The sequence below is a fragment of the Physeter macrocephalus genome, chromosome 14 (assembly GCF_002837175.3).
Source record: "Physeter macrocephalus isolate SW-GA chromosome 14, ASM283717v5, whole genome shotgun sequence".
Lineage (NCBI taxonomy): Eukaryota > Metazoa > Chordata > Mammalia > Artiodactyla > Physeteridae > Physeter > Physeter macrocephalus.
In genome coordinates, this window is record NC_041227.1 from 83,685,733 (window position 1) to 83,749,744 (window position 64,012).

Here is a 64,012-nt window from a genome sequence, read left to right on the forward strand (position 1 = left end):
GACATCAAATTGTAGGTTTCGTCATTCTCCCTTTGCTTCTAATGGAAACAAAGATATTTAAGTGCCACTAAGACACTTAGCAATTAGAGCAATCAGGTGTTGGTGGTCATCATTTTTAGACAATAGTTAGAATACACATAAATTCCACATGTCTCTTATTTGTTACATGTTTCAGGGAAAATCTTGCTGACTTTTTCCACGAATTATAATTTTTTTTGAGGAATATGTGAGTGTGGAGTCCTTTTGCTTAAACATACGTTCCCGGCATTACAAGAATGTGACGGGAAGAAGACGTAGTTCAGACATAGGAAAAGGCTACTTTTCTTGTTATTTTGGTAAACTGTGGGCAAAGCGAAATTCCACAAATAAACATTCGGTTTCTGGTCTAAAATGTCACAGCTACTTCCGAGGGTGGATTTTCAAACGCTGGGATCCATGAACAGCCAAGACTCAGAGTGTGATCTTGCGTCAGAATCACAGGTCCGCAAATATCAACACGTGATCTGGCTTTATATATTCAGGCTCAAACTATCTTTAATATTATGTGGCTTTAAGAAGGGCTGCTGGAATGTCAAAGGCTTCCACCCACCCAAGCATCATTCAGATTTAGAAATGTGTGTAACTGCCCCTAAATAACCAAGTCACCTATAATTTTAGCAATTTCCACTTACATCCCTGGAGAGTGTTGTCATAAACACCTCGCAGGGCACCCTTGAGTCCTGAGTTCATGCTGTAAATAGCTGAGGTGGGGTCCGGTTCTCGGTTATAATTTTTGCACTGAAAACGGGGATGGAGACCTTCCTTTTGTGTGCAGGGCTGACCCAGTTCAGGAGGAGGGGGAATTGGTTCTCATTGATGTGCTCCCAATTTTCCCTGTCAGTCTCCACTCTTCTAGCCCTGGCCCTTCAACAGTTCCCGGCAGTGCTGGACCCACCATTGGTGAGATTGCCAAGACCAGCCTTCTAGACAGGGTGCCATGATGATATTTTCTGAACCCTGTTATAGTCAGGCATTCATGGAGAACAGAGACAATGCTTAAAGTCTTCTCCAAGGATGGAAAATCTATTTTATCTTGAGGACCAGCTCTAGCCCTGCAGGGGTCCAGGATGAAGAAGCAGCACAAATATTGCGATCTCGGCTCTAAACAGTTCTATATTCTCCCTCAGCCCAGATCTTGCCCTTCCAACATCAGAAGCGTTCTGTTTTGTGATTAATGGCTCATTCCCTGGGGACCCTGCTGTTTGCTTATTTTGCTGGGAGCTAATGGGAGACCCTTTCTGGTGCCAACTTTTTCCTTTTAGCAAGGAGCTTCTAAAGAGCTCACCAGGACCAAAAAGCAACTCTGGTGGCATCATGGTAGAGATCTAACTGTACAGAATAAATTAGACATTATCATGGGATGTCCCTGGCAGTCCAACGGTTAAGACTCTGCACTCCCAATGCAGGGGGCGTGGGTTCGATCCCTGGTCAGGGAACTAAGATCCCACATGCCCTGCGGCGTGGCAAAAAAAAAAAATAATAATAATAAATTAGACACTATCAAAGTTTGTGCTTTTTTAAAGAAAATTATTTTAAAACAGAAGTGTTATCTTTCCCAAGAGACGCCCGTGAGGGTATTAATGTTTCGAACATTCAATCTCAACACAATGTATCAACTTTACCAAAGTGTTGCCAAGTCCTAGATCTCAACGCCTTCGATCCTATCTTTAAAAAGCATTTAAGGGTAATATCTGCGTGTATACTCTGTTTCGTCAGACAGAAGAAAAAAAATCTCCGATTTGACAGAATGTACGCAATTCTAGAAATCAACCTCTTCTGGCGTCCTGTTGGCGATAACCGTTGGTACTGATGGACTGTAGGACTGCTCTCCATGTGCCTGGGTCTTTGGAACCATACTTCTCCTAAAGGGCATTCAGTCCCAAATGGGAAGCGATTGGGTTTTGTGTCACCTACCGGCATTCTGGTGCGAGTTAATGAAAATGGGTTCTTTCCCGTTTGTGTGCATTCTGGGTTGCCTCTGAGCTGGAGTTGTAGCTACAGAAATAGCTAAGCTTCCTCTAGAGAGAAAAAAGGAATTTAGAACTAGGTGCCTCCTTTTCTTAGCTTGGTTTGGGTTCTGTTCATCTTATCTTGTGGATTTTAAGACCCTTAGCTCAGGTCACATTTCTTTGCTCGCATGGAGCTCAGGATACACAGGAATGTAGTAATAAAATGAGTACGAGGCATTGTGGAGTGACAGTGTTAGGGAATGTTGAACGGAGTCTGATTATGAAATTTAGAGATGAGGAGTCAATGAAAACCCCAACTCTACAGACGTAGAGCTATCTAGGGAGAATTTCAAAGTCCTTTGAGTTCTGGTTGGTTGGATAATTACCTTCATAGAGAAGTTCTGAGATGGGTTTGTTGTTCAAGCTTCAAGAAGAGGATGATGATGTTTATCTCTCAGGGAGGGTAGAGCTCCAACGTTCGGGGATAATGCGGAGAGACCTTATCCCCAGTGGTGAAATAATGACCATCACTATTGGTCAGTTTCACGACAGATCAAATCCAGTGGCAAGCAAGAGGATATACTGTGACCCAATAGGAATGGCAGGATGGTTCAGTAGTAAGTAATCCAAACCTCAGCTTCACTCTGTCTGCCTGCTCGCTGGTTGGTTGAATCCCTGGAGGAGAGCAGAGCAAGGTGTACGGAGTGAAACCGTGCTAGGAACCGGGGTCTGGACTGGGACCTGTGATATCTTGTCCTCCAGCGTCACCCTCCACCTGTCCCCACCAGCCAATTCTTTGAAGATACAGTATGTGGAAAAATGCAACTCATTCTTTATTCGTTGACTCGATCAGTAGATTTTTACTGAGTCCCTTCCGTGTGTTTGTGCTGTATTGGACTCTGGAGATAACACAATGGACAAGGCCGACACGGTCTCTGCCCTCATGGAGCTTGCAGTCCAGTGAATGCTACTGACAAATAACCATACAAAGAACTAAGCTAATTATGAGAATTTATGAGAGGGATTGCATCTTGGAAGGCTCTCGTGCAGTTGTGACACCTAAGCAACTGTCTGCATGGTAAGAAAATCAATGTGCAATGTGCTGGGGGTGGGAGAGCCTGCAAAGGTGTTCTAGGTGGAGAGAATCACATTTTCAAAGACCCTGAACGTGTGAGGAGCTACGTACAGGAGTTACATGCGGGCAGGACACTGGCTTCGCGGACGTGAGACCTGTGCAGTCGCTCAGAGCCTTGGGCTCAGGGGAGCTCATGCTTGGTTCAATGCTCTGCTGTTACCCTCTTGAAATCCTTAATAATTTTTGAACAAGGAGCCCTGCATTTTCATTTTGCACTGAGTCCCTCAGAGTATGTAGGTGCTCCTGGCTGTGGAAGTTTGATCTTGACCCTACTTGCGACAGGTAGCCATCGGAGGGCTTGATGCAAGGAGAGACATCCTCTCAATTCCTAAAAGATGCTCTGGTTGTGATGTGAAGCGTGGAAGGAGGGATATGGCTACCGCCCTTTAGGAACTTATAGTACAGCAGGTACAGCAAAACCTGGCCAAGGGGTGGTCTTAAAAGTTACACATTATAGGAATATATTGAAGAAGATCCTGAGAGTTGAGCAGAGGGTTATCAGGTGAAATTTCCGGGTTGGGAAAGGTATCATCTCTTACATGGGTCCTCCCAGTCTTCTTTTCTCTGAGCTAAATACCATCGTTTTTCTTCTTTAACTCAAGCTCAATTTCTTTAATCGATTAAGAAGCTTAACGATCTGAAAACCACTGTTTCCCATTTGAAGCTTTGCAATATTTTTGGGAATTGCCTCGTAGCTTTAGCTTAATGCTGGAGACTCACATAAAGTAGGGCTGCTTTCCCCTGTTCCTTCCTATGATGCAGCGAGCTCAGATAACAACACCCAGATGGTTACGATGAGGTTTTTCAGTTGCCTGTCTGAATCTCTGCTAATCTAATTCCTTCGATGCCCTGGAGTACATCCCACAGACACTTGCTGTCTCTTCCACTTAAGGCGGCTGTGCTTCTGCTGTCAGTGAAGCTTCTGTTCTAGGCATTTCCCATAAAGACTATTTTATGACATTATTGCCAGCCACGTCATCACCTTCTTGTGCTGTTTTAGCTATCGGCGCTGTCCAATAGAACTTTCTGCGATGATGGAAGTGTTCTCCATCCTCTCTGTCCAAAATGGTAGCAACCTGCCACATGTGGCTGTTAAACACTGAAAACTAGCAGGGTTCCACACGAAAACTTAGGGCACTGAAGCTCAGGAAAGCTATTTGGTCGTTCAGTGTCACAGAATCAGAATAGGGCAAATCCAGACAGAAGCTCAGATCTTCTGACTCTCAGGGATCTTTTTTCTATGCTATGACTCGGCGGTCTCAAACAACCATTTATTTGCAAAGCTTTCTAGAGCGTCTATTAAATGTCATGAGTATTGCACGGGACGCCAAGAAATAAACTAGTTCCATCGGGTCAAAAAGGGGTGAGCAATGAGAAAAGAGAATCACTTGGTTGACCTCTAAGGACAAAGAAGAGAAAGGGAGGGCCCCATTGTTTACCTCCGGAAGTCCAGAGGTGTTGCCGTCTGTTGTACAAATGGGCCGTGTTCTGCGTCTGTGCTCAAGGCAAAGGGTCCTGAACCCTGCAGGTTCTTTAGCGCCTGACACACACAGGCTGCGTGTGGTAAACCCCACTGGCTATGCCACTCCCTGGTCTTGGGGTTTGCGGAGACTGAGGCTACGTAACCTGCCCAAGCCCGCACAGCAACTAAGAGTCCGAGTCCAGGTTGAAATCCAGATCCTTTCGGCCCGAGTGTTAATTAGGGTAGCAGTGGGTATGGGTGCTGCAGTCTAAGTGTGTGCCCTGACACTGGTGGTCCTGAGTGCCAGGCTGAGAGACTTAGATTTGACCTATTGGTAGCAAGAAGCTAGAGAAGCTGTTAACGAACTTCTCCGTGGAAGCTACCGAGGGAGTAGCAAGGATAGACCCGTGGTGGCCAGAGCAGAAATATGGAAGGCCTTTAAGGAAAACCATGTGTTGAGTTTTTTTCCCTTAGGGGCTCATTTCTCCCACACCCAGAACATGTCCAGAGGGGCTGGGGACAGTGGTGGCATTGGAGCGTCAAGGAGAGGGACTGCTCTGGGAGTCAAGGAGGCGGGGGTTAGGGGGTGCAGGCAGAGGAGTTGCCTCCAGAAGAGTCAGAAAAGGTCCAGAATAGGGCAGTGGAGAGAGAACAGAGATGGGTCCAGGCAGTGTGGAGACCAGTGTAGCATCGTGTAAAGGGTCACAGAAGGTCGAAGATCAGAAAGAGATTTGAAGGGCATGAAGGAGATCGCTGAGAACTTTTAATAGTTCTCTTTGGGGAGAACAGTGTAACCAGATAACACAGGAATTTAAGGGAAACAGGGCTATGTGCGATGGGGAACAGGAGTTGACCAGCAGTGAGAGGAAGGGCAGAAATGCAACACCCAGAAAAACACAAGGCAGTCAATACAAGTTTCTTTGAGATAGCAAAAACTTGTTCATGTTTGCAAGTATAGGGAAAGAAGCCAGTGAAGAGAGTGAGAAATTAAACGTATTGGAAGAATGAGACTGCATGTATTATCTTCTAAAGAGATGAATTACTTGATAGCAATTTTAAAGTTACTGTAAGGTAAAACCTCTCTCAAGATCCTTAAAAATCTTTCAGCCTTTCTTACTTATCGTTCCAGAAGCAGTATTTTAAAATTATCTGTAATCTCTACAGATTACAGATTTTTAAAAATCATGAAAGTGCATACTCTCTGTGTCTAGTCAAACATCCAGAAGAACAGTAGAAGTATATGAAAGTTAAAACCTGGGAAGGAGCAGTGAACATTTCCTCACGCACTTTTTGATTGCATTGAGCTTTTGAATTTTTCAAATTCTGGGGCATCATTTGGCTAGTTTTAAAACACTGTCTACCCCATTATGTCATCTATCTCTTCTTCTGATAATGGAAAAAAAAACCATAAAGTGTCGGGAAAGAGTCAAATTCTTTGCTATTAAGTCATTTGTACCAAGCGTCCATCTCTTGAAGAGTCTTCACAAATTGCCAAATATATAGTTAAGGTATTCCACACGCACAAAGCACTGGACATCACTGGAATGGCTTTAAGTGATATTATCAGTGCCACCAAGTAATGCTTTAAAAAACCCCCAAACTCATTCATTCTTAAATTCAAATGCTCACTTGAGTGCCTTTTACCCAACACAGTCTGTGTAGAGAATGAAGTCTTATGCTTCCTGCAGATACTTTCACACCATGTATTGAACAAAAATATGCCAAATGGACACCACTCGGTTGTAATTTACAATTTGAGCATCTTACCTGCTTTATTGCATCACAGTTAACACGCCCGGTGGTGATCCTGAGACGACCGATGTGTATTTTCATGGCAACTCCTCCCCCAGTGCCTACTTAGCTAGTGTTCCCTACGCACATTTTCCAATCCTCGCCATGACTCACACAATAATTACTCACTAAAATAAATACCTCTTCTTCTGTACTGTAAGTTTCCAACAGAAAAAAGTGGCCAGCCTCTTCCTCTTTGAATATATGTCACTCATATTCCAAGTGAGTTCAAAAGTTGGTACATCAGTGGTTTCACCCGACCCCAAACCAAAAACAAACACAAGCCTTACCACCACCCCTCATGACGTTATTCTTCCACATTATATGCTGTTAGTACTCTGTGTCATAAATTCCATCACTACGTATCAGTCAGGTTGGGCTAAGTTATGCTGCAGTAACAAATGGCCCCCAGATCTAGCCCAGCAAAGTTCATGTCCAGCACAGGACAGTTGAAGGCTCTGCTGCACATCATCCTCACTCTGGGATCCAGACTTGTGGAAAAGCCACTGTTGGAACATGGACAAGTTGTCATGGCAGCGGGGGAGAGAGAGCTCTGCAAGTTGTTTATCCACCCTCGTTTCTCAGACTGACGCAGGTCACATGGCCCCGCCTGATTTCAAAGGCAGCCGAGAGATGCAGTGCTGTCAGGCACACGGAAGGCAGAGAACTGGAAATAGGTAGTGAATGGTCCTAATGATTTCCACATGCTCATTCGACTTCTTCTCTGAGCATAAATGTGTCAAAAGCTATGAAATAGGTTTTGCAAACTTTGAGAAAATATTTTGACTCAAACCTGTTTATGCTTTGGAGAAGTCTTTGAATGTTGGCTTTGAAGTTTTAGACTCCTTAGAGAAAAATATTCCATTGAAGACTGGAAAGCAATATTTTGAGGTTGTTTTAGAAAAAAAATACTCAGTGGGTTTATTTAGAAAAGGTCACTGTTGGAAAATGATGCAAAATCTTCATACTCCTATTAGAGTTTCTGAACAGGACGAATCAATGTGGAGTAGAAAGAAAGAAATTCCTAAGTACCGTGATATCCAATTTAAAAATTCATTTGTCAGGCTTTTCATTCAACTCTCCAGTTGGAGTTGTTTGCAGGAAATCTACTTGCCTATCGCTGTTCTAGCACATGCAGATTCATAGTCTATATTTGAACTAGACTGAATTCCTCTTTTCTATTTATATTTATGATGTTATTTTGAGCTCTAGTATTTATATTACTATTTTCATTACACTCTTATTCTTAACAAACCACTTTTGAGCCATTGATTCTTTTCTGTGAACTGGGGATTTAAAACAACAGAGAGTGACAACACCAAAAAATGACAAATTTTAAAAAAAGGATAATTTTAAAAGAAAATAAAACTAAGTGCTTAAATGAATTAGATCGATGTCCTTGTACAGGATGGATATATATTCAGTAAAAGTTGGCTTGTGAAAACAGTATAAGCAAAACTTGATATCCCTAGGGACAGGTAATGTAGAAAACCTTCCGTCTTTGGTTTTCAGGAAATGGGAATAATCTGAAAAGTTCAAAGTGTGTGATTCCCCGGAGAATGTGATCCCCCCATTCTATCAGACAATGTTCCTCTAAATACCCTCAACCAATTATGGGGTTTATTTTTTTCCCTTTATTGCAAGAGATGCCCCAATTATTTAATTGATCCCGCTTTAACCTTCTGACTAATTGCCACGGTGTGAATAGAGGTTTAGAAGGACATTCTCTCCTCCTGCTGTTTGATTATAAACACAGGTCTCACTAAGCAACAGAGAGGCATTTTCATTTGCATGCTTCCTTTTTAATGGGATATTGGGTCTACCAATTCAGAGCCCAATATCCCAGTGCAAAGTGTGGGAAATTGGAAGAGGGTTTTCAAGTTTGGGACAAGACGGGGGTCTCTTTTTTCCTGGCTCTTACCCCAGAATTGAAATCTGGGGACCACATTCTCAGATGGCAATGGAGAGAGAGAGATCGGGCCCCAAGAGGATTCCTGACTCAGCTACTGAGTGTCGCACAAGAGCGAGGATAAGTAGCTGGCTTTACGTCGCTAGTAATACCAAAAAGAGTGTCGGGCCCTTGAGCAGAGAGGCTTGAACCTAGTGGCCCCAGTGCTGTGATGATTTTCACGGTGCAGTGAGTCAGTGATCCCGTCTTTCCTGGGGAAGGGCCCTGGAAGGGGGTAGAGAAAGGCCAGCCATGCTTCCTTCAAAAGTGTTCCATAAGGAGGGGAGAGAAAGTCCATTCTTCTGTGAACCAAAATATGAAAAGGTAGAGGAAGATGTTCTTTCTCTCAGGCACTAGTGTTCATTGGCTGCGATGGTTTGAATGTGTGTCCCCTAAAATTCACGGGTTGAAACCTACCCCCCCACACACACCAGGTGATGGTATTAGGAGGCGGGGCCTTTGGGAGGCGGAGCCCTCATGAATGGGATTCTTGTCTTTATGAAAGTGGCCCTAGAGGGCTCCCCTGCCCTTCCACCACGTGAGGACACAGCAAAAGGATGGCCGTGTGTGAACCAGGAAGCGGGCTCTCACCAGACACCAGATCTGCTGGCACCTTGATCTTGGACTTCCAGCCTCTAAAACTGTGAGAAATAAATTTCTGTTGTACCTAAGCTCCCCAGTCTGCAGTATTTTGTTTTACCAGCCTGAACGGACTAAGACATTGACTCAGAAGATAATGGGAGCAATAAAGAACTTGAACGTTGTGTCAAGCTCACACAGAAGGGGTGGTAACTCTATCCAGTTAAACTTGTGTGGGATCCTCAAAGGTGAGGTGATGCAGGGGGCACTTCACAGTGAAGTGAAGAGGAGACAGGTCTGCCCTCGTGCTTGCAGGGTCATGGGGGGAAGACAAGGTAGGATAAGCGCCATTCAAGAAACATGAAGGAAGTGGTGTAAGGAGGTAAGGATGGAGGTGGGGGCTCTTTTTAGGATCTGGGAAAGCTTAATACAGGGGGTGAGATTTAAAGTGGGAGACAGATGAAAAGCTGCTCAACATCACTAATCATGAGAGAAATGCAAATCCAAACAGCAATGAGGTATCACCTCACACCGGTCAGAATGGCCATCATCAAAAAATCTGCAAACAATAAACGCTGGAGAGGGTGTGGAGAAAAGGGAACCCTCCTACACTGTTGGTGGGAATGTAAATTGGTGCAGCCACTATGGAGAACAGTACGGAAGTTCCTTAAAAGACTAAAAATAGAGCTACCATATGATCCAGCAATCCCACTCCTGGGCATGTATCCAGAAAAAAAAACAGAATTCGAAAGGATGCATGCACCCTGATGTTCATTGCAACGCTATTTACAATAGCCAGGTCACGGAAGCAACCTAACTGTCCACTGACGGAGGAATGGATAAAGAAGGTGTGGTACATGTACACGATGGAATATTACTCAGACATAAAAAGGAATGAAATAGTGCCATTTGCAGAGATGTGGATGGACCTAGAGATTGTCATGCAGAGTGAGGTAGGTCAGAAAGAGAAAAACAAATATCGTATAGTATCGCTTATATGTGGAATCTAGAAAAATGGTACAGGTGAAACTTATTTGCAAAGCAGAAATAGAGTCACAGATGTAGAGGACAAACTTATGGTTACCAAGGGGGCAAGGGAGAGTGGGGTAAATTGGAAGATCAGGATTGACATATACACACTACTCTATATAAAATAGATAACTAATAAGGACCTACTGTACAGCACAGAGAACTCTGCTCAGTACTCTGTAATAACCTATATGGGGAAAGAATCTAAAAGAGAGTGGAGATAGGTATATGTGTAACTGAATCACTTTACTGTACGCCTGAAACTACCCCAACATTGTAAATCAGCTCTAATCCAATAAAATTTAAAAAGAAAGAAAAAAAGAAAGGAAAGGAAAGAAAGGAAGGAAGAAAGAAAGGAAGAAACCCAGAAACTCCAAGTCTGCTGTTTTTTGGGGGGAAGGGAGTTCAGGAGTGATGCTCCAATTCTCTCCTCTCAAATCTGTCTTCCCTTCGAAGAATCCCTCATTAATCGCCAAGGCTCCACCACACTGTTCTCTGTAGGGATGTGTTATGTGTTACGTGTGTCCCCCTAAAATTCCTATGTTCAAGTTCTAAACCTCAGCACCTCAGAATGTGACGTATTTTTAGACGGGATCCTTAAAGAGGTAAGTTAAAATGAGGTCGTGTGGGTGGGCCTTAATCCAATAGGACTGGGGTCCTTACAAGAGGAGGGTACTTAGACACCGACCCCCACAGAGGGAAAGCCAGGTGAAGACACAGGGAGAAGTCGGCCGTCTTCTCTGGGCAATTTGTTGGGGCCAGCCTGGCTAACTGATACAGTGGGAGTGGAAAGTGACTTCCTTTGATGTCTTAGAGCCCCGCTGAGAGGAGGCATTTACCGCAGGCTTCTGTAAAGTTTGGGAGACAGCAAAAAGGAACCAAACTCCCAAACTAGGGCAACACTAGGTCATCAAGCTTGTAAGAAACGGCTTGCTTTTAAAGATGCCAGCGAGTCGCATCCCATCCACAAAAGGATCCGTCCAGGGATTGATGAGGCCTTTGGGTCCTCCCGCCATCTCCTGCCTCCAGAGGAGGATCCTCAAGAGCACAGCTCTGTCATTTTGTCCTGGAGCCATGTGGTCACACGTGCTGAGAGCAGGGTTAGGACTCAGACCACAAGTGGCCTGAGGCTGGAGCTCGTGGCCAAGAAAAGAGCTGCCCCCGGGCTTGTCTACAAGCTGGCGTGGACGTCCCGCATATCTGTCTGGCCGTGGTGTGCGCGCGCATGCGCTGGGAGGGCTGTGTAATGAACAAAGTGTTTATAAGCATCTGACGAAAACTGTGTTCCCACACCCCTGGGAGGGCCGCAGAGCAGGCAGCTGCCTCCCTGCCGTGCACAGCAGGGGCGATGCTCTCCTCTCACTCGAGAGAAACGATATAGGAACATTCTCTGGCAAAGACAAACCCCTCCAGCGTGCTCCAGGAAAATAGTTCTGAACGTAAGATCTGCCAGGTCTGGATAAACATAGCTCAGTCCCTCAGATGTTTGGACCATGACTGAATGTTCATACCGCACAGCCTTTCATCAGAGGCCTCCGAATAGTTCACATAAAATCCTGAGCCTGTTCCAGGCAGCGGCTCGTCAAGAGTTATCCGATCCACTGTTAGAGCCACCCAAAGCCGTGAAGTATTTATCCTTGGAGATAATGTGAACCTGGAGAAAGTTGAAGTTTGAGATCGAGCTGGTGGCAGAAGAGTCCAACTCCAATGGACTTAGAAGTTTCTTTATACTTGGAACCCCATTTTCCTCATGTTTAAAATGGGAATAATAATAAGAGTGTGTCTTCACATACATGCTCTAAGTTTGTTTTTGATAACGTGTTTTTTAGAAAAAAATTTATTTATTTTTGGCTGCATGGGGTCTTCGTTGCTGTGCAAGGGCTTTCTCTACTTGTGGCGAGCGGGGGCTACTCTTGGCTGTGGTGTGCAGGCGTCTCATTGCGGTGGCTTCTCTTATTGCGGGGCACGGGCTCTACGGCGTGCGGGCTCAGGAGTTGTGGCGCACGGGCTTAGCTGCTCCGCAGCATGTGGGATCTTCCGGGACCAGGGCTCGAACCCATGTCCCCTGCATCGGCAGGCGGATTCTTAACCACTGCGCCACCGGGGAAGCTCACATGCTCTAAGTTTTTAATCAGATTTAAAAGCAAAGAGGGTTCTTACTTTATTGTAGGAAAGCTCTCAAAGTTCCTATACACATTAGCATTCAGGAAGCGTCATAGAGAATGATGGTGAGATGATAAAGACCTTCAAAGAAGCGTTTATCGCTGCCCTAGGCATTCTTGTGGCATCCTGTGATTCTACTGTACCAAATTCTATTTTCCTTAAACCTGTCTTGAAGTCCAAGTGACAGAATGGATAGTCGATGAATCATTAGGTTGGAAGTTTAAACTGCTTGAAGTAACATAAATAAATGGGTTGTAAAACAACTCAAAGCAATATTTAACAAAGTGTGGTGCATATATAAACATGGGGTTCCCATGATCATGTGCAGGCTTTCTAGTCATACGTGGAAGTTTGGAGATTTGTATGTTTCTCCAACAGCCCTTTCATGCATGCATTCAACAAATATTAATAAAGTGCCTATGTTATGCCAGGGACTGTAGTTAGCCATAGGAATCAGAAAATGGTAAGACAAGTCCCAGCCTTCTAAGCCTTATGGCCTAGAAGGAAGACTCCACTAAGGAAATAAACAAATAAACGCAATAAAGTATAATTAGATTCTCAACAAATGGACTTGGTATTCATGGTGTCGTCTCTGCGTACTTACAGAGGTCTGTGCCATACATTGATTTTTTTTTTAAAGACTATTTTTAAAGAGAAGTTTTAGGTTTATAGCAAAATTGAGAGAAAGGTACAGGGGTTTCCCACATAGCCTCGGCCCCACACATACACAGCCTCCCCCATTATCAACGTACCTCACCAGAGTGGTCCAGTTTTTACAACTGATGAATCTACACTGACACAGCATCATCACCCAAAGCCCACGGTGTACCTTAGGGTTCACTTGGTGTTGTACGTGCTATGGGTTTGGACAAATGTATAATGACGTCTACCCATCGTTATATCATACAGAGTATTTTCACTGCCCGAAAAATCTTCTGTGCTTTGCTTATTCATTCCTAACTGCCTCCCAAATTCCTGGCAACCACTGATCTTTTTACTGACTCCATAGTTTTGCATTTTCCAGAATGTCATAGCGTTGAAGTCAAACAGTACGTAGACTTTTCAGATTGGCTTCTTTCACTAAGTCATATGCATTTAAATCTCCTCCACGTCATTTCATGGCTGGATAGCTCATCGCGTGTGTTCCATAACATTCCATTGTTGGGATGCACCATAGTTTATTCACACAGGCAGTGATTTTAATTTTGCTGGGTGCAGTCTGGCCTGGTTGGCCGAGGGCACAGTGTGAAGTGTACGGGCAAGAACAAGTCGCCACATTAATGAGGACACCAGCTGACTTCCCACCGACAGATGCTGGCTTCTGGGGGGGGTGATGGGGGGACTGGCACAGTTACCTTCACAGTGTCATAAAAAACTATCTCAGTATAGTGAGAAAGAAACTGGAGAAAAAGCCAGTTGCTAGTGACAATGATGGAAAAGGGGAGAAATGAGAGACCTCCAAGGACGCGACTGTTCTTGTCCAGAAAACAGAGCATTTGGAGAGAATAAGGGTGCTTTACTGGTGGGTCCCGATGCAGGAACTCATGAAGTGCTCAGAATGTATTCCTCACGGATCGAAAGGCTCTCTTCTCTACAAAGTGTGCAGTGGTAGAGGGAAAGTGTCAGGTTAAGCTTCATGAAGGGAGTGATCTTGGGGCAGGTTCTTGGAAGATAAGCCATGTCCTGACCATGTGACTAAGATCAAAAGATGAGAAAGACCCTCGCCTGTCTGGAAAATAGTGGTCAAAAACCAAACAAAGGGCCTTCTGTTGCTGGCCAAGGAGGCGATAGGGATGTAACCGCCGACCAGAAGCAAACGAAAGCGATCATGGCAAGAAAAGTTCCTAAGCCGGTTGTTTGCCCTTGAAATATCGTTTCCAATAGCATCCGTTTTAAGTGGTACTTTCCTTCCTGGCTAACCCACAAAAGCTTGTTTCCTCCACATGAGGGAATTTCAACTACATTCTCTGTTAAGTAGGTTTTGTGGCCTGGTTGGAAGACACAGTCCCCACTTTAGACATTGTTTTCCTGGAGGAGATTTTGGGAGACAAGAGCAAGGAGACCATGTTTACTCGAAAAGCCCTTTTACCTGCTGACAGGTGCCTGCTGAAATGGAAATGGAGAGGTGTGGGTGACAGGTCTGGCCTCTGGGAACAGTTAGGCGTCTTTTGGTCAGTGGATGAAGGTCTTGTCTAAGCACTTGAGGGCTCGCTCCTCCGTGGGGAGGGCTGTCCGAGGCTCTGGGCCGCCCTGAGAGGGTAACTGGGAAATTCTTATGGACCCAGAGGCTTTCCAGCTTGATACAGTTCCTTTTCACCCAGGTAATGTAATGAGTGAAAGAAGTGGTGTGAGATGATAAATGGCAAATAAATGTCAATGTCAAGCAGGTAATAGGGTCTGTGGATATTTGGCAAAAGAGAGAACCATATTCCTGTGTGGCAGAGAAAATACTCACCAGGTATTCTGTCGGCTCTTACATCGCCCTGTCTCCCTTGTAGCTGAGTTGGGTCCACCCGATAAGTTTTGGTCAATGGATTCTGAAGCGAAATGTCAAGCTGGGTGGTCAACAGCCAGGGTGCTTTCTCCACCTCCCCTTCCTCCCCCCAGTAATCTTGGGTGCTACTAATTTATATGATGGGTCACAGGAAGGAGGAAGCCTGGATCCCTGAGTTGCTGCTAGGAGCAGAGCCCTCACCCACCCTCACTGGACTTTGGGTGAATAAACGCTAATCTTTCGTGGGTTAAGCTGCTAAGATTGGGGGGTTTTATTTGTTATGGCATCAGAGCCCATTCTGTCTTGACTAATGTACTATTTAAGTCTGAGCCAGATGGTTGCTGCCGTACATAATGCAGGACAGGCGTCGCCTAATATCCCAGCTTTTCAAAACAAGCCAGAAATGGACATTTTCGTGTGACTCCAGGTTTGAAATGCTGGCGACATATTCAACTTGAAAACACCGTGGTTCTACGCTGTGTAGAGCAAACATGTCGGTGGGCTGCGTTCAGCCTATCAGGGGCCAATTTCCAATCTCTGAGGTCCCTCCAGACTATGTACGTATTGTACAAACTGAATGTCCTGTTACCATTCTAATTTCAGACTTAAAGGCAACAATTACAGGCATCCGTGGTGGGGAAATAAATGTCTCAGAAACTTCAAGCGAAGACGTACGAGGTCATAGCCAAGGAAGGTAACCCAAAGTGAAAGTTCTTCTCCTTCTCTCTCCCCTCCTCTTCTTCCCTGCCCTTCCCACCGCCTTCCAGAAAGGATGTGAGGCGTGCCTTAGGTCAGGTCCTCCGGAAGCAGACGCTGAGGTGGGGCTTCGAGAGCAAGTGATTTACTAAGCAGATGCTCCCGGGGCAGGTTGGTTAGGGATGGAGAAAGCAGGGAGCGAAAGGGGAGGAACCAAGCAAAGGTGCCACCACCTCAGGCAAAATCCTGCGGAAGGTAAGTTGTCCGGCCCCTATGGGGAAGCTTGGAGGGCTAGTTACAGCTCCGAGTTGCCCCGACCCAAAGCAAGGGGTCTGTGCTTTCATTCTCCTCAGCCGGACAGTCTGGCTAATGACCAAGGTGAAGATGCAAGGCAGGTATGTGAGCGCCAGGCACCGCCAGCTCTCCGGGCCTGCAGGTAGAGTGGTCCAGGAGCCCAAGGGCAGCCCTTCAAAAAGGAGCTGCAGGTACTGGCCATTGGAAACACAGTGATGGGGGCAGCTGGGGGCGCGCAAGTGCAGAGAAGTGATAAAATGGGATGTGAGGGTATTTGGGCAGAGCATCGATATGGCCCACTTTAGGCGTGAAAAAGATTTAAGGACAAGAATTCTCTAAACTTGCATCATTAGTGAATGGAAAAGAGTGATTTTGTTGGGGGCTCATGTAGTAGTGATTGTAGTTCTTTGTAAGCCCACGGTAACTGTGTGACTTTGGGTATCTCGTTTAATTTCTCTGAGCCTCAGTTGGCTTGGGATGATACGGTTGCTCTGAAGAACACAGAAATAGTGTGTTAGGTACTGAAGCCTGGTGCATTTTGGTGCTCAGCCAGAGTCCTTAGCACCTTCCTTCCACACGCTCCTGGGACCCCGGGTCCAAGCACCTGCTGCCCGATGCTCTCCTCTTGTCTGGACGCCCTTCAGTAGCCTGCACCTCCCCCCTTCCCCGGGCAACGCCTCCTCCCAGCACTGGTCCTTCTCTGTCCACGGGCTCCTCTCCAGGGAGTAGATTCCACCTCCATCACTTGCAAGCATCGGATAAAACTGATGCACGTTTCAGCATTCCTAACCTAAAAGAAGGACTCTCCAGCAAGGAAATCAAGAAGGGTTAAAAATCTCGATGTGCAGGTAGTTATTTGGGTCGTCAGAAATAGAGACAGAGGAAGAAAAAGGAGGTGCTTGTACGAACATACGAGAACTTGAACTGAAATCAAAGCTGACCAGGGTCCCGGGCAGCCTCAGGGACTCGACGGCCCCTCCGTCTCACTCACTTCCCATCCTCCAGGGCCAGATGTGACAGAGGTCAGCAGCCAGCCTGGGTGCCCCCCTTACAGTCCACCACTACCTCTGTGCACTGTCCCCGGTGTGCCGGTGGCAGGATTGTGACATTTGTGGTTTTGTGGGACAGGAGCCCTAGCGACAGCACTTTGTCACAGATTCATTTCTGTGATCTACTAGGGACTCATCAACAAGGCCAACCCTGCTCCAAGGCTGCCAGGTGGAAATTTACAGCCATCCACGGAGCACCCGCTGTGAGTCAGAGGTGGTGCTTTGGCCCAACTCGGAGACAGTGCAGAAGACGGACAACTAAAAAGAGACCTCCAAGGCAATGGAGAGGAGTGCTATTTGGGCAGGATGCGGGGGTGGTGAGGGGGGACCGTAGCAACACAGGGGTTGGATTCCTAACCGGTCCTTTCAGGGCGTTTGGGAACTTTCCAAGAAATAATAAGCTGAGAGCTGGAAGACAGCACAAGTCAAGAGAGGAGAAGGAGGCCGAGAGAATTCCAGGCGGTGAGAGGGGGTAGGGCAGGGCTTGGAAGGCAGGACAGAACACACATGTTCGTTAGAGGCCCTGCAAAGTGCAGCCCACCTGTCACCTGGCACGGGATACGTCGGGGGTATTTCAAAGCACCATCACAGCACGTTTTGTTACAGGAGAAAAGGATGTAAGTCAGCTAATAAATAGGCTATAACCAGGTTTTCGTTTTGTTCTGTTTTGATTTTTTTTTTTTTATTGCAGGACTTCTCAGAACCTTTAGAATTCTTCTAGATGCTCGTGTCCATCAGGAAATCCTCCGATGGACGTTTTTCCCAAGAAATATTTAGCGTGTTCCACGGAGCCCTCAGTGGGCAGTGCTACCGCGGTAGAGGCACCTGGCTGAAGCTCCGTGGACAAAACGGGGCTGAGAAAGTGGTCTCTGGAGGTAGAAAGACCCAGGTTTCTTGACTGATTCTATGAACAAATTGTTCTCTTTTTCTAGCTTTGTTTCCCTCATTGGTTAAAAAAAAAAAAACAATACCAATAATAGTTCCAAAAATAATAGTTGTCAACAGTGGTTGCCCCTGGGGGCTGGGGATTGACTGGCAAGAGGCTTGATGGAATTTTCTGGGTTGACAATAACGTTCTGTATTACTCAGGTGGGATGCAATCATCAAATTCCATCCGTGGTGCCCTTGAGATGTGCACATTGTACTGTACGTAAATCTTACCTCGGAAAAGTTAAGCATGTATTGCACTTTAATGATTTTCATGCCATGTTATTTAAGAGTGAAGTACCCTGACATCTGCAACTTACTTTTAAATGAGTAAAAGTTAAATGGGTTGGTAGATGGTTAGTTCTGTGATAAGGCAAATGCTGCTGAAAGGTGGCAAATAGAGACTCTAAGTGGTAGGAATTTGGGTGTACACTGGGCCACTCTTGCAAATGTTTTGGTAATTTTTTTTCATAATAAAATGTTGGTGAAAAGTAACACTAACTATTTCTCAGGTCAAAATTTCAGTACTTAGCACGATGTCCAGAACATAGTAAGCTGGTGATGATTGTTATTCTTAATGGTAATTACATAGTGACAAAATGGAGGTGGAGAGAGCCTTTGGCTTTGGCGGTCATTCAGAGAAATTAAACCAGGGCCTAAAATAGAGTAGTTGCCGTGAGAATGAAGGTGGTGGAGACGTTTCCAAGGTGCAGCTGCGAACACTTGGCGGCCAGTGGGTAACTGGTGTTGAGAGAAGGGGAAGAGGCTGGGGTGGTGCTGCAGCTTCTGGTCTTGGCAACGGATGAATGCTGGTACCTTTCAGAGATAACCATCCTCTCCAGATGAAGGAAAACTGGCTCTAGAATGTCCCGGGACTCCATGCAGTTTCGTTGCCAAGGAGCCACAGCAGCCCTGACTCTCTGACAAGTCTTATCTTCCCCCCTTCCAAAGAACAATTCAACATAGGTCAAACTTTGTTTCCACCCATGAAGGGAAAAATCTTAAGGCTTCAAGACCCTCCCTCAGGAAGATGCTTCCAGGGACACTCTTTAACGTACTTTGCAGATTTCTCCGGAAATGACACCCTTCATGGTCCTGGTGTCTGCAGGTTGTTAAGAAAGTGGTGGCTCCGTGGAGGGGAGTGGCCGCTCAGAGAGCAGGCTGCATCCTTCCGCGGGTTGGAGTGCAGTTACTGCAGCCCTGAGAGCTGATCCTCGCTGGGCAGTGCTTGTACCAGCGCCCAGGGCAGGCCCGGCACTCAGATCAGCGTTGCCGTCAAAACTGTGGCTCGGGCTTCCCTGGTGGCGCGGTGGTTGAGAGTCCGCCTGCCGATGCAGGGGACGCGGGTTCGCGCCCCGGTCCGGGAGGATCCCACGTGCCGCGGAGCGGCTGGGCCCGTGAGCCATGGCCGCCGAGCCTGCCCTCCGCAACGGGAGAGGCCACAACAGTGAGACGCCCGCGTTCCGCAAAAAACAAAAAACCCCCAAACAACAACAAAAAAAGAATAGAGAAACTTGAGCTTGCAGAAAAAGTTTTCTTGCCTTTTCTAATAAACCTCACGTTTCCAGAAAAAAAAAAAAAATAAGAAAAGTGGCCCCAGCAGTCACCTGAGTGGACGCACACCCACCGGCGCGCTGAGAGTGGGGCTCTGGTTCCACCAGGCTTACCGACCCGCTCATGGACCAGGTTCTTCCTTTACGTAGCTCCACAGCTAAGTGGTCCAGGCATCCAGCCCCATAACAGGTCTCTCCCCTCAGCTGGATCGAGTGAAGCGTCTTTGTCAGAAGGTCTTCCAGTTGGGAGCCCATCACTGGCGACCCGTGCCAGCCACGATCACCCTGGAGTTTCTGGAGGAGGCTCCTCAGCTGGGTCATTTGAGGAAGCTGGGATGGTCTGCGTGATGATACAACCAGGATGCCTCTGTTTCTCTGGAGGATTTCCTGCAGCCTGCACCCTACGGTCATCGCTGGGTTCCCGCGCACCAGCTCCAATGTTCCTGCGCGCGTCACCTCTCTCTGTATGTCGGGGTGCGTCAGAGAGGCCTGGGGCTGATCTAGGGAAACAGACGTGACCACGAGAAGCTGTAACACACCGCAAGCTTCATTAGGTTCTTGGACAGGGTTGCATGAGAGACAAGGTCTGTCACAGCACGAGACCCTGCATAGGGACCACCATCCAGAAACGGAAGAGGGAAAGGAAGCCCTCAAGGGGGGGGGGGTCCCGTTGAGGCTGCCCGGTGGGGCGTCTCTGGGCCAGAGGACTGAAGCACCAAAGCGGTTTGGGGGTCTTACAACCACGAGGCTCTCATCAATAGCCTGCAGAGGTGAGGTGAGCTTTCATGGGGTATGCAAAGCAGGCAGGGTCTAAATAACTAAAACTTTACTCATTCTGGCTATTTTTAAACTGATTGGCTGCGTAAAAATTGGCGTTAGATGCCAGGCAAGCTTTCAGGTAATGGGTCTCAGCCTATGCTCAAGATATAAACCACTGCGGGGCCAGTACCCAGAGGCCACCTTCGGATCACTCCTATAACCCCATAACCGGGTTCTGGGGTGTTCTTCTGAAGACCATGATGAGGCCACCCCGAGTTAAGATGCTGTGGTCCCCCTAAAAGGAGAATAAACGTGTGACGGGGGAGAGCCTGAGCAGCGATTGGCAACCACGTCGCTCCGATGACCTCAGACCACATCCAGCCGATTCTCTACTCGGGATCACAGGCCCTGTGGAAGCTGTCTCTTCCCTGCTGGAGGGAAGTTAGCTGGCCTGCAGGCCTTAGCCGATGCCTGCTACCTACATATCGCCTCTTCGTTTCCTGAAATGCCTGGAGCCAGTTTGAGGAAATGCCATCTCTTCCACTTGTCTCCACCGATTGAGGCTAGAATGTCAGGGCCGGGGAGGGTCATGTAGCCCAGCGTTTCCAGTAGTGAGCTCCAGCGAATCTAAGTCTTGGGAAGAAATCTGGGAACAAACGTTCCATGGTACCATACATTTAGAAAATGCTTCATCACCTAGTTCCCTCCTAGGGATTCCCAAGACACGGTTATAAGTTCAAGGATCCAAGATTATAGAGGAGTGAGTAGGTCATGTAGAGCATCCTTTGGGGAGACTCTTGAAGATATATCTCTTGGGAGGAAAATTCAACACGGTCCTGAGGTCTTCCAAGGATTTAGGAACTCGCAAGGTACTGAAATTCAGATATTAAGGGTATTTTGATTTCATTATGGTTGCACAGCATAAAGGACAGATGAGGCGAGAGAGAGAGAGAGAGAGAGAGAGGAAGAGAGAGAGATTCTGCGAAATAAGATAGTAAGACAAGGGGGTCAGTTTAATCCCCTTGGTCGAATGAACCAGTTTTCATCTGAACCATGTCTGACCTTGTTTTTGCTGAGGGCTGTAGTCACACACTAAACTAAAGAACTGCTGGCTTATTCAGGTCCCTGAAGAGCAACCAAAGTCCAGGCCACTCCCCGCCCTTTTTTTCTGAGTCTCCTGATGTATTTAAACACGAACAACATAAGGTTGCCAAACTCATGGTCCATGTAAATGCTGACATTGGACCATCAACATTGTAAGATACACATCGTATTTCATTTGTAATTCAGCGGTGTCCCACCACCTCCATGCCTGGGTGTGTGAGTCCCATCTGGAGACAGCACAAAAGATGACGCGAGGCCTGGCCGCGGGCCCTGCTGACCCCTCCCTGGGGTGGGCCGAGTGCAGATTCCTCCACTGACCCCAGAAGAGTCAGAGGCTCATCATGCCGGAGGCACGAGGCTAAGATCTGTGATCATTAATCGTGAAAACCCTGTGATACGTTCAGCTGCATGCAACCTTATTTTTCCCATTTTATGTTAGAAGTTGGAAACACAGACGTTGGCTGTCATTCTCCAAGACTTGTGCAGTCTTCCATTTTTGTGGAACCTGGGATGAGTCTAAGATGGCACATTTGATGGAATTTAGTGACGTATGGTTCAAGTTTACATTTGGCCTCCACCATCTGCCAGCTCTGTGCCCTTGGGCACTCGCTTAGCCTCGTGGGGCTGCGGGGGTCACAGCGGTCCACCCATCCTGGGATCGTTGTAGGTATTAAACGCGAGGTTTCAGCACAGCACCTGGGGAGTGCGGCTCAATTATAGGGATGGTATTTTGTAACCCCCCCTCCAACCACGCGTTGTTGGCTTTTCCTCATTTCATTAAATCATCTTCTTCAATGTTATGTTTAATATCTACGCAGCATTTCGTCTGAAGACTGTACCGACTTTTGTCCAGTCACTCCCCTAGTGTTCGAGTTCTAGGATGTTCATGTTTTCCTTCGTTATAAAAGTGCTGAAACATAGAGCTGCATTTTTTGTTTAGCACGTCCCCATTTCTAGAATTTTAATTTCTAGATCAGAATCCTAAGGTAACTGCCGCATGAAGCCCAGGCCTTACCACCGACGTCCCCTGGAGAGAAATTTCCTACTCTTTAACAATGAAGAGTAAAAATACTTGAAGCTTTGCCCAGTCCTGCCTTGAACCTCTGCAAAGGTTTTGACCTCCATCTGTGAACATCCTTGGCTTCCGCTGAGGCTTCACACTGGGTAAGTGGTTTGAGGAGTCGTGAGGAGGAAAACTTCTGCTCTCAAGTTCACTTGAAGTGCAACCTCGTTCCTCCAGCTCAGAGGCACTCATGGAACAGAATCAAGCATCGTGGAGGCAACGAGGCTTCGCGGGTGCGCCCCCCAGGTCCCCTGCGGGAGGGTCTGCGTGCACCCTTTCTTTAAAAAAAAATTTTTATTGGAGTACGGTTAACTTACAATACCGTGTTAGTTTCAGGTGTACTTTTTTGGTTTTGTTTTGCTTTTTTAATGTTTTGCTGGTGAGGAACGCCCCACGGCCTGGTGTGGTCCCATCTGCCTGAATCAAGCATTCCCTCGTCTTTTAGTGGATTTTCCCGTCCACCTCCCTCCAAAACTACCAACATTGGCATTGTCGCACCTGGTCTCCACGGGGCTTGGGAAGTCCGTCCACGCCTCTCCTAGCCCATCATCGTTATGTGGCAAGACTGTCCCCTTCCCCACCTCCGGGAGCCTCTCCCCACCCAGAGCAGAAAAATGTCCCTTAGGAGTAAGAGTTTTTAGGAAAGCTTCAGAGTTTTCGATCCCAAGTACAAATCCATCCAGACCCTCTCTTGCTTGAGTTGCTTCCGCATCCTGGCCCTGCCAGCTCGTGAGACGTCAGAGAAAAGACTGCCTTCCCCCCTCCGCTTGCATCTATGGAATCTGGCCTCCCTAAGCAACAGTGCCTTTGGGAACAAAGAATTCTTTGTACCACGCCCATGGTTCCACGTGATCAGTCTGTGCTTTCTCTCTCCCACAGGTGATAAAGGTACAATTTATCCCGTGATACGTTGTATATTTGTGTAATTTAGGGAACAGCCTTGGGCCAACCAGAGTATGTGTCTGGTACGTAGGCCGCTTTTCACCTGCTTCTCTGTTGCTCATTGAGAACATCTTCCAGGGACTTGGAGGTGACATAATCTCAGGCACGTCCAGTTCTAGCGGGAATCTGCTCACGGAAGTCACGCCGGCTTCGTTGCTTCCCTTTTTCCCTCTCTCCTCCTCCCCATCCCTCCCTCCCTCCCTTCCTTCTTTCCCCTCCTTTGCTTGCTCTCTTAATAGTAAGCTGCTCAGAAGAGTCTGGATGGGTCTGGATGGGGCAGTAGCCGGCCTTTGGAGGACCCTTGCAGTCCAGCTGAGTCCCGGCCTCGCCAGGGACGCCCACACAGGCTGCTGGCTGTCATGAAACAGGAAGGGCCGCCCTGGTCGAGTAAACACTCCCCAGATATTGACCGAGTGCCTGGTGAGGGGCCAATGCTCCAACAACAACTTCATCCACTGGACAAATGCCCGGCTGAGACTCACCTCTGTTTTTCCTTTGGGGAATCTGCATAATGGAAAAAAAAAAATCACAGGTTTGGAAATCAGAGGAGCTGGTTGCAAGCCCCAGCCCCAGCAGGTACTCGCTGGCCCCTGGAGGAAACACTGTCAATTCTCCAAGCCTCAGTTTCCAGCTAGAAAAATGGTCATGATCCCCTTCAAATAAGAGACCATAAGAAACCGCATTTTCGCCACTGTAAGTGCAGAAAATAAGGGCTGCCTCTCACTTGCAGAATCTGCTCAGGTTCTCCTCCCCGTAGAGGACAGTGATGGTCTTACAAAATCAAACCGTCAGCCACGTGCTGGTTGCACCCGGTGCTGGCTGCACGGGACGGTGAAACTGACACCTCCGAGGCAGGGTAAGTCAGGGCGCTGGAGAGGGGGATGCAGAGGACTGGGGCAGCTGGTGGAGGCTTTAGGACATTCTCTTCCGTTTTTAATGAGAAAAGAAACCCGGATGTGTAAATGGATGAAACGTGTCAGTATCTTTGGTGAGAAAAGGGAATTAGATTATATAACATCTACGGAAGCGCCATGAAGAAGGTACAGATGTGCTAGGAGCGTCGGACACCGAGAAGAGGCTCCAAACAGCACTGGGTACCGAGCACGGGCTCTGCAGCCAGAGGCCTGGTTTGAATCTGGCCTCTGCCATTTCTCCACGGGGTGTCTTGAGAAAGTCACTCAGTGTCTTACTGTGTCTTGGTTTCCCCGTTGTAAAAAAAGAGGCTGATGGGGTGCTTGTTTCCAAAGACTTTGTAAAGACAAAATGATCTGATTCACGCAAAATGTTCAGAAAGATGCCTCACACACAGGAAGCACCAAGTAAATACGAGCTCTCCTTGTCGTTATTACGTTGGTCAGTGACTTGTGGGTGACTTATCTCTAGTGAGCTGAGGAAGCGCTGTGCAGCCAGGTGTTAGGATGAGCTAGTCTGATGTGACTTCACTTTCTTTCCTCAGGGAGTTTGCCCAATTCTCATTTTCCCTAGCTAGAAGATGGGAGGAGATAATTAATAATAATAAGAAGAAGAATAAATGTGATCTGGTGACTATTCTATTTATTATCATGGCAAGGAGCCCAGTGGATACTCTCCATGGTCCTCAGGATACATTGCTCAACACAGATGCCTGGAGTGGGGTCCCGTCTGGCTGAAGAGGGGCCTCTAGAAGCGGGGAGAGAGGTCTCGGCAGGCATTTTCCTCGGCCGACCGTGGGGAGGCAGAGACCCTGGCCCAGGTCGGTGGGACAGCGTGTTGCGACCCGTGAAGGGGCCAGCAGAGCATAGCAGTGACCAGCTCCCCCGCCTCGAAGCCTCCAGAAGCATGTCAAACAGGTCACAGCCAAAGCCAGCGGGTCCTCAGGGCTTGGCTGCAGGGGGCCATGTGGAAGGAGGCACGGGCCTGGGAGAGCAGGTCCCGGAGGCAGAGCTCATGCAAGGATGGAGGGCTGATGAGATTGGCCCAATGCAGCCAGAAGCAAGATCCATTCCCCACGCCCCACCCTACCCGGGCCTTCTTCCCCTGAATCCTTAGGGCTTGGGGCAGGAACCATCTTCTCAGACGTCTCCAGGCTTAGTCCCGGCCTGAGGGGCAGCGGCCTCTGTCATGCAGGCTTCAGAGTCGGGCCGCGGGGGCACCCAGGAAGGGGGCCGTCTGTGGAGGTCGGGAAATCATGCTTATCGCGCCCCATCACCACCGTGTCAGCGGAGGATTGTGGGAATCTCCTCTGTCTGTCTGTCTCGCACGCACGCACACGCACACGCACACACGCCCCTGCTTTGCCTGGCAGGACTCTGACCACAGCTTGTGTAACACTGCAGCCCGCACTAGGACTTACCTCGATTTGGGTTCCACAAGATAAGGCAGCTGGAAGGAAGCCAGGGACCGCCTGACACCATATGACAATCTGGCTGGGTGCTGGAACATCCGCGGGTCATTAGAAATGACCCACACCTGAGCCCCCTCCCGGGCCGCCGCGCCCACGGCTCTGGGCCCGGGCAAGGATATTCCCAAGCTCGCGGGTGATTCTAAGTGCGGGCAGCCGAGGCTGAGATCTGAGGTCTGAAAAGAGGCTAAATTGTTTCACTGGGCCTGGAAAGATGCTGGCTGGGGGTAGGACAGGGGGGAAGGCCAGCAGGCCACCTCCTGACCGCGGAGGCCAACAGAACGCAAAGCATCTGTGGCAGAGAGGGACGTCCCCGCATGCATGGGCGCTCCAGATGGGGGACCCTCGACGTAAGAGGGGGAGAAACTGCCAGAACTCCAGGAAACTCATTCAGTGAAACCAAGTCCCCTTGCCTTGAAGCTTCCACCCAGGAGAACTTGCTAGAGATGGAGGACGCTCTCCGAGCCTGAAGGGGGACAAGCTGCAAAGAGCCCGAGGAACACCTGCTTTCATTTGTCTACCTCTCCGCAGCTCTTCAGTTGTTCTTCCAGCCTGTCCTGCCTGACAGGTTAGAATGTTCTCAGCAGAGCTTTGCTTATTTGAATTATCTCATGAAGGTCGACCTTTAACCACGACTCGATTAAAGGCCCATGGAAGACAGAGCTGAAAGAACCCATTTCCTGGAGCTGTGTCCCAGTACCTGCCCACGTGGTAGGGCACAGAGGGGTCTAGACAGACAGGGCAGGTAGCAGGGCCCCTCTGCCGCTGGGGGGCTGGGACTGTGGACGCGATCTGGTTCCCTGCAGAGGTGCTGTGAAGAGATGACCTGTGCAGGGTTTGAGCCCCTTAAAATGATGTTGTTGACAGAGGATGAAACCTACCTGCACACACGTGTTATACACACAGCGTATTTCGTCTTTGCAGACTCCCCTGGGAGGGGAGGGCGATGGGACTGAGGACTGGGGGGACCCCTTTGTTCTCACACAGGCTGCCGCTTGCGGTGAGGACGGGCACACCCAAAGCTCCTCTCCTGGCCGAGTCCAGGCTCCCCACGCCCCCCAGGGCCTCTTGGGATCATTGTGTTTACTCTCAAATACGCAAAGCTGGGCTCTGTCTCTTTAAATAGTAGAGGTTGAGAGGCTCTCAGGCCACCATGACATATCCCAGCATTGGACCAGCCCCTGAATAAACTGGATGGACGCCCGGTCTGGCTTCAGTTACAGGGAGTACCACCAGGGCACATCTCGAGGAGCCTGGCTGGGAGCAGCAGGGCTAGATTGCCAGCTGCCGGTCTCTCCACTGCCCTGTCCCGGGGGGTGGCCTTGCCTGGGCATCCGTCGCGTTTGACTGCAAAGAAAGCCGCGTGGAGGAAGGGGTTACACTGTTGGGCCTGGTGAGTTGTCTTGGCAAACTGTGCCTCTGGATGGTGTGTGCTTATGCTTTACAGAGAGCTGCCCAGCCCCACGCCCCGCCAACCACAAATGGAAAGGGTTGCAGGGGAGATGGCATGTGTGTGTTGGAATTTACCGGAGAGTCAGAGGATTTCTAAAATCCTTGGTTAAGAGCTGGATATGTACTCTGGCTGGGGAGGCAAGAAGGACCCTCTGGGAGCATCTAGAAACCTCAGTGTACCCAGAGTGGAAGGGAGGAAGGGGACCAGATGGGCCTTCCGTGATAGGAAACAGCTCTGCACACACAGCTGGCAGGTGGCCTTGGATCGGTAAGCATGTTAGGGAGAAACGTAATCTCTGCTCCACCTGTAGCGGGTCCCTGGCTGGGCTCTGGGTGTGGCCGAGCTGGTGACACCAGCCACGCTGGGTGGTATCCTGTCTCCCACCCCTCGGGGCCGAGTAGGCAGGACGCAGGCGAGGGGCGGTGAGGTGACCGCCAGGGATGGGTGGGTTCAGGTGTCCCGCAGTGTGGTGTGACCTGGTCATTGATTAAAACATTGGGTTCAAAAGAAAGGAAGAAATGAGCTACATCTGACCACGTGTGCACTTTTCTAGATGGATATACTTCATTTAAAAGTTTAGTTGGAAAAAAAGAAAGGAAGGGAAAGAAACTCCTGAGTTAACTATGCTAATATTTACAAAGTGCTTAGAATAGTCCCGGGTACGTGGTGATCCTGTGAATATGGGTTAAATAAATAAAAATGTCTGGATGACGTGTAGGTAGTCCTTCTACCTACATAGGTGCTTTCAGTCTACGGGATTGATAAGCAATTTTAGTTTAGGGGGTCAGGCTTTCCTTAAAAGGTTGTTGTGAGGATTAAATGTGAAATAATAATGACAATAGTGACAATGTACTGGGTACTGATCCTTTATTTTTTTCCAGACGCTATGCTAATTGCTTCACACACTCTTTTAATCAACACCGTAGCCCTTTAAAATGGCCATTCTCAGTCCTGTTTTCAGATGAGAAAGCCGAAGCACCGCAAACTTCAGCTAACTGCCCAAATGCACAACCCTGAGTGAGCAGGGTAATCGGGTTCGTCTCAGCCCAGTGTCAACGTGCCTAACCACTGGACCACACCACCTCTCACAGAGGTGTCATGGGCACTGAGCGAGAATTTTACAAGGAGCCTTCTTTTTAATCTAAGGATTTTCGAAAGCCCATTGTTGGAAGATATTTTTCCAATTATTTTTACTTGAAGAATGTACAATTAGCTACAATAAGCAGCTACTTTCATATGGTAAAATAAGTAGCCTGGGAGTATTTGACTCGTTCAGAGCGATGACGTGTTGTGACACAAACGCCGGCAGGTGGAGGTGTCTTGTGGATGACCTGCTGCATTAGCCGGCAGACGTTTAATACCCACCTTCCGGCTCCAGCCTTGAGGCAGGACCCCCAGAGCGTCTCATTGGGGCGCGCCTATCGTGCGCCCGTTAGGGCGATCCTCTCTCCCCGTGACGCTGGGCGGACCCCGTTCAGGCGGCTATGAATCAGCTGATTTCCCTGGCTGCTCTCCCCCCACCTCAAATGGCCAACTCCCCACCCTGTGGCCGGGGACGCGAGCCCAGGCCGGGCGTCAAGCCAGGCAAACTCGCCTGGAGCGTTCCGGGTTGTGGTCTAGATTTCCCCAGCGACCCCAGGGCGCGCTGTCCTGCAGTGGGCAGGCCTCTCCCTCCTCCCCCAACCCTCAGCCGAGCAGGCCCGCTAGATCGGTCCCGGGAATCCGAGGCACCCGGCGCACGGCCAGGGCGCAGACCTGATCGCGCAGGCGGGCTTGGCGCGGGTGCGCCCCGCCAGGACGGCAGGGCAGGCCGGGGACGCCAGGACCCGAGGGGAGGGAGGTCTGCCAGCGCGTAAGTGCCATCTCCCCCTACCCGTGGCAGGGGCATCCAGGCTGGCTCTCCGCGCGGGCGCGGTCCGACTGCGTGCGCCCCAGGGCCCCGCGCTGGCCACCCACGGAGGCGACCTCGGGCGGGCTTTCCCACGTGGGCAGAGGGGCCAGCATGTCGGTCAACTCTTGGTCTCCGTGACCTCCGCGGAGCCAGGGAAGCGGAGGCGAGACAGCTCGCTGCCTCCTAGTTTCGAGGACAAGTCACCGCTGTTTTGCAGTCGCCGACTTTCTCCTGGGGCGCAGCGCAGGCCGAGGAACTGGCGCCTGCCCTGCCTCCCTCCTCACTGCCCTCTCCCCTCCCCGAGTCCCGCCCCCCTGCACACGCTGACCCAGGGACACACCCTACCGTAGCGACGCAGACAGGGCGTTGTTCCCGTTAAAGGGGAACGCCGGGAGCCTCCCTCCGGCCCCTCGCTCGGCGCACGCAGCCCCGCGGAGCAGCTGTCTTTCCGGACGCCAGCCGCCGAGCGGACGCACGCAGTTTGCGCCCGAGGCCACTGAGGATCTCCGAGGATCGGGGACAGCTACCCCTTTAGGCTGTAAGTGCTTTTGGCAGGGAAGGTGGAGGAGATGGAGGAGGAACGTGGGCATCTTCCGTAGACGGTGACAGAACGCGCGGAGCAGGGGGCCTCGGGCTGGCGCGGTCCCCGATCTCGCGTAGACCACCGCCTGTCCCGCGTCCTTCCTACGGGGCTTGTAGGGACCCACTGCGGGGTGCCTGGGGGCCTATAAACGGCCGGGGACGCGGGTGCTGGTGTCCGGGTATGGGGCAGGGGCGGAGCACGTCTCGCCTCGCTGGACTCACTGGCAAAGCAGTCCCTGCGGTGGACACGTCCGGGGTACAGGACCCCCGTGCACCCCCACCCCCCGCCCTCGGCCTTAGGAGTCCCTGGATTTAAGTTAAACCTTCTGGGAGACACAGAAAATCGTGCTTATTTCCTCCTGCACGTTCCAGAGTTTCACTGAACGTGTTGCTTAAGGGGAGGCACGGAGAGGTTTGCGACTGGGTATTTTAAAAACCGAGTTATTGAAACGATGTCTCTGGCCCAAGATTCTGTCCTGAAGTAGCCCCCCAAACGCAGCTCATCTTCGCAGACGTGCAAATCCTCCCACGGGTCGGCGGGTCTCGGTCCCTAAGGTCTGCCAACTGTGGGGCTAGGACCACACCGTGGCGGAGACGCGAAGTCCTGCCGGCTCCGTCCGGCTGCGCTTCTCCGGGGACCCAACCCATTCCCTCCGCGTCTCCGACCCACCGGACACTGGCTCCCCTCCATCCCGGCTCCTGGGCCCCCGTCCCGGGAGCGCCGCGGCCCGGCCCGCAGGGCCGCCTGGGGAAGCGCGCGCGGTGGGCAGGAGGCGCCGGACCCAGCAGTTCTCTCCGGCCGTTCTTTCCTCTCCGCTCCACCCCGCTCTGCGCCTTCTCTCCGGGCCCGCTGGTGTCGAGGCCAGGCCGTGCTGGGGCCGGGACGGCTCCCCTGCGCGGGAGGAACTGGCTGGAAACTTGGGAGTCTAACGGAATGCGGAGCGCCCTGGGATCTGGGAACCCGGCTTCCCGCCGCGCGCTCTCCCTCCCGGTTCGCCGCCGGCGTCCCCGGGCCTCTCGCAGAAATCTGGGCCCCTTCCGCTCGCCCCCAGCTCCACCCCCCGGGGGAACGCGAGCTCGCGCCCTCCGCCCCCCTTCTCCTCGTTGGGCTGCCCCCGGAGCCCCCAGGTGGGAGGAGGCGCGCCGCGGCCTCTGCCTGGCACCCTGGAAAAACCTCGCCTCCCGGGCTGACTTCGACGTGCGTCGTGCGTCCCACTTGTTTTGTTCCAAAAGCAGAAGAAGATGTTCGGTCGCGGGCGGGCTCGACGGGCTGTGGGGCGGGGATGCCGCGGTCGGCTGCTGCCCTCTCTCGGCGGTCGCCGGGCGCGGCGCCAGGCCCGGGCCTTCCGAGCGCAGGACCCTCCTCCGCGCCCCTCCCTCCCTCCCTCCCGCCCTTCTTTCCTCCCTCCTTCCTTTCCTCCCTGGCTCGCTCGCTCAGGCCAGTCCGCTCGGCCTCACGTCCAGTTCGGCCCTCTCTCCGGCCAGGCAGAGCCTCCGCCGAGCACGACTCGCCGCCAGAATGCTTCTCCTGCTGCTGGGTATCATCGTCCTCCACGCCGCCGTGCTCGTGCTGCTGTTCGTCTCCACGATCGTCAGCGTGAGTCCCGGCGGGCGGGCCGCGGGCGGGAGGGGCGCCCGGCGCGCACCCCGAGCTCGGCCTCCGGATGGCGGTTCCAGCCGTGCCCCCTCCGGTCTGCAGACAAAGCGTCTCAGACCTCCCAGGGCCTTTTGCAGTTTCTGGCAATCCGTGCCTTTTCAAAAGTAGTTTTGCGAAAACCAGAGCACATTCAGGGGGAGGAAGGAAGCGAGCGCGGGGCTAGGTTAAGACGCGCAGGCCTCTCTTTAAGCCAAAGAACTTAGGTACAGATCCAGGGGTCGTCCCCCCCCGACCCCCGCCCTTCATTTGATAAGCTTGTGTAGCATTTTCCTTAATGCAGGGTCGTTGGGGAAGGAAGTGCAGTATTGAGGAAGGTTGGTTTTTCCTCCAAATGGCATCCATCAGGTGGGCGGTTTAGTTCATAAAACAGCCTTTAGGACTTGAAATCGGAAAGTTCAAATTGGCTTTTCCCTAAGAGTTCACAGCCCCAGGTCTGCTTTGCGCTGTGGACATGGCACCTTCTTAGAGAAGCCTCCTCCAGTACAGACAGGTCACTGGGATAACTTGCGTTGCAAAACCATCAGACATCAAGCTCATTAGCTTTTAAACTAATTTTCTTGAAGCTGAGCCCAGACTCGGGCAGTTATGGGACCGTGGCCTTAACTTCCGTATATCCTACAGCAAGTCCCAGGCGTGATGTCCTGGCCTGGTTCAAAGGTTGAGAAATAATTATGTTGGGGATTGGTGAGTTGGTCCATCGTTTACCAGCATCCTCCCAACATCTCAAGTGTGCTTGTGGCGATCTTGTCAGGTCGATAGGAATTGTAAGTCAGGAAATGGGCTCAGAGTGGCTGCGGCTTTGGGGAGATCGGGGGTCGGGGGGAGCTTGGATGCAGGTGTCCTGGGTTGAGTCCGTGGCTCCTTCCGCTACGGCACACACCTCGGCACAGAGCAACTTACGTGTGTGTGGTGCTTTTCCACTAACAGAGTGCTGTTCACTAGCAAAGCCCCGGCCCTCCCCTCTGGATGTCTGGGCCAGACCACCACCTCTCCCCTTTCTCAAGCACGACCCTGGGCTCTGGCTAGGCAGCCCCGGGGCAGGGCAGGGGCAGGCCCCTTAGACGGGTTCCCCCTTTCTGTCACTCCTCACGGGCTCCCCTGATTTACCGCGTCTGGTTCTTTCCAGCAATGGGTGGTGAGCAACGGACACGCGACCGACCTCTGGCAAAACTGTAGCACCTCTTCACTGGGCAACGTCCAGCACTGTTTCACGTCGTCAGCGAACGGTGAGAATGGTTTTTCGCTCCACAAGTTCGTCCGGATCTGTCCGCGGCGCGTTTCTCTGTCCAGACCTGGAAGCACTTGTTCTTGGAAGACACAGGCTAGACAGTTGTTGCCAGGGTGGGGTGGGACGTGGCAGGGGAGGGGCAGTCGCTCCACTGGCTACGCTGAGATCCTGGGGAGTCTTTGTGCATTCTCTCTACCTACAGAGAAGCCCTAGAGCACCACACCCCCTGCTTCCCCTCACTTGTGTAAGGCTCCTTGTGAGCCAAGAAATGTGGACCCACAAAAGCGGTGATGGTGCAAAACCTTAGGCAGACCCCACTGGGAGTTTCAGCCCAGTTAGCGTCTTTGGTTTGGTGGTAGACTATCCAGGAATGTCCTGTGTCTTCCTGGTGCAGTGGCGGAGGGGCTGTCCTGAGGATAGATGGGCCAGCGTTTGGTCTCCAGTCATAGGAGTTCGTCTCTGCATCTCGGGCCTCAGGGGCACCATTTGGCATCATAGCTGCCGAGTGATTCCTCGTTGCAAGATGGGGCATTGACGCTATCTGCACAACCCCAGGCTGAGCCCGGGAGTGCTACTGCTCTGTTCTTAGCATCTTCTCTGTGAGATGCTGCAAACCAGGCTTTCTTGGGTTCGGGTAAAGGGGATAATTGGCCATGGAAGCACACACCAGATACTTCCAGCGCCCAGAGGGCAGGAGGGCTCAGCGGGGACCTGATGTCTTTGGATGTGGAGAGGCAGAGATAAGTAGGATGCGTTCTTTTTGGTGACTGGGAGGTGTCTGGTGGCAGCGTGGACCCTGGCAGGGGCCACAGTACCTGGCATTGAGGACACAGTGGGCCAGGCTCTGCACGGTCTCACGTGCCAAAGGACATGTCCCTAGCCTGGAGAGGGAAGTACCTATAGATGTGACAGAGCTGTCCTGACGTCTTGGGTTTCAAGGCCAGCAAAGTACACGTTTTGATGAGGCTACAGCTGCCCCTAGATCAAGTATTTCTGTTGAAGATGCTACGCTCAGTGAGAGAAACCAGTTCAGATGCGGTTCAACAAAGCAGGAAGGGCAGTGGCCCTTCGTTCTGGATTTGCACAGTCCGGTTTCTCTGCTGGGCTTTGCTCCTCAGAGCGCTGCGTCCAACAGCACTCAAGCTGTCCCTGAAGCATCACCAATGAACTATCTCCAGCCTCAGTATAAAGAGAAACTGCTCGAACTACTGTAGTTTATGTGGGGAGGATAGGCAAGGACTAGAAGACCCTGCTTTATGTTTCCACTTTGCTGGGGGGAAGAAAAGAAAGACCCCAGTCTTAGTTGAAGGGAGCAGTCCTTAAACTTTTCTCTGAGTCTGTGAAGGATAGTGAATTCAAACCACCCTAGAGGTTGCACTGTGCGTTTGCAATCAAATAACTGAAACACTCAGGAGTGTCTGCGCATGTGGCCACAGCACCGCCTGGCCCCAAAGCCACAGCATCCGGTCTCCGGGGCAGGGTTTGGCTGAAGTTCCCTGAAGCTCAGGATGGGAGGCTCCCTGCTCGCTACTGACACCTGGTGGCCACGAGTGGTGACTCCGCCCACAAGGGCCGGCTTTCCCTGAGACACCCCCCCCACCCCGCCCCCCGCGCCCCCAGGTGTCCACCTGGACATTGCCCAGCTGGCGTTTGGCCACGTGGGGCTGGCAGGGCATTCTCGACTCTTAGTCCCGGAAGGGGCAGTTTTGGCAGGCATACTCCAACCCGGCTGGGTTTCAAGAGGGATGAGTCGGCAGAGGCGCCGTGATCGAAATTGTCCTGCCTGCTGGACCGTGATGTTTGCCTGCTTCTGACCTACCTGCCTTCTGCATCTTCTGCGGTCGGGAGTGGCTGCTGTTCTGCCCTCGCGGAAGCTCTCGAAGAGACACCAGGGTTATTCCGATCGCTCAGCTGGCTCCTTGTGTACAAGCTCATCTTCCCGGGTTCGTTGACAGTGCATCGCGGGTCTTTATCCAAATCCGCGTGGTTGCTTCCCTGGCGGGGGGGGGGGTCCCAGATTGTGCTTCTCCTCCACATCTGCCTTCTCGGCTCTCCCAGTAAGGGTGTTCTGAGGAACTCTGGACAAGCTGGGTTTGTTTGCACTTGGGCTGATTCTAAGTCAGAACTTTCCATTTAAGCTTCCCCAGTGGTCGGTATCCCGTTCTCATCTTCTGATGGGTCAGCTTGTGTTACAACCTCAGCTCTGATGGGGGTGAAGCCTCTGGGCCTCCTTTGCCTTTTCGATTGGGTTTAACCATTTCTGTGCCAAACAAGAGGTGAAAAAAATACACAATTAAAAAAATTAGGCTGCCTTTACAGATGAACTCTGCTGGTTGTAAACCAGTCACCTTGGTCCGTATTTGCTCTTAGAATGTTTCAAACGTACTTTTTATTTCAGCAATTGAAAGTAATTCGTTACAGATACCAATTTGTGAAGAACATGTCGCAAGCATGTTATGTGAAAACGCGTTGGTTTACATGACTTGCTATTTTTGCTGAAGGGGCTTGTTTTTGCATGTGCGGGGCTGGGGCAGGGCACCTCTGCAGGGCGTCCTTCACTTTTTTTTTCTTATATGGATGGTGTTTGTTGCCACATTAACCGCACGGCACTCAAACGTCTATGTTACACAGTTGGAAGGAAACAGATTAGATTTTTTTCCCTCAAACTCTTTCTTGATATTAGAGTAGTTTTAGATTCCTTACTAAATGCCCTCAGCTCTGTCTGCTTTTCCATTTTCTAAATGTATTTACACACCCTCTGGCCCCATCCTGATCCTGGCTGCCGGGAGAGGTGAAGGAGGCTTCGTGGGGGAATATGTATCATGACCTTGTTTTGAGTGCCTTTCGGCCTGAGGAATATAAGGACTTGGAGAATCTGGACGTTGGCCTTGACAGTCCTGAGCTCTGCGCAGGGAGATGGATCACTGTGCAGGCAGCATAGGCCAGATAGCCAAGGAGTGGGGACACGCGGGCAGCGCCAGGGTTCAGGGGAGGACGTGGAAGGCAGGTCTCATGTGGGAGGGGGGATTTGATCCATCCTCCAAAGGATGGGCAGTATTTAAATAAATACAGGCAAGGAGGAAGCGATTCCCTATTGAGGCAATGGTGACCTAAAGCAAGGGGAAGGCAATGCAAGGACACATTAGACCAGTTGGCCAGCGTTCCGATTGGGATTAAGATTGGCTGCATAAAACAGTACATCTTTAAATGGTAGTGGCCTAAATAAGATAGTTTATTTCTCTCTCTTTCAAAAGAAGTGTGGAAGTAGGCAGCCTGAGATAGGTATGGTTGTTGCATGACATTGTCAGAGCCCCAGGCACTTTCTAGCTTATTTCTTTGCCATCTCTCAGATTTGCTCGTCATCCTCATGGACCAGAAGGCTGCTAGAGCACCAGCCATTTCTCTACCCTTCAAGCAAGGGTAGAGAAAGGAGGAGGAGAAGAATGTGTCCCCCTCCCTTTTAATGAAATGTCTCCGGATAGAGCACACACTTCTGCTTTTATCTTTTCCTGGAAGTTCATCACAGAACCACACCTAGTGACAAGGGAGGCTGAGAAGGGAGTCCTTTGGCTTCATGGGAAGCATGGCTTCTCGATTCATAGGAATTTAACAGCAAGCACCTCCCAGTAAGCCTGGCTTGAAACTCTTCTCTTCAGGGCTTTGACTACCCCCCTCCATACCAATCATACTCTTTTACAAGAGCTCTGCTGTGTCCTGTGCAGTTTCAGAGCAGAGCCCAATCACTTTAGGATTCTCCAAATAGCCCATCTCTGCTGTGTCCTGGGCCCCATCAGCAAGACAGTGACCCGTATTGGCAACTGGTTATTCCTTCGACTTCCCTCTCTTTCTTTCCACCTCCCAAGTCGTTAACAAGTCTTACCGTTTCATGATGTCTCTTGAATCCGTGTTTCCTTCCTGTCCAGACCCCTCGTCTGACCTCCAGATGAGCCTATACAGCTACCTACCTGACAGTTTGGCTGGGATGTCTAGAGGCATCTCCAAAGCAGCCAGCCTTTGCCCCCCTCCACCCTATCTCCCTGTCTGATGGTGTCTAGCGTTTTAGTGGACGCCGCTTCACCATCCAGTGAGCTTCATGCTCAGAGTCTGCCTGGATGTGTTTCCTTCTCTCCCTTCTCAGAATCGTCCTAGGCCCCACCGGTTACTCTCCATTCTCACGCCTGTCAGCACGCCTGCAGTTCCTGTCGGGGCCATTGCTGCAGCCTCCTGTCTCCTGACCTTTCTTCCCTCCTGGTAACTCGTTTTGCATAATGAGTCAAGGATGATGTTTAAAAATGCAAACCTCATCATGTTACTCTCAATTTAAGACCTCTCAGAGGTCCTTCACTGGTCTGCATCTTCAGATGAGCCTCTTTGCTAAGGTCCATACCTGAATGATCTGTTCCTGTTTCCCATTAAGCCTCACCTCCTATGTCTCCTCCCCTTCATCTTGGAATTTCAGCCTTCTCTCACTTCCTTGATCCTGAACTTCCCACCTCAGGACTCCCTCCTCCCTCTGTTCTTTCATGCAGGACTATTCACTGAACACCTGCCCCGTAGCAGATTCCTCCGCAGACACCAAGGCTGCAGGAGTGGCCGAGAGCTTCCGTTGTGCTGGGTGGAACAGTCCACAAACGTGGCTTATCAGGGGCAGTGATAGGAAGGACAAAGAAAATAAAGCAGGGCGATGTGTAATGAGGGACTGGGGTGAGGAAGGGTGTCCTCTTGGAGAAATGACCGCTTGAGGATGACCAGGAAGGAGTCAGCCACGGGGACGTCTGGGGCAGCTTCTAGACAGCGGGACCTCCCGAGGACGAGATCTCTGGGGCGGGAAGGAGGCTGGCAGAGTTGAGGGACAGAGAGCACAGGAGATGGAGCAGCGAGCCGGCCTGTAGGGCCTTCTAGACCCCAGAAAGGAGTTTGGTGCAGATGGATGCGTTTCTAATTGTTATGATTTCATCGAGACCTGCTCTGTCTTGTACGCGTTTCTCAGCTGTTTTATTCCAAGATGGACTCAACAACAGTCTTGTGCGTTTATAAGGCAGAATACACCAGGAATCTCACAAAGTAGAAATGCACCTATCTATTGCCAGCAGCAGCGACCTCGTGGCCGTTGGGCTGTGTGGGCAGCATTAGACCAATGCTTCGGAGTGAAAATTAGAAAAAAAATAAGTCTTGCCAGTCTCAGGAGCCCCCGCCTCGAGCCCTCGGTGGTGTCCTGTGTCTGTGCCTTCTGTGATCCCAGATTTATCTCGTCTATCCATTTGGTGGCATTGTCATTTCTGCAAGGACACCATACCATTTCCTCATCTGTGGCTCGGCTTTTGGTCAGAATTTAGTAAACACAGGAGGCCCTCTGCACTTATGGGTTCATGTTTTGCAATTTAAAATCTCTGTGGCTCCCTGGGCCAACCCACAAGCTCTGACCCAGTAGCGGCTCTCGGTTTTACAGGCCCTCGTGGGATGAGGAGGTACTGGCAGGCGAGGGAGGCGCAGGGAGTGGGATGTGGTGCCATAATGATGACGTTTCAGCCCTTGGACTCTCTCGTCAGATGCCAGCATCCATGAGTTAATTCAGAAGGCTTGTCCAGACCTGTGTCTGTACCATATGGCCCTTGCAGCTCAGGCTTTGCTTTTTAAAAAACTTTAAATTGCATTCCCAGGGTTTTACCAGAGTCGAGAAGGCATCCCTTGTAGTTCAGGAGCAGGGATCGGCCGTGGGCTGGCCTGAGGGTGTGGATGTTGGTCTTTGGTGCCTGAGAAGAGGAAGTCTGGCACGAAGCCTTCTGAGTATGTGGTCATCAGCACACACGTAGGCTCTGACGTTGGCGGGGACCTGGGAGGTCATCAGATCCATACCCCTTCCCATCCCACTAGCTTCGGACTCTCTGCAATGTGCCCACCATGTGCACATCCTACCAGTGACGGGGAACTCACTACCTTTCAAGAGAACCTCTTTCATTTTCAAAGCGCTGCCAGCGTGGTCCATTCAGCCATTCTTCAAATATAAGGAGCGCATCCTAGGTGCTGCAGACGGAGCTCAACGAGAAAGACCAGTCCCTGCCCTGGCGGATGGAGCTCACAGTTACGCGGGGGAGACAGAGGACAGACAGTGAGTGAGTCCTTGGGGGCAGTAGGCAGTGCTCTGCAGGAGACAGAGAGAGCGATGGAATAGCAAGTCACCACCGGGGAGGAAGCAGCTGGTCACCGCAGGCCTCTTCCTGCCAGAGTCCCGTGGATGGAGGCTTAAAAGATGGGAGAGACCAGCTGTAAGAAGAACAGCAGGACGAGAATTCCAGGAGGTGATGGAGAGGGCCAGGGCCCTGAGGCGGGAAGAGTTTGGTGCGTCCCCCAGTGCCAGGCTGGCGTGTCTGAGCGTGCTACAGGCAGGAGAGGACGGGCCGACGGCTCGGGCCTTGATGCTGAGAAGGACAGCCCAGCCACACTGAAGGGACTGGAGCAGAAGAGTGGCGTGACTTGATCTGTGTTTTGAAAGCTCGTTCTGGCCGTTACGCTGAGAATGCAGAAAGGCAGCAAAGCACTTGGATTTGGGAGTCTGTGGCTCAGGGCAGAGGTCTGGGCTGGAAACCCAGGTCTGGAGTCATCCGTGTCTACGGAGGGCATTTGACGTCCTGGTGCTGGGCCGTTGATGAGAGGAGGGCCAGAAGGCGTGGAGGGGTCCAGAGTGAGTCTGTGACACTCCGGCAGCTGACGGGTACAGGGACGGGGTTGGCAGAGGGGCCGGGCAGGAGGGCCCGCGGGTGCGGGGGCAATGCCATGGGATGCTGTCATTAACAAATTACATAGCTGAGGCCACGACTGTCCCCTGCGTTTCCAGTCGGTTTCTGGTTGTCTCCGTTCATGCCTGGGGGGCTGGACCTGGGTTTTACAGGTTGCAAGCTTGTCCTCAAGGAGTTTAAACCCCCATCGTGTCCCCAGACTGGCTCTTCAAATATTTGGAGGCTGCGGTTTTATCTCCCCAGGGTCTTCCTTCCTCTGGGCGATGCCTTCTTCTTGCAGTAGCTTTTCTGGTGCTGGTGACAGTCCTCTGCTGTCCCAGCTGGCTAACGTGTTGTCGGCCTCTTGCCGCGTCTGTGCAGATGGCTCGTGGTTTGGCCTGGCAGGTGCGTGAGCGGAGAAGGGGAAACTCTCTCCCTTTGCCGGCCCGTTCTTCCTCCTCCCTCCCTGTGTTCTGTGGATGTCAAACCGAAAGAAGGCCAGCAGGATCATTTAATTCGTTAGATTTCAAACGTGCTTTTCAACTTCTCAGCACCCCAGTGGATGGGTAGCAGGAGTTCTGCACTGGGTCTGCCTCTTACAAGCCGGTTACCTGGGGCAGGTGCCCTGCTGGCCTAATAGGGTGAGCGTGGAGGTGGGACCTTGAGTAGACACCCATCACACCCCATGTGTCCCGGCGCCTCTTGCTGTTCAGGATATAATTGTGACAGCGGGTGCGGGGAGGGGAACCTTTGAGCTGGGCCTTGGAAATTGGGTAGAACTTCAGTAGGCATGGAGAGGAGAGAAGAGTGGGTGCTTTACTATGACTGGTGGGCTGGGGGCTCTTAATTTCCGTGATGCTTGGCTTCCTCTTTATATTTTAGGATGAAAAAGGAGAGGGCACCTCTGATTATTTTTATATGGAAAATGCCTTTTAAAGCCAAAGATCGTGAGCCCCCTCCCCCCAGGCATACCCTCCTTCCCTGTACATTTCCATCAGCACAGCTTGTGATCGATCCGGCAGTTAAAATGCCTTTCTCCTTTCCACTGTCGCTGTCTGCGGCCAAACCCCGCGTGTCCAGGTGGCCTGTTCTTAACAACACCAACAAAAAAGGTTCTCCAGTAAGTCAATTTGGAAAACACCATTTAAAAGTTACCCAGGCTATTTTTTTAACGGTAAGACTTCTCAGAGCCTTGAGTACGTCGTTGGTACGTTGCAGTGTCCGAGGAGGGAGGTTAATATACTTGACCATGGAAGCCACTCCCTCTGTTTTTCTGTTTAATCGGCAACAGGTCTTTGGGAAACGCAGCCTAACCTGACCCTCCTGTTACTAGAGTTTTCCAACCAGGGAATAGAGGACGCCTGAAACAGCTGAGTATTTTCAGTCACCTCAGAACCTCAATGGCTGTATTATATTCCCTGTTCAAGTCTAAAGACTCGTGAGAATAAGACCTGTGGTATCAAACCACACATATAAATTAGACTCTGGAAAACTAGGTCCTGTGCCCCATCGGGAAGCCTCTTGGTTAGGAGGGCAGTGAATTGAGTGATGGTGTCAGGTGCAGCCAGAGCGCCTTGAACTTCTGTTCACTAGTCATCAGCCAGAGGTTCTGCTGGAGTTGAAATGCCCTCGTGATTGCGAGTTGAAAGAGCCTCCCCCGTGGTCTTCCTCATCCGCGTGGGCTCCTGGCCAGAGGGAGCTGAAAGCCCCCGTGTAGCTTTCCCCTCTGGCAAGCATCCTGCGTGGGTCACGGGCAAAGTTAGCCCGAGCCCTGGGCCCGATTTCAAAGCTCCCAGCTGGACTGGATGGGAAGAAGCTGGAGCCCTGGGCGAGGACCACGCGGGGGCCCTGTATAGGCTCCCACCCGGGGTGGGGGGGCGCGAAGCTTAACAGCCAAGGCCACCTGGATGGGAGGCAGGCGGGTCGGCAGGTCAGCGTCTCTGGGATGACATTCATCCCGAGGAGGAAGGAAAGTGGCGGTTTGTGGGATGGCAGTGGGTAGCGAGGTTTGAGGGTGGGGATCCAGGCCTGGTGGCTCACGTGGCTGTGGAAAGCAGCACAGCATTATGCAAACGGGTGGCACTTACTCCTGCAGCGGTGACTCACCCCCATGGCCTCTTTCCTCCTGGCTGAGCTCCCCCCCAGTTTATGCTCTGACTCAACTGCCACCGTCCTTCCGTTCACTTTCCGGAAAACCTGTTCTCTCGATGGAGAGTCAGAGAGCTTTTATGAACTGCCTGAGTGGAATGCAAGGTGGGGAGGGGCTGCCAGGGGCGTGGCTCCAGGCTGGGCGTGAAAGATGCAGAAGAACGCAGAGGGGCTGGTGTTGCATGCCTTCTGAGCTCTTAGCTCACCAGATCGTTGGCCCTGGGCTAAGAATACAGCTGAGGGGGCAGATGTATTTCCTTCACTGCTTAGCTGCCGCTGGGGCAGGAATCTGACCTTTGGTCTTGGACATCTCCAGCTTTCCCTTCTGCGGGGGCAGTGGGTGTGCTGGCAGCCACGGCCTGGCCCACGTCAGAGAGCTGTCAGCAGCCCTATCACCTGGCACGCGCATCAGAACAGCAGGTCTGCGAAAGGCTTGTAATTCCCGTGCTTGGCACCAACGTTGGGGTCACAACGCTGCCCCCGGGGATTCCACGAATAGTTCTCCGGCGCTGAGCAAGGCCTGGAGAATGACAGTGCGTGCTGATCATGGGCTCTGCTAATGACCCTGAACTTGTGACTTGGGAGAAAAGAGTATCACTGCCTTGGGGCTTGGGTAGAAGTTCAGACTCACCACTTGGCACGGCGGCGTCACATTAAGGTTGATCTGTATGAAACAGGACTGCAGTGGACAGGGCTTTCCCTTCCGTCCAGGTCTCTCCACGCTAACAATTGTTTTCCGTACATCGGATGTGCTCGTCTGTAGCAGAGGTTGGCAAACGATAGCCTGCAGATCCAGTCGGGTCCACGGCCTGATTTTGCAAATAAGATTTTATTAGGTGAACAGGCCACACCCACTCATTTACATATCGACTAAGGCTGATTTTCCGCTAAGGTGGCAAACTTGAGTAGTTGCCACGGAGACCACATGGCCTGCGAAGCCTAAACTGTTTACAGTCTGAGTCGTCACAGATAATTTGCCAGCCTCTGTGCTGAAGATTCCGTATGAATTGATAGCAGAGTTGTATTAAAATACTTCTTGGTGCCCTGTTGGCGCCTTATAACAAGATGGCTTACGTGGACACGGTTGTCCCTGTTATACATTTACTTGGTGCGGCCCAGCTGGAGATGCCCCAGGAACCACCCTGGAACAGTCTGTAGGTGCTTATTTACCCTGCCCCTCAGCTCAGCCTTTTCATGGGGTTATTTGTATTGTACAGAGCTTTTATATCAACACTTTTATTTGATCGTTACAACAATCCTCCGAGATAGTTCGCCCCACTTGTTATAGGAGAGGGATTCGGGAGCAAAAACATGCAAGTAGCCAGTTAAGCCGGGGGTACCCAGGCCTGTTCTAATGGAGTGCATGGCCTGAGCAGGGCTGGGGACCGCAGCCTGTAGGTTTAACACACGTACTGTCAATATCATTCCTCGCTGAAGAAATTTTTACTTCTCATCTTGATTTCTTTATCCAAGGGATTATCTGGAATACTATTTTAAAATGTCCAAATTTATTTTGGCTGGTTTGTTTTGAATTTCTACTTTCTGTTTGCCTTTAGTTGTGTTTACATCACGCCTGCTTTTTTCTGAGATGTATTGAGATTTTTTGGTTGTTGCCTGCTGCATAGTTTGCAAGACTGTCCCACGTGCGTTTGAAAATAACTTGTAGTCTTTGTTATAGGGACATAAATTTTCTACATAGCTGTTAAACTGAATTGGTTAATGCTGTAATACAAATAATCTATATCTTACCCTTTTTTTTTTTTTTTTTTTTTTTTGTGGTACGCGGGCCTCCCTCTGCTGCGGCCTCTCCCGTTGCGGAGCACAGGCTCCGGACGCGCAGGCTCAGCGGCCATGGCTCACGGGCCCAGCCGCTCCGCGGCACGTGGGATCCTCCCAGAGCCCTTTTTTTTTTTTTTTCTTACCGTATTTTTGATCTACTTGATTTATCTATTCTGAGAGAGCTATGCTTAAATCTTCCACTATGATTGTTAGCTTTATCAATTTCTTCTCATATTTCAGTTATTTTTTGCTTTATATTTTTTCCAGGCCATGCTATTATATGCCTAGAGATTTATGACTTTTATTTCTTCATGGTAAACTGGATCTTTCCTCACTATGAAATATCCCTCTTTGGCCATTTTCATCTTTTTCAATTTGAATTCCGTCCGCCTGATGCTATTATTACTGTACGTTTTTGTTAATTTTGCCTGGTGTCTCTTTTAAAAATCTTTCGATTTTCGACTGTTGTTGGTTTTAGGTATATCTCTTGTATCAGACTATAGATACGAATTACGTAATTCAAGATGGAGTTCCACATCTTATAATGAGTGACCTGAACCCATTCACACGTGCTGTGATTGATATAGTTGGACTTGCTCTCATCGTGTATGTGTGTTACTTATTGTGCTTAAGGTTGAAAACTTTCTTCTTCAACTTTGTATCCCCAGAACAAACCAGAGAGCTTGGCTCAAAACAGTAGGTGTTCAGCCAAGACCCATTGAATAAAAACTTCCTTGATTTCCTGATTGTGATCTGATTTGAGGAACAACTTACGGAAAGCTAACTCAATTGTAATGAGGTTGGCACTAAAATTCAAGTTGCTGGTGAAAGAGTTTCGAGAAGAATTTCATTCCATTATTAAATCTAAGGGACTTCTCCTATTGATGTAGATTTAACATGTATGATTTTGAGTTTTCTCTAAATATGAGATCTGGCAGAAGTTCCTGTTGTTAATGATAGGTAAGGACTTAGGAAAAGATCTCAGAATGAGAGAAGGAAATCTAGGATGTCACCTGCACCAGCTGTGCCCCTTCTGAGGGTGTGCCTTGAAGGCCATTCCGCAGCAAAATAGAATCACTGTTTTAGTTCTAGATTTGGGGCTCCGATTTCTTCATGTTTCCAGCTTCACCTACCAGAGTGCTGGATAATTGCTTTATTACAAAAAATGATATCATGGCAGCATTGGCTTTGTCGCAGACCAACTCCTCCAGAAGAAGTGCTACACTGGGTATAGTGGTTCAATTAGAGATATGAAAATGAAGTTGGGATGGCTCACAACCCATTAGACATCCTTTTCTAACCTTAATTGACAAAGAAATTGCAAAGACAAAAGAAGCATGTAGTCCGTCATGGTGGAAAGAACACTAGACTAGAATCAAGGGCCTCCTAGCTTTGGCTGTGCCAATGGGGCTCATCCAAACATCTCTGGAACTCTCGGTCAGTACAAAGGGGTGGGTTAGTTGATGCCTCAGGCTTCTTCCAACTCTAAAATGCTTCCAGTCTCAGTCTGGAAAAATGTCTGTGTCTGTGAAACTCTAGTCACAGTTACCCTAACCAGCACCCTTAAAGTTCTGCCTTGAGCTACTCGCAGCTCAAACCACGTTCACCTTTGTGAGTTATTGGACTTCCCTGGCAGCCCAGTGGTTAGGACTCTGTGCTTCCACTGCAGGGGCCTGGGTTCGATCCCTGAATGGGGAGCTAACATCCCGCATGCTGCATGGTGTGGCCAAAAAGAAAAAAAAAGGGAACATCTTTGCGAGTTATTGATGATAAACCATCCAGATTTCACAGCTTTTTCTACTGTGTTAAGCACTGGTGTGTGTTTTTCTAAGCCAATGCCCATTAATCCATTACTGAGCGGAGAGGATCAAACCTGGGTCTCCTCTAATTGATCTTTCTTGTTTAGAGCAGCGCCCACCCCAGCGATTCTCAGGTGCTTGGAAGGAAGGATGCAGGCGACAGGTTGGCAAGGCTTCTGGAGGTCTCCTGGGGGCACACTGCAAGTCCCCCTCTCTGGTGTTAAACCCAGGTTGTTGCCTCTCGTCCGTTCCTTCCTGAGATGACCTTCATATGCAGTAGACGGTGAACTACAGAGTTCCCTTCCTTGCCTGAATTTCGGTTGGATGCCTGGAGATTTGATCTAAGGCTGGGGGTTCAGCAAAGATGAGGAGGTGTCATCCGTGGTGCTATCTGATGGTCGGACTGAGCATGCGCTGCTCTGAGATCAGCCAAGGAAAGACCCAGCGTGGCTGAGGGAGAGCAGGCGTTCGTAGCTAAATAAAGCATGCTCTTCCCATCAGCGTTTTCTTACGACTTTCTACAGAATTAGTCTTGGCTCCAAGAGCATTTTCTTCTTCCCAGCCATCCCCATGGTCTCTGTGTCTCCTTGGGGGATGCTGATATTTTGAACAGTGGTTTGGAACTATTCTCAGAATCCAGGGGCTCCAAGAAGCCCTTCGAACCCCCGAGGGCAGGGAGAGAGGAGGCAGAGGGCGGGGCTCAGAGCCCCTTGAGCACACGCACATCTGTGTAAGTAACACATTTGGCTAAAAGACTGGAAGGGAATTCAAAGTAATTTAACTGGAGTTTAACTCCTTGCGGTGGGACTAGGTAGTGTCTTAGAGCCTTTCCTTAAAACGTCTACAAGTAAACACGTATTAGTACCTTTTTTTTCCCTCCAAAAGAAAGCAGGAAGTAAAGAATGACTTTTAAGAGTGGGAAAGTGAATAGTCTGACTCCTGTTCACAGGAGGGATGCTGCTGCTGCCCAGGGCGGCGGTGGTGGCTGCAGCGGGGGGAGTGGCTTTCAGCTGTCCTGGTGCCCCGGGCCCCGCCTCCCGCGGCAGAGCCCCGCCTCCCCGTGGCAGAGCCCCGCCTCCCCGCGCCCCAAGCCCTGGCTTTTCCTAACCCAGTGTCTCCTCCCTCAGAATGGCTGCAGTCTGTCCAGGCCACCATGATCCTGTCCATCATCTTCAGCGTTCTGTCCCTGTTCCTGTTCTTCTGCCAGCTCTTCACCCTCACCAAGGGGGGCCGGTTTTACATCACCGGAGTCTTCCAGATCCTCGCTGGTAAGTCGGAGATGACCGAGTCCATGAGGGGGCTGGGTACCCCCAGACTGCAGGATGATCAGTCAGAAGGGCGTGGCTCCAGAATGACTGGCGTGCAGGAGTCCTCCCCGTGGATGGATTTCATACAGCACAGGTGTGTGTGTGTGTGTGTGTGTGTGTGTGTGTGTGAATCTGGGAACTCTCCACTTCTCCATGGAACGGGGTGCATAGGAAACAGGACTAGGGGTTCTGGAAGGAGGGTCCCTAACCTGGGACAGAGCTACAGTTTGGACATATCATCAGAGGTAAATGCTGAGGATGTCGGTAGAGCACAGGATAGTCTTGAGGGTGGATTTCTGTAGCTCACATCATGCCCCGGTACCATCCCTGCTTCGGCATGGAAATGGCCCCGACCTGCTGCCAAGGTTGCTCTCAGGTACCTGTCGCCTACCTCTAAGCAGTGATGGAGCCACCTGACAAATTCTTACTCTCCTTTACTCTGGCCCCTGGAGTCCACCAGCCTCCGACTTACCGGTGTCTTCCTTTCGGCATGTGTAACACACCATCGGTTCCAGGTTATGGACAGGCACCATGCGCAGAGTCCTAGACGTGACGCCTTCCAGCTCTTGCCTCTGGATTCTGGCCATTGTCTCACTTTGTTTCCTTTTATCCTTCTGTCCATTGCTGGCCGGTTGACTGAGTCAGCAGAGCACTGGAGAGACATAAGAAGCAGATGCGGTGGATTCTACAGTGCAGGCTAATAACTCCTAATGGAACGGGGTGCATAGGAAACAGGACTAGGGGTTCTGGAAGGAGGGTCTCTAACCTGGGACGGAGCTACAGTTTGGACATATCATCAGAGGTAAATGCTGAGGACGTCGGTAGAGCACAGGATAGTCTTGAGGGTGGATTTCTGTAGCTCACATGATGCCCCGGTACCATCCCTGCTTCGGCATGGAAATGGCCCCGACCTGCTGCCAAGGTAAAGTGAATAGTCTGACTCCTGTTCACAGGAGGGATGCTGCTGCTGCCCAGGGCGGCGGTGGTGGCTGCAGCGGGGGGAGTGGCTTTCAGCTGTCCTGGTGCCCCGGGCCCCGCCTCCCGCGGCAGAGCCCCGCCTCCCGCGGCAGAGCCCCGCCTCCCCGTGGCAGAGCCCCGCCTCCCCGCGCCCCAAGCCCTGGCTTTTCCTAACCCAGTGTCTCCTCCCTCAGAATGGCTGCAGTCTGTCCAGGCCACCATGATCCTGTCCATCATCTTCAGCGTTCTGTCCCTGTTCCTGTTCTTCTGCCAGCTCTTCACCCTCACCAAGGGGGGCCGGTTTTACATCACCGGAGTCTTCCAGATCCTCGCTGGTAAGTCGGAGATGACCGAGTCCATGAGGGGGCTGGGTACCCCCAGACTGCAGGATGATCAGTCAGAAGGGCGTGGCTCCAGAATGACTGGCGTGCAGGAGTCCTCCCCGTGGATGGATTTCATACAGCACAGGTGTGTGTGTGTGTGTGTGTGTGTGTGTGTGTGTGAATCTGGGGACTCTCCACTTCTCCATGGAACGGGGTGCATAGGAAACAGGACTAGGGGTTCTGGAAGGAGGGTCCCTAACCTGGGACAGAGCTACAGTTTGGACATATCATCAGAGGTAAATGCTGAGGATGTCGGTAGAGCACAGGATAGTCTTGAGGGTGGATTTCTGTAGCTCACATCATGCCCCGGTACCATCCCTGCTTCGGCATGGAAATGGCCCCGACCTGCTGCCAAGGTTGCTCTCAGGTACCTGTCGCCTACCTCTAAGCAGTGATGGAGCCACCTGACAAATTCTTACTCTCCTTTACTCTGGCCCCTGGAGTCCACCAGCCTCCGACTTACCGGTGTCTTCCTTTCGGCATGTGTAACACACCATCGGTTCCAGGTTATGGACAGGCACCATGCGCAGAGTCCTAGACGTGACGCCTTCCAGCTCTTGCCTCTGGATTCTGGCCATTGTCTCACTTTGTTTCCTTTTATCCTTCTGTCCATTGCTGGCCGGTTGACTGAGTCAGCAGAGCACTGGAGAGACATAAGAAGCAGATGCGGTGGATTCTACAGTGCAGGCTAATAACTCCTAAAATCTGTATGTGCCAGAGTACGTCTGGGGACTGTGAAATGCTCTCAGTTCTGGCCCCTGAGAGCGGGCAGGGGTGTAGCATCTCTTGTTGCATTGCTGAATCACCACCATGACTCATGAGCAGTCATTGGAGGGTTGCAAACAGCACACAAGTCCTGGACGGATGGATGGATAGATGGGTGGATGGATGGGCAGGCAGAGCTCATGGCTTACATAGGTTTGTATGGCAAGACACAACCTGACGTTGAATGTCGAGGACCCTTTTCTAGAAGCCACAGACTTACGCTTTACTGGGAAAAGTAAGTAAACTAGAGAACCATTTCTCATCAAATACCTAAATACGACATGTCAGTGTGCACCAGTTTGGAATTTCAAAACCAAATAGTGCTTTGCTACTTGATTTTATCAAGGTTTTATTATATCAGCCAAGCTTCTGGGAGTGTTGCCAGCTTTGCTAAATTACTAACTCTTCAGTGAGATATCATTTCTGGCTACATTGGGAGCAGTGATCCTTACTCACCCCATTTCCAGAAGTAACACAGAAAACTAGAATATATTCTGGGATTTCTTTTTCGGCTCCCTGTTTGCAGTTTGATATCAATGGTGATCCTCTCCATGGTATCAATGATTATATCCTCAAGAAAAAGTGATATAAAATACTTATATTTGATCTATACGCACTTGTTATTTTACTGATAAATAAACTGAGACTGGGAGCGGCTAAATGAACGCGCAGCTCATGCAAGGACACTGGGTGCCCCCAGTGGATTCAGAATCCACCCGAGTTTTTAAGGAACGCAACATCCAAGGCAGAAACTCTGCCTTTGATATGATCTTTCATTGAACCTGATTGACCGTGGAAGATGAGTTCAAATGTACCCCATTTATGATTCCCGAGTTCCCAAACATCTGTGATGAATGAGTCTACACCATCAGAACTAGTCAGACTGAAAACATTGGACAGAGAGAACTTACTTTTGAAGGGACATCTCAGGGCAGGGAGTGCCTCATCTTCATTTTTCCAGCTGAGATATTTTAGTTTAAAATTCTCTAACATTGTCTTTTTAGCAAGGTCATTTTCGGTCAAAAACCAAAGTCCAGAGATAAGTACTTTGTTCAACCCAAACACTCTTAGGTACTGAGATTTTGCTGATCTTCCAAAGTTTGTATACTCATTCCTCCTCGTTTCACTGTTTGGATTCTTCTCCAGACTCAGTCCAAGCCTTCTAGAGCTCTGCCATGAAAACCTCCGAATATAGAAGCACATGGTTTGTGCTTGCGTTATCCCCTTCAAATCTAGCTTCTTGTCTCTCATGAGACCTAGTTTTCAGTTATCAGATTGTCAGTTTAGCGGTCCGTCTGTGAATAGGAAGTTGTCTGGAGGTTGAAGTGTTGATCCAGAGTAGCGGTTGTACTTTGTACGTCCTAAGAATGTTCTGTGCTTGTTCCCTCCGGTCAAAAGGGCCTGAGAGAGCTAGTCTTCTAGAAACCTCAGCTCTCTAGAATGTTGTGTTTGAACTTGCTGTAGGGTCTTCCCACTAAATTTGGGATTTAAGAAAGTGGGGACTTCCCTTAGAGATTTCCAGACTTCAGTGTCTGACAGCCCTGCTCATGTGTGTTTCCTATCTCACGGCCTATGAAGGATTCAGTAACTAGAGAGACAGTTAGGGAAGGGTTGTTGGGGCTGAGGGCTGGTGACAGCCTGAGAAATTACCCCTTAATATCAAGGAACAAATCAGAAAAGCAAAAACAATCAGAAAACAAAAAGAAGAGTGGAAAGGAGGGAGGGAGGGAAGGAGGGAGGAAAGAAGGAAGGAAGGAAAGGAAGGAAGGAAGGAAGGAAGGAAGGAAGGAGCCCTACCGTCATGGGATGTGCAGTCTACAAGTGGGTTGGCCACCAAAGCTGGATCCACAAAGGGCAGATGCTTCTTCAAACACTGAAGCCTGTTGTGTGGAAGCCTCCAAAGTATGCTGAGTGTCCCAGGGGCTGTCGGGGCTGGATTGTCTCTGCGTAGCTTTCTCTGGAGGCCCCAGCTGTGGACTTTCTAAACACACACGTGAGCATGCAGGAAAGGCAGGTGAAAGGTGTGTGGGGCTCTTCGGCTGACTGCAGACTTGGGTGCCGTCTCTGCCTGGCTCTAGAGGACTGACTTGCGTGTGCTTGTGGGGCTGCCTGTCTCACTGCATCATCTCTTCTCCACTTATGATAAGCTGCGAGTCTGACCTTTAAGAACTGTCTTTCCTCGATTACATACTTCTTAGGTTGGCTGCTTCTTGAAGACGTTTTGAGAGGCTCCATCATCCAGTTGGGTGCTCCTCAATCACAGCTGCAGACCAGAGTCACCTTTTTTTAAAAAAGGGGGTGGGCTTCCCTCATGGCGCAGTGGTTGGGAGTCCGCCTGCCGATGCGGGGGACGCGGGTTCGCGCCCCGGTCCGGGAGGATCCCACGTGCCGCGGAGCGGAGGATCCCACACGCCGCGGAGCGGCTTGTCCCGAGAGCCCCGGCCGCTGCGCCTGCGCGTCCGGAGCCTGTGCTCCGCGACGGGAGAGGCCACGGCGGTGAGAGGCCCGCGTATCGCAAAAAAAAATAAAAAAGGGGGTGCTTTTAAAAAATGCTAGTGCTCAGGCTTCATCCCCAGAGAGTCTTATTTAAGAGTTCTTGGGCAGGGCTGCTCCTTGGTGACTCTGATGTCCATCCAGAGTTGGGCACCACTGTTGCAGCCATTCACCTGCCCTAATCCCACTGTAAGTTCTTCTAGGATGATTTACAGAGCTCATCCTATCCACGAGCCATCAATTCTTCTAAACCCTCTTCTTAGAGAAGGGCCGTCCTGATCCTATATCTGGATTTTGGAGTCATTCTTGTTTTCAGGACCTGCAGCCATCTGTTCCCGGACAGTGCTCGCCCTGGCCCTGGCTCTGTCGGCTTGAGTTGCACCGGATGGGAAAGCATCGAGAAATTCACGGAGATACAGACTATGTTTTGATTTATTTCACGAGTCACACCCAGCGGCGAGCTCCACGCACACCTCATAGAACGCCCTGGATGTCCCCCTTGTTGGGTGACTGGGTACTGATGTGTTCCCTTGGCAGAATTAAACTCAGGCCACCTGTGTAGTTTTTGCGATTTGGGTTTATTGTGATTACGAGGAAGAGCAAGGATGGTAGGCAGGAGGAGACTCCTTTTAAGAGTGACTTTTACTTTTTCTGTTTGTTTTGTTCCTTTCCTTTCATACACATCGAGGTGGGTAGAGAGCATTTAGAATGAAAATCTGGGGGAGGAATAAAAAGCCCAGTGCCCTCCCTGTTCTGAGTGGTTCAAAGACAGCTTAAGTCGGAGACCATGTTGAGAAGCACCAGCTCTGGGCGAATCATCCCAGATGTTGCCCTGGCTGGGCCCACATGGGCACCTAGTAATGCTGTGGGTGGTTTGCAAGGCTGCAGGAACCACACGGAGGCGGAGAATGGAAAGGGGGATGGCGGCACAGAGGTGGCTCGGTGTGGCTGGGACGGAGAGCCCGGTGCTTTCTGGGTAATGGACCTTCCAGCCTCTTCCTGCTCCACCTTGTTGCCCGAAGGGTGAGGTGGGGAGAGACAGGGGCCTCGCGCATGAAACGAGCCCCAGGGAGGCACTTCCACTGCCCAGTGCTCACTTCCTAGCCAACCCCACCCAGGCTCCTGGCTTCGCTCCAGGCTCTGACTGAGCTGCTTTGGCAGAGGTCACGGACGTACACTGATGTCCATTTGCCGACTCCCTCCCCTGCTTTCGATACTGTTGCCATCTCTCTCCTTGAAACTGTACTTCCTCGGCTTCCAAGACCATTTCCCCCAGTTCCCTGAGTTAACCCACCAGGCAGTCATGCCAGAGCCACCCACCGCCACCCCAGTCCACCACCGGGTCCTCCGTTGTGTGGCATCACACCTAGATATTGTGCTCATTTCTTTTCTTTTACTTGCAGACACACCATCGCTGGGCAAAAGCCAACTCACGCACCTTCCTGCCCCCCATCTTGTCCCCACCTCTAAATCTGGGGCGGTCTTTCTGGACACACCTCTGATCCTGTTTCTCCTCCACACAAGCTGTGCTTCCCTCCACGACCTCGTCAAGTGCCCTGGTGGCCCTCTCTTCCAGCCTCCATCACGGAGACTCTGAGTGGGACCCGCCAGTGGTGTCCACGGGGCCCTCCGTCCTCCTTGCTACGCTCATGGTCTCCCTTCTATCTGGGATTTCCTTCACACCTTTCTGCACCTGGCCACCTCTTCCACATCCTTTAGACCACGGTCAAGCCCCGTGTCCCCTTTCAGGATTCCCCAGGCCCTGATCGATCTGTGCTCTCAGGGCATCCGGTGTGTTTCTGTCTCCTTTCCTTGGAATCACATCCTACTCTACTGGAAGTCTCTACTGACGTGTCTGTTTCTGGATGACACTCACCTTGAAGGTGGGGACCACGTCTTGCGGATCTCGGTGTGCTCAGCATCCAGAATGGCACCTGCACGTGCCGGGTGCTCATTCCATGTTGACTGCACAGAACAGAATGGAGATGAGGAAGCCTAGAGAACCCCCTCCCTTCCTTCCTCTGCCTTTGGGCTCTTGGTTTCTCCCTTCTAAAGATGCTGGGCTCTGATTGTTCACCTGTGGCTGCCGTCACCATTAAAGGGGGCTCAAGGCCTGGTCTTCGGGGAGCATTTCTAGTGATGCAGACCCAGCCATGCTGAGGCAGGGGGGACCTCTTGGGAAGTCTTGAGTGGCCAGCATTTCTGTGTTGTCTGGACAGGGTCAGTGCCTTTGCACGTACAGCTGACCTTTGCTCCCAGATTCAGGACCCTCCCTGCTCATCTCTGGGGAGGGCAGCACACCTGCGTGTAGTTGGCGGCCTCACTTAACCTTCTCCACGGAGACCTTCAGGAATGCATCTCCACCTACTGGTGGCCAAGAGTGCGAGCCACAGTCCCTTTATTGGGAGAAGTGTTTGACTTTTCGGGACTCTTGTATGGCACTACCTGCTCTGTATTCCGGGGCACGTCTGTTGCTTTGCCTACAGACAGCCTTGTAATGATATATTCCGTAAAACATCAGTCTCCCGACAACAATAATTATAAAGCGTGCATCCTCTTGTTGACTTTGCAAGTGTACAAGCGTATGGCTTCTTGAAGCGAAGCATAAATTCCTTTACTTCTGAGATTCTCCCAGGGCGAATGTCATATAATTAAGCCATTGAGTTAGTCACTGCACTTGTGTGTCCTGTCTCTCTCGCTCCCTCCAGGTCATAGACAAAGTGTTTTTTCTTTGCTGTTTTCTCTTTGCTGGGGAAATCTGGACACAGCTGGCCCACACAGCTACCACTGCATTTCTCATGCCGGTGCTGGCTAGACACACGCCCCATTGGGAAGATGACGGGCACTGTCTTGCCCTTCAGATGCTCTGTTTACATCTCACTCTCTCCCTTGCTCTTGCCTCGCCTTTGAGGCTCTGCCTTCATTAGGTAGGTCAGATATAGCCTAAGAGACAGGCAAGAATTAGCACTTTGGAGAGGTGGGCTATAGACCTTGAGGTCCAGCAGATCGAAACTGCAGTTTCCCTCCTGTGACCATTGGCCAGCTATGACTTCCCCGCGGAAACAGATGTCTGCCCGTCTCCCGGGCTATCTGTAGGTGGCAGGTCCTGGAGCTGATGCCCCTGTGGTCCCAAGACTGTTGTGTGGCTCTCTCAACGGGGGCCAGTGGAGTGGGTGTTTTCTCTCTCTGACTTGCAGAAGGGACAGTCTTCTCGGGGCAGTGAATGTTACACAGTCCCACTCCTGCACTTTGTTCAAACAGAGTCGCAGTGTCCAGTTAAATAACCCAAATAGCAGTGAGGTTAGATGTAGGTGGTCTGGGCCCTGGGGGGCTCTGGACCCACAGGCATCCCACATGCTTTCTGGACTTATAATAGAGTCAGTCAGAGCCTGTCAAAGCCCCTGTGTTCAGGAGGGGACAGAGCAGGTTTTGTGCTGCTCCGGGCTGGGCTGCTCATGGCACCGGACTCCTCCCTGCAGGGGCGCTGACCGTCGCCGTGGGCGTGGCCCGTCACGCTTGAACTTGCCTGCTTTGTGAGGCCTCAGGTGGAGGATTTTGTTGTCCCTCCAGCAAGGCTGTGTGGTAGACAAGGAAGGGCTCGCCTGACCTGCCTGCGGATCTGATACCCTTTCCCCTTTGTTTGGGCTTTAGACCAACCTTGGGGGACCAAGAACAGTTGAAAGGGACCAGGCACCATGCAGCTTGCCCGTGACCACCTCCTCTCTCTGCAGTGTCCTCCCTCCCTGTGTCCTCCCCCCTTTCCTCTCCACGTGTTCTTCTGTCTGCCTAGCGGTGCCCATGGGCGTTGCTTGCTTGGTCTCTGATGTAGCGATCCCGCTAAGGAGGTCAGCATGGAGTTCTGCCCCTGTGCTCGGCGTGAGTGCCACTCAGATAACGGTGAGGTGTCACTTTCCCTGATTTCAGAGAACGCCACCAGCCATCTGTGGAGTGGTTTACAGGCTTCCAGGGGCTCCCACACCCAGCCATCCTTGCAAAGACATAGGTGGGCTTCTCTTGCCACCCGAATTCTCGCTGGGCCCCTCGTGTCAACTGGCAAGGGGTGACGGTTAAAGGAAAGGAGGAGGAAAGAGGAGGGGAGACCTCGGAAGCCATGGTGTGGGTCACGTAGATTGGACACAGAGAGCAGATCGTTTCCTGGGTTCCTGTACCTTTGAGCCCCTCCTGTCAGTTCTGGATCTGGTGGCAGATTCCTGCCTGAGATGGATGTGCCCTCTCTTCCTGCAGCCCGTATCCTTCTCCCTAAGAAAGAGAGAAGGGTGCCCTGGGGTGTGCGTGTGTGTTTGTGTGAGGTGGGGTCGAGTCTGGGAGGAGAGTAGGGTGGGTGGGGCAGGTGCTCCGGGTCCCATGGAGTCTGGTTTGGGGGTGGTGCAGGGTCCCCGCCCCACGACCCCTCCCGCCCCCAGCTGGTCCCTCTCCTTCCCAGGTCTGTGTGTGATGAGCGCGGCATCCATCTACACGGTCAGGCACCCGGAATGGCATCTCAACTCGGAGAGCTCCTACGGCTTTGCCTACATCCTGGCTTGGGTGGCCTTCCCACTGGCCCTCCTCAGCGGCGTCATCTATGTGATCTTGCGGAAACGTGAATGAGGCACCGGGACAGGACGTCCGAGGGTCTGAGCGCACGCAGGGAGGGAGGAAGTAAACCAGAAGCCAGGAAAAAAAAGGAGCTAGCCAAAAAACCCAAACTCAAACCAAACCAAACAGAAAGCAGGTGCGGGGGGGTGGTTAGTGTTGATTGAAGATGTATATAATATCGACGGTTTATAAAACCTATTTATAACACTTTTTACATATATGTACATAGTATTGTTTGCTTTACGTGTTGACCATCAGCCTTGGGTTGAACCTTAAAGTAGCTAAGGAACTTGACATCCTAACCGTATAATCAAGCTCAGTTTTTTTGTTTGTTTGTTTTTGTTTGTTTTGCCCAGAAATAAAATAAGTCCATCTTGCCCCTTCCCTTTCGTCTGAAAGAAGATACCTCCCTCCCACTCCACCTCATTTAGAAAACCAAAGTGTGGATAGAAACCCCAAATGGCCCAAAGCCCTTTTACCGTGGGTGACCCGGTGTGTCGCACGCAGACGTGCACTGCCCACGCCTCTGTGTGCAGCCTTACCTGCACTCGGACAGAACCCCCAAACTGGAGCCCTTGGAGAATCACGGCTTGTGGCTTTGGAATACTTGCCCTTGAAGGGGGGTGTCCCGGTCACGCATCTAGGTGAGAAATTGGTGACAACAAACCTACGAAGTGGTGCTATGTATTTACCATTCCTTATGATCACTAATCATCTAAACGCCTCACTGGAAATTCAATTAACAATTTTACAGCATGAAGTCGAATGGAGACCTGAATAATTCTGTGTAAGATAAATGGTTTATAACCACGTTTGTACCTAGCTAGGCTGCTGTTATTGCTATAATAAATAACGAACCACCGCCTTTATCACTCCCACGTTTTCCTTATGGTCGGAACATCAGGACAAGCTTCTAGACCCCCTGGGACCGTGGGTTCCCGGGATGCAGCAGGGTCTAGACTGTCCTCTGACTCCAAGGACTGTCTGGCAATGACTCGTACTGGCCACCAACTGTAGATGTATATACGGGGCCCTTCTGATGCTAAGACTCCAGACCTTTTTTTTTTTTTTTATTTTTTTTATTTTTTGCTTAGCTTTTTCTGATTTTATACCAACTGTGTGGACTAAGATGCATTAAAATAAACATCAGAGTAACTCACTGAGCTCTTGTGGGTTTTTGTGGGTGAGGGTGCGGGGTGCGTGTCGGAGCAGAGGGAAGAGGGTCACGGAGCCGCTGCTGGGCAGGTGATCTGGGTTGCAGTTTGGTGCTAAGGGACCAAAATCATCACCTTGGTCCAGACTCCGGGGGCATCTTATGCCTTCCAGAAGCCTGTGCAAACGTGTGCTAACTGGAGAGCCTGGGCGTTGCAGCTGAAACAGACCCTGAAAGTGGGCCGGAGGAGCCTGAGTGTTATTTAGCCGAACGCTCTTTCTCGTGTTCTGGTCTCTGATGACCCGCGTGGGGTCCAGAGCATGGCACACGCTCACTTAATATATGGGATGTTGGGGTGAGCAGCGCGGGTCCCTAACCTTTGGGGGACAGGTGTGATGCGATGGACCGTCTGCGTGATGGTGAACTGAGGCCGGACCTTCGTGGTGATCTGTATGTGTAAATGTTTAGCATAGGGACTGGCAGGTAGAAGGCACTCTGTAAATGAGTGTTTATCCCAAATGTCATGATAGAGATGTATTACAAGGAGATCTTGGCTGTTCCGGGGAATCTCACCACCTGTACGTTAGAATCTCCCGTGCAGGGCTCCCCCAGAGATGCAGATTCCTTGTGTCTATGGTGGGACCCATCCTGCCTTGATAGGTTTCAAGAACCCTGCCACTGATTACAGCGTTTAGCTGAGGGTGACAACCTCTGAGCTTGTCCATTGCTTCTCAGAGTTTAAACTCGCTAATGAATTGACTGGGAGTCTTGTGAAATGCAGATTCTGGTGCAGTAGGTCTGGGTAGGGGCTAAGGGTCTGCGTTTCCAACTTAGAGCTTGAGGCATGCTGGTGCTGCGGGCCCCGATCGCACTCTGAGGTGCGAGGACCTAGAATGAGTCCGCCTTCAGGCACCTCATGCTCCGGCGTCTTTGGACATCCGTGATGGAAGGGCTTCTCCCTTCCAAGGTTCCCAGCAGAGACCCGCTTTCTCTGTTGTGACTCGGGTAGATTGGGTAAAGTGGCGCAGATGGCCACAAGGTGATTGAAAAAACTGGGAATTTCACTTTACGTGCTTGAACTTTGAAAATACACGTGTTTATTTCATAAGGTTTCTTTTATAACATTTAACTAAAAATTAATAATTAAGAACAAAGAAGAACAGAAATGACCCAAATCTCACCATTTAGGTAACACTTTTGGCATTAAAAAAGTAATATACCTCCAGGATCATGACACGCGAAAGCCTCTTTCCCATAGTCTCTCGCCAAAGGTATCCAGAAGACATAGTTTATGATTTCTTCCAGGAAAAAATGCAATGCCCACACAGATGTATCCATTCAAGTTTTTGTAAAGTTTACGCAAAATGGAGAAAAGTACATTATTCTACACCATGCTGTTCTTTTCGCTTAAGGATATAGATTGGAGATGTTTCTATAGGAACATATCCCTTATTCCACTTTTAGAGAGCTCTGTTTCAATCTGTCCGAATCTGCATAGTATTTCACTGTGTAGCCACACATTTATTTGCCAGTCCCTCAATGATAAACACTTTGATTGTGTCCTGGTTTTCATTACGACCCAGAATGTTTCAGTGAACATTCTTACACATGAATATTGGTGCATGTTAAGAGTACATCCAAGTGCTAAATTCCCGGTAAGGATATTACCAAGACAAAGGGCATGCATATTTTTAAGAAGGATAATAAGTATGGCCAACTTTGTCTCCAGAAAAATTGGACCAACTCTGACAGGGTGCTCTTTTTCTACACATAACTCTTGGGGGCGTCCCCAAACAGAGGCATGTTAAACTAAAAAATCTTGAGTAGAAACAGGTACCTGCTACCGGCTCCTCTGCACGTGGTTGTGATGGACCTCCCATCCCCGGGCCAGTCTTTCTGATCTGGGAACCCGTCTGCCGTAGTTTATTCTAAGTGTGAAAATACTTGCAGATCATATATCTGGAAAAGGACTTGTGTTCAGAATATACATAAAGAACTCGTAACACTCAATATTAAAAAGACAAATAATCCAATTAAGATGTGGGCAAAGGATGTGAATAGATTTTTGTCCAAGGTATATATGCAAATGGCCAGTAAGCAACTGAAAAAATGTTCAACATCTTTGGTCATCAGGGACATGCAAACACAAACCACAGTGAGATACTAGTTCATACCCACTAGGTAAGCTCAAATCAAAAAGTCTGATAATAACACATGTTGATGAGGAGGTGGAGAAATTGGAGCCCAGATACACTGCTGGTGGGAATGGAAATGGTGCAACAGCTTTGGAGAACATTGTCAGTTCCTCAAAGGGTTAAGCATAGTAACCCTATGACTCTATGACCCAGCAATTCCTCTCTAGGTATTTATGCAAGAGGCATGAACAAATATGTCTGAGCAGGAACTTGTATGTGGAGGCTTATGGCAGCATTACTTATAACAGTCAAAAGATGGAAACAACCCCAAAGTTCATCAGCTGATGAATGAATTAACAAAATGTAGTCTATCCACATGCCTTCTCCCTAAAAAGTAATGAGGTTCTGCTACATGCTACAACATGGATGAACCTAGGAAATCTTAAGCTAAGTGAAAGAATCCAGTCATAAAAGACTGCATATTACACGATTGAGTTTCTATGAAAATCCAGAACTGGGAAATGCATAGAGACAGATTTGTTTAGAGCTGGGAAAGGGCGGATGAGGATGTAGGGCTGTAATAGCTAAAAAGTATGATGTTTCCTTTTGGGTGGTGAAGTGCTCTAACATTGACTGTGGTGATGGTTGCACCTCTTTTCACAGATGCGAATATACTAAAAACCAATGAATTGTATATTTTAAATGGGTCAATTGTATAGTAGGAGAATTATATCTCAATAAAGCTCCTAAAAGAGAAAAGAAAGGGACAGCTGTTTGCTCTAGCCCTTCTTAGTTTTCTCATTAGGTCTGTTCTTTCTGTTTGGAAAGTAATCACCTCTTATTTTTTGTGCTTTCGGATGTATATTTTAAAGGGATGAGATTCTTATTCCTTCTGAGCGATATAAAGCTAAACAGGATATTAGAGATGAACAGTTAACATAGCTCTTCACTCACAGAATCTTGGGTTTTCCCAGAGGACTGTTTGGATGACATTTATTTTCCGTCCTTGAGCTCTTCTGAGAAATACTGCAATCTTAGGAATTTGTAGCAATGGAGTTTTGGTTCGAATCTGCCCTCCTAGCAGCTGCTTTGTGCTTTGCACTCAGGAGGGTACCGTTTATGAAATGGCGAACGCAGGGAGGTGTCAGGCTGGTTTCTTTGCAATTATCTTCTCTCCAGGACCTTGAACCCTTTATGTCTTAGCGACTCTGAACTTCAATTTTGTCTCCCCAACTTTTCGAGGTGCTAAGAATGCTGTTAGCCTTCCTGCCCTTTGCAACTGCTTTCAGGACAGCTTTTCAATCTCTTGGTCTGTTGCTTATTAACTGGCAAATTTTTTAAGCAGAAATTTAGGAAAGGACATTGGGGTTTTCGTCTCACATCTGCTGCCTGAGTGCTGGAGGTCTTGGTATCTCTTGATGCTGTCAAACAGATGAAAAAAATAGAATCCAGATTTTCTAGTAGTTCTTGGCCAGAAGAAGTTATCTATTCTATAAGCTGCCATGAGATATTCTACAAGAAGACCCTTTTATTTTGAAAGCAAAAATTCAGTATTTATTTTGAAAGAGTTCTTTTAAATGTATAAATTGGGGGGAACATTGTTAACTTCCCGGGCAGGCACACAGTCTGGACAAACTCTAATGATTCCACTCTTCGTTTACACTTTAGTAACATTTTTTGTTTTCAGTATGTAGGTCCTATACTTTTACGTTAACTCTGTTTCTAGGCATTTACATGCTTTACGGCTTTTGTGAATTTCTTTTATTCTATGGTGTTTTATTGCTAGTTAGTGTGGGCATGGTGGAAACATTGATTTTTCTCAAGTTTTATACTTGTTTCTTTTACTGAATTGCCTCATTATTTTCAATATTTCTCTAGTTGATTATCTTGGCTTTTCACATAGATAATCACAGCATAGCAAGAACAGAAAAAAAGAGGGATAATGTGCCTTTTCTTCCTTTTCCGTATTTACAGTTCTTAATTCTTAAAATTTTATTAATTTTCTAAAACTTCTAGAACATGCCAAATAATAGCTGTGATAGTAGACATCATTCCATTTTTTTCCTCAATTTAATAAGAATGCTAGTGCTTATAATTATTTAACAATAATTTTTTTCAGTAAGTACATATTTCTGATTCTCAACTTAATAAGAATTTTAACCAAGAATTTATATTAAATGTTACCAAATTTTTTCAGTCTTTATCAAGAAGCCTTTATTTTTTTATACCTTTGAAAAAGAAAGGGGAATCCGATCAATAGTTTTCTTAATATTGACACATTGATTTTGTTAATGGAATAAAGTCCACTTTTTGGAAAGCAGCATTCTTTTGACATATTGTTGGGTTATTTTTGCTAGTATTTTATTAAGGCTTTTTTTGGTGTTTGTATTTGTAAATGAGATTGATTTTGAGGGATGTGTGTGTGTGTTGAGGATGGAAGTGTGGAATAAACTGCATCCGTATTAGTACAGAGAAAACATCAGCTTGTTTTGTTGGGGGACTGTATGGGGACGCTCATTTTCTATACATTTGGCAGTTTTCAAGCCATGTGCGCTTCTGTGCAATGACTGCTGAGAATTGTAAGACAATTCACAATCGATTGACCTATTGATTTGACATAATTGATCGTGATGTTTAGACTCTAACATTCACAATCTAATCAGTGGACTCTAAAACTTAACTCTACACGTTGAGAATTTCCAGTGGATCTTCTCTGGGATTGATATTGATCCTTTTCTTTCTGGAATTCCAGATGGAGCCAAGAAGAAGGTAAAAATAAGATTTTTAAATGCCCAAGCTTTATTACTGCACTCGGATTTAGAATATAAAATCTTCAATGGGCTGATCCATATGGGGCAGGCATGGAGGTTTAAGATTTGGAGAGGTATGGGACCACCTTGAGGCTCCTACACTGTTCATCAGGACCTAAATCTCTGAGAAATATACGGTGAGTGCTCATCTCTGAAGGATGGCAGACAAGAAACATTTCCTAGTTGAGTGAAAAAGCATTCCCTTTACTCTCTGTGCTCCTTTGGTTTCCATTAGGTATTTCCCAGGATAATTTTATTGCTTTGCCAAATTAAGAAGAACAACAAGAAAACTATTCTCTAAGAGCACTTCCCTATATCTGCACTATTCATCCTAAAGGAGATGAATATTCTTTTACCTTACTAAATCAGTGACTCAGCTTCAGAAGTACTGGAAAGGCTTTCATTACCCACGTAGACAGGGGGTGTCAGTCTTGAAAGTTTAAATTATGGGTACTTTGCTCATGCCACCTCCAAGTAGGTAATTCAAGGAGTCAGTTACAATGTATGGGTTTCAAAGTAGATTTCCACAGAGGGAGCCCCTGCTTGGGTAATAGAATGTTCCTTTTACCTCCGTTAAAACTAACAAAACCAAACAAAAACAAAAACAAAAAAAACAGAAAGAAACTAACAAACCAAAGATTTTGAATAGAATTCATTTGCACAATTTTTCCACACTCCAGCTCTATGTGTATACTAAGCACAAGAATTTTCTTGGCAGAAGCGAACCAAAGGACTGTTTCTATTATGGCTGAGTAATACTCCATTGTATGTATGTGCCAATCTTCTTTATCCATTCATCTGTCGATGGACACTTAGGTTGCTTCCATGTCCTGGCTATTGTAAATAGAGCTGCAATGAACATATTGAATTATGGTTTTCTCAGGGTATAGGCCCAGTAGCAGGATTGCTGGGTCATAGAGTAGTTCTATTTTTAGTTTTTTAAGGAACCTCCATACTCTTCTCCATAGCGGCTGTATCAATTTACATTCCCACCAACAGTGCAAGAGGGTTCCCTTTTCTCCACATCCTCTCCAGCATTTATTGTTTGTAAATTTTTTGATGATGGCCATTTTGACCGGTGTGAGGTGATACCTCATCGAGGTTTTGCTTCGTTTGCAAATATTTTCTCCCATTCTGAGGGTTGTCTTTTCGTCTTGTTTATGGTCTCCTTTGCTATGAAAAAGCTTTTAAGTTTCATTAGGTCCCATTTGCTTATTCATGTTTTTATTTCCCTTACTCTAGGAGGTGGGTCAAAAAGAATCTTGCTGTGATTTATGTCATAGACTGTTCTGCCTATGTTTTCCTCTAAGAGTTTTATAGTGTCTGGCCTTACATTTAGGTCTTTAAGCCATTTTGAGTTTATTTTTGTGTATGGTGTTAGGAAGTGTTCTAATTTCATTCTTTTACATGTAGCTGTCCAGTTTTCCCAGCACCACTTATTGAAGAGGCTGTCTTTTCTCCATTGTATACTCTTGCCTCCTTTGTCAAAGATAAGGTGACCATATGTGTGGAGAATTATCTCTGGGATTTCGATCCTGTTCCATTGATCTATATTTCTGTTTCTGTGCTAGTATCATACTGTCTTGATTAGTGTAGCTTTGTAGTATAGTCTGAAATCAGGGAGCCTGATTCCTCCAGCTCCATTTTTCTTTCTCAAGATTGCTTTGGCTATTCTCGGTCTTTTGTGTTTCCCTACAAATTGTGCAATTTTTTGTTCTAGTTCTGTGAAAAACGCCATTGGTAGTTTGATAGGGATTGCACTGAATCTGTAGATTGCTTTGTTTAGTATAGTCATTTTCACAGTGTTGATTCTTCCAATCCAAGAACATGGCATAGCTCTCCATCTGTTTGTATCGTCTTTAATTTCTTTCATCAGTGTCATAGTTTTCTGCATACAGGTGTTTTGTCTCCTTAGGTAGGTTTATTCCTAGGTATTTTTTTTTTTTTTTTTTTTTTTTTTGTGGTATGCGGGCCTCCCGGTGTTTATCCTTCAATTTGTTAATACGGTGTATCACATTGATGGATTTGAGCCTATTGAAGAATCCTTGCATTCCTGGGATAAACCGCACTTGATCATGGTGTATTCTGTTTGCTAGTATTTTGTTGAGGATTTTTGCATCTATGTTCATCAGTGATATTGGCCTGTAGTTTTCTTTCTTTGTGACGTCTTTGTCTGGTTTTGGTATCAGGGTGATGGTGGCCTCATAGAATGAGTTTGGGAGTGTTCCTCCCTCTGCTATCTTTTGGAAGAGTTTGAGAAGGATAGGTGTTAGCTCTTCTCTAAATGTTTGATAGAATTCTCCTGTGAAGCCTTCTGGTCCTGGGCTTTTGTTTGGAGGAAGATTTTTAATCACAGTTTCAATTTCAGTGCTTGTGATTGATCTGTTTATGTTTTCTATGTCTTCCTGGTTCAGTCTCTGAAGGTTGAACTTTCATTTTTTTCCAGGTTGTCCATTTTATTGGCATATAGTTGCTTGTAGCAGTCTCTCATGACCCTTTGTATTTCTGCAGTTTCAGTTGTTACTTCTCCTTTTTGATTTCTAATTCTGTTGATTTGTCTTCTCCCTTTGTTTCTGATGAATCTGGCTAATGGTTTATCAATTTTGTTTATCTTCTCAGAGAACCAGCTTTTAGTTTTATTGATCTTTGCTATTGTTTCCTTCATTTCTTTTTCATTTATTTCTGCTCTGATCTTTATGATTTCTTTCCTTTTACTAACTTTGGGGGTTTTTTGTTCTTCTTTCTCTAATTGCTCTAGGTGTAAGCTTAGGTTGTTTATTTGAGATTTTTCTTGTTTCTTGTGG

General features: G+C 49.3%; 1 protein-coding gene across 3 annotated transcripts; it reads left to right on the top strand.

The window, feature by feature from the left end:
- Nucleotides 1-29,076: 29,076 nt before the first annotated feature.
- On the top strand, nt 29,077-55,566 carry LOC102986054 (peripheral myelin protein 22). 3 transcript variants are annotated; one of them, XM_007124697.4, is made up of 5 exons: nt 29,087-29,238; nt 30,768-30,879; nt 32,066-32,165; nt 45,737-45,877; nt 54,959-55,566. In XM_007124697.4, the coding sequence occupies exons 2-5, from the start codon at nt 30,802-30,804 to the stop codon at nt 55,120-55,122; spliced, it is 483 nt and encodes a 160-aa protein (XP_007124759.1). In that variant the 5' UTR covers nt 29,087-29,238; nt 30,768-30,801; the 3' UTR covers nt 55,123-55,566. The 3 variants fall into 3 exon arrangements, with proteins under 3 accessions (XP_023983616.2, XP_054945938.1, XP_007124759.1); XM_024127848.3 differs by lacking the exon at nt 54,959-55,566 and having other exon boundaries at nt 29,077-29,238; nt 30,772-30,879; nt 45,737-46,612; XM_055089963.1 differs by lacking the exon at nt 54,959-55,566 and having other exon boundaries at nt 29,078-29,238; nt 45,737-46,610.
- The last annotated feature ends 8,446 nt before the right edge of the window (nt 55,567-64,012 follow it).

Coding starts and splice junctions, on each gene's coding strand:
- LOC102986054 (XM_024127848.3), top strand. CDS start 30,802: ATGCTTCTCCTGCTGCTGGGTATCATCGTCCTCCACGCCGCCGTGCTC. Junction 30,880..32,065: donor TCGTCTCCACGATCGTCAGC/GTGAGTCCCGGC, acceptor GGTTCTTTCCAG/CAATGGGTGGTGAGCAACGG. Junction 32,166..45,736: donor TTTCACGTCGTCAGCGAACG/GTGAGAATGGTT, acceptor CTCCTCCCTCAG/AATGGCTGCAGTCTGTCCAG.